At 55.5% G+C, this 53,697-nt stretch overlaps 2 protein-coding genes across 5 annotated transcripts; both read right to left on the reverse strand.

The window, feature by feature from the left end:
* Positions 1 to 4,273: 4,273 nt before the first annotated feature.
* On the reverse strand, positions 4,274 to 21,338 carry ZNF554 (zinc finger protein 554). 2 transcript variants are annotated; one of them, XM_033197311.1, is made up of 5 exons: positions 21,074 to 21,338; positions 16,785 to 16,857; positions 11,714 to 11,840; positions 7,239 to 7,430; positions 4,274 to 6,049 (listed from the first exon to the last, which is right to left on the reverse strand). In XM_033197311.1, the coding sequence occupies exons 1-5, from the start codon at positions 21,124 to 21,126 to the stop codon at positions 4,878 to 4,880; spliced, it is 1,617 nt and encodes a 538-aa protein (XP_033053202.1). In that variant the 5' UTR covers positions 21,127 to 21,338; the 3' UTR covers positions 4,274 to 4,877. The 2 variants fall into 2 exon arrangements, with proteins under 2 accessions (XP_033053202.1, XP_033053203.1); XM_033197312.1 differs by lacking the exon at positions 21,074 to 21,338 and adding an exon at positions 20,768 to 21,026.
* Positions 21,339 to 26,857: 5,519 nt separating this feature from the next.
* Positions 26,858 to 52,294, reverse strand: THOP1 (thimet oligopeptidase 1). Of its 3 annotated transcripts, XM_033195577.1 has the most exons (13): positions 52,084 to 52,294; positions 46,941 to 47,153; positions 42,395 to 42,543; positions 40,998 to 41,105; positions 40,200 to 40,302; positions 35,601 to 35,761; positions 33,881 to 34,016; positions 33,126 to 33,492; positions 32,491 to 32,692; positions 30,465 to 30,651; positions 30,186 to 30,314; positions 29,223 to 29,359; positions 26,858 to 27,349 (listed from the first exon to the last, which is right to left on the reverse strand). In XM_033195577.1, the coding sequence occupies exons 1-13, from the start codon at positions 52,097 to 52,099 to the stop codon at positions 27,194 to 27,196; spliced, it is 2,064 nt and encodes a 687-aa protein (XP_033051468.1). In that variant the 5' UTR covers positions 52,100 to 52,294; the 3' UTR covers positions 26,858 to 27,193. The 3 variants fall into 3 exon arrangements, with proteins under 3 accessions (XP_033051468.1, XP_033051469.1, XP_033051471.1); XM_033195578.1 differs by lacking the exons at positions 26,858 to 27,349; positions 29,223 to 29,359 and adding an exon at positions 29,852 to 30,087; XM_033195580.1 differs by lacking the exons at positions 26,858 to 27,349; positions 29,223 to 29,359 and adding an exon at positions 29,908 to 30,092.
* Positions 52,295 to 53,697: the final 1,403 nt, after the last annotated feature.

Consider the following 53,697-nt stretch of genomic DNA (forward strand, 5'->3'; position numbering starts at 1 on the left):
AAAAACAAAAAAATTTTTTTTTTGAGACGGAGTCTCGCTCTGTCGCCCAGGCTGGAGTGCAATGGCAGGATCCCAGCTCACTGCAAACTCCACCTCCAAGATTCAAGTGGGACTACAGGCCCCCCCCCCCAGCCACACCCGGCTAATTTGTTTTCTTTTTTTTTTAGATGCGGTTTCGCTCTTGTTGCCCAGGCTGGAGTGCAGTGGCGCAATCTCGGCTCACCGCAACCTCTGCCTCCCGGGTTCAAGCGATTCTTCTGCCTCAGCCTCCCGAGTAGCTGGGATTACAGGCATGTGCCATCACGCCCAGCTAATTTTGTATTTTTAGTAGAGGCAGGGTTGCTCCATGTTGGTCAGGCTGGTCTCAAACTCCCAACCTCATGTGATCCGCCAGCCTCGGACTTGCAAAGTGCTTGGATTACAGATGTGAGCTACCGTGCCCAGACTTAAACTTTTTTTAAAAAAAGGAAAAAAAAAATTGTGATAGTTCTGAAAACACTGAATACACTTAATAGACGGAGGCTGAAAATCAAACACAGTTAATGGCTGCTCATTTCAGGAAACTCCATAGCTTAAGTGGTTGTTCAAACTCTGATACTGACATTTCATTTAGAAACAGAATTTTTAAAATTCATTTTTGTCTTTCCTAGAAAGGTTTTACACACTTTTATAAAAATTAATGTTCAGGATTGACACAGGAAAGCAGCTTCCAGTTAAAAATAGTGTGCCCAAGCGCAGTGGCTCTAAGCCCAGCACTTTGGGAGGCCAAGGCAGGTGGATCACCTGAGGTCAGGAGTTCGAGACCCTTCGAGACCATCCTGGCCAACATGGTGAAACCCCGTCTCTAACAAAAATACAAAAAAAAATTAGCTGGGCATGGTGGCGCATGCCTGTAATCCCAGCTACTTGGGAGGCTGAGGCAGGAGAATTGCCTGAACCCAGGAGGTTGCAGTGAGCTGAGATCGCGCCATTGCACTCCAGCCTGGGCAACATAGTGAGACTCCATCTCATGCTGGAGGGAGACAGCAAGACTGAAACAGTGTAGTCAGGAGGCTTCTAAGTCAACTCCAGAATATGCTGAGCCAGGTGTGGTGGCTCACGCCTGTAATCCCAGCACTTTGGGAGGCCGAGGCGGGCGGATCACGAGGTCAGGAGATCAAGACCATCCTGGCTAACACGGTGAAACCCTGTCTCTACTAAAAATATTTTAAAAATTAGCCAGGCGTGGTGGCAGGTGTCTGTAGTCCCAGCTACTCAGGAGGCTGAGGCAGGAGAATGGCGTGAACCCGGGAGGCGGAGCTTGCAATGAGCTGAGACTGCGCCACTGCACTCCAGCCTGGGCGACAGAGCGAGATTCCGTCTCAAAAAAAAAAAAGAATATGCTGAAAGCTACAGATGCTTTCCCCAAAATACACATCAATGCACCAGCACATGCTTTGCATCCAGTTCGAAGTTGTTCAGAGCCCCTAAAGAAACTGACTCATCAACCCAACAGGGTCTAGACTAACCGTGGATCAAGGATCTCTAAGGAAAAGCAACGTGTTCCATTTGGGTGAAAGGAGATCTGACGGGCAACCTCCCTCATTAGCTCAAGGAAAAAGGGAAGATTCACAGGAAAGTTAGATGACTCCAAAGAGGAAATTTGTACATTTGTTTTGAGACAGGGTCTTGCTCTGTCCGTCAGGCTGCAGTGCAGTGGTGCACTCACAGCTCACTGCAGCCTCGGCCTCCTGGGCTCAAGCAGTCCTCCCACCTCAGCCCCCAGAGTAGCTGGGATCACAGGCATGAGCCACCATGCCTGGCTAATGTTTGTATTTTTTACAGAGACAGGGTGTATGTTGCCCGGGCTGGTTTTGAACACCAGGGCTCAAGTGATCCTCCCACCTCAGGCACCCAAAATACTGGGATTACAGCTGTGAGCCACTACACCCAGCTTTCCAAGAGAAAATGTGGAAAACAGTTCCCCTGCTTGGTGGCCTGGCAAATGAGGAGCTGGCTTTGTACAGGGTGCTCAAGGTCAAATCTAGAGGCCACTACTTTTTTTTTTCTCTTTGCGATAAAGTCTCATGTCACCCAAGCTAGAGTGCAATGGCGCCATCTCGGCTCACTGCAACCTCCACCTCCTGGGTTTAAGTGATTCTCATGCCACAGCCTCCTGAATAGCTGGGCCTAGAGGCATGCACCACCACGCCCAGCTAAAATTTTTTTTTTTTTTAAACAGAGTTTTGCTCTTGTTGCCCAGAGCTGCAGTGCAATGGTGCTATATCGGCTCACAGCAACCACCGCCTCCCGGGTTCAAGCGATTCTCCTGCCTCAGCCTCCCAAGTAGCTGGGATTACAGGCATGGGCCACCAGGCCCGGCTAATTTTGTATTTTTAGTAGAGACGGGGTTTCTTCATGTTGGTCAGGCTGGTCTCAAACTCCCGACCTCAGGTGATCCGTCCATCTTGGCCTCCCTAATTTTTGTATCTTTTGGTAGAGATGGGTTTCCACCATGTTGGCCAGGCTGGTCTCCAACTCTTGACCTCAAGTGATCCACCCGTCTCAGCCTCCCAAAGTGCTGGGATTACAGGCGTGAGCCATCCTGCCCAGCCAATTCCACTACTTTCTAATTGTGTGACCTTGAGCAAATTTTGTCTTCTGTAAAATGGAATGTGAATAGTGATTATCTCATGGGGTCATGAGGGCTAAATGAAGAACCACATGGAAGTATTTGGCTGGTGCTTGGTATACAGTAAGCATCTAATACATGTTCATGATGATAATGCACATCAGCACACTTGGTCTTGATTTTGCTAGGGATAAGTCACAAGTGGGACTTTTCCCAGGCCACCAAAAGTCATTCCGCCCTCTATGTCCCAAAGTCTACTATACTGTCCCTACTACGTAGGTATCCACAGTCTACCCTGACTCATCAATGAGGTTCCGTATCCTTAACAATTTTGGGTGCTATTTGGTTTTTATTCATTATCAAAATGATTATAGCAATACAAAATGAAATGGCAAAAGACAAAATCACTAGAAGGGAGTGGTGGCTCACGCCTGTAATCCCAGCACTTTGGGAGGCTGAGGCAGGCAGATCACCTGAGGTCAGAAGTTCCAGACCAGCCTGACCAACGTGGAGAAACCCCATCTCTACTAAAATACAAAAATTAAGCCGGATGTGGTGGTGCATGCCTGTAATCCCAGCTACTTGGGAGGCTGAGGCAGGAGAATTGCTTGAACCCGGGAGGCAGAGGTTATGGTGAGCTGAGATCATGCCATTGTACTCCAGCCTGGGCAACAAGAGTGAAACTCTGTCTCAAAAAAAAAAAAAAAAAAAAGATGCAAAATCACACATAATCAGAACACCCCAATAATCATGTAAATGATTCTTCACATCTCTGTCCAGCCTTTGTCCTTTTGTGTATGGATCAAATTATTAGTACTATTTTGAATCCCTTGTATCTTTTAAACTTCACATCCAAAGCACTTTCTGTCAGCATATACTCTGCATCGGCACAGTAGTGCACAAGACAGATGGATCTAGCTAAGTGACCAATGTAAACACTGAATCAGAATGCTGAAATAAACACAAGCACTGTGGCTCACACCTGTAATCCCAGCGTGGAGGCTCACACCTGTAATCCCAGCACTTTGGGAGGCCAAGGTGGGTGCACTTCTTGAGCTCAGGAGTTCGATATCAGCCTGGGCCACCTGGTGAAAGCCCACTGCTACACAAAATACAAAAAAAAATTTAGCTGGGTGTGGTAGTGGTGCGCATCTGTAGTCTCAGCTACTTGAGAAGCTGAAGTGGGAGGACTGCTTGAGTCCAGGAGATGAAGGCTGGCTGCAGGGTGCTATGATCACACCACAGCACTTCAGCCTCAGCAACAGAGTGAAAACCCGTCTCAAATAAACCGAGAAAAGAATATTGAAATAAAATCAATGGACAATGAAATAAAAAGGAAAGACATAGAAGTACTTAAGAAACAGACTATCTTGGCCAGGCGTGGTGGCTCACGCCTGTAATCCCAGCACTTTGGGAGGCCGAGCTGGGCAGATCACCTGAGGTCAGGAGTTCAAGACCAGCCTGGTGAACATGGAGAAACCCCATCACTACTAAAAGTACAAAATTAGCTGGGCGTGGTGGCATATGCCTGTAATCACAGCTACTTGGGAGGCTGAGGCAGGAGAATTGCTTCAACCCGGCAGGCAGAGGCTGTGGTGAGCCGAGATTGTGCCATTGCACTCCAGTCTGGGCAACAAGAGTGAAACTCCGTCTCAAAAAAAAAAGAAACAGAATACCTTTTGTTTAAGCAACTAAACATGTGATGGGTCTTGGCAAGATCCCATCCACGATAGCACTCCCATCCACCAATCTTTTCCGAAAGTCTGGAGCTCACTAGCATATTGCAATGGCAACTCGTCCTATTAAAAGGCCCCGTCAGGCTGGGTACAGTGGCTCATGCTTCTAATCCCAGCACTTTGGGAGGCCAAGACAGGAGGAGTGCTTGACCCCGGGAATTAAAGACCAGTCTTGGTAATGTAGCAGGACTCCAATTCCATAATAAATTTAAAAATTTGCTGGGCATGGTGTTGCATGTCTGTAGTCCTAGCTACTTGGAAGGCTGGGGTGGGAGGATTACTTGAGCCCAGAAAGTTGAAGCTACAGTGAGGTATGATCACGCCACTGCACTCCAGCCTGGGTGGCAGACCCCATCTCAAAAACGCAACAACAAAGCACAAAAAGGCCCATTCTCAGAGCTTTCTTCCAAGGTGGTGAGAAGGTGACATAAACCCACTGCTTTTCAAATTATCCATCCCACCCGGGCAAAGTACAACCACATGTATGTGTCAGAGTACTAAAAAGGAGTTTACAAAGCAGCATGCAATTGCTAACATCCAAGAAGATGTCTGTTCTGGTAGAACGCTTTCCCACAGTCAATGATTTTGTAGGTTTTCTGGCTGCTGTGAGTTTTCTGATGGGTGACAAGGGACGAACTCTGGCTGAAGGCTTTCCCACATTCCTGACACCTGTAGGGTTTCTCTCCAGTGTGAGTTCTCTCGTGCCTCACAAGGGAAGACCTCTGGCTGAAGGCTCTCCCGCACTGCTTGCATTCATAGGGATTCTCGCCCGTGTGAGTTCGCTCATGCTGGTTGAGAGAGGAGCGGTCACTAAAGGCCTTTCCACATTCACTGCATTCGTACGGCTTCTCTCCGGTGTGTGTCCTCCTGTGCAAGATCAGGTAGGAACTCTGGCAGAAGGATTTCCCACAGTCTTCACATTTATAGGGCTTTTCCCCAGTGTGAATCCTCTGATGCTGAGTCAAAGATGAGATCCTGTTGAAGGCTTTCCCGCACTCGCCGCACGCGTAGGGCTTCTCTCCAGTATGAGTTCTCAGATGGCGCGTGAGGGTGGAGCTGTGCGTGAAGGCTCGCCCACACTCCTGACACTCGTAGGGTTTCTCTCCCGTGTGAATTCTTCGATGTTCGCTCAAAGAATGCCTCCGGTTGAACACCTTCCCGCACTGCTGGCACGCAAAGGGTTTCTCTGCCGTGTTGATTTTGTTGTGGACGGTCAGGGCCATACCGTGGTTCAACGACTGCCCATTTTCCAAATACACAAACATTTTCCCCCCGTGTTGAATCAAGTGACTGTTCTGGCTGATGGCATTTCCGCACTCATTCCTTTCACAGGGTCTCCGCTCGGCATATCCCATCTGATGGGGGTTTAAGATGGAATCGGATGCCAAGCTTGTAATATCGAGCTCACTGCCACACAAGTGATTCCCTCTAGAGCTTCCCTGTGATAAAACAAGGGCTAGGCTCAGATGACCATTTTCTCCAAATCCGTGCCATGCAGTAGCCTTCTCCTGAGGAACGGCCACTACGTGGAGGGATGCCTTTTGGCTCAAAAGTCCCTGGGGGTCTTCATGCCTCTCCTCGAATTGCTTCCATCGCCCATCTTCTCTGATAAGCTTTACCATCTTTAAACCACTGGCTGGCTCCTCCTGCAAAGCCACCTTCTTGTACGTTGAGTCTTGGTTTCTTAGTACAGTCATGCAATCTGGAATCAATTGAGGCAGAAACACTTTTTTTAGAAGAAGAAACAGCTTGAAAACGAGTGGGACAAAAGTCCTTCCAACATCTACAAGGTCTGTGTGGATTGATGTTCAAATATCAGCTTTGAACATGGGGGAAGGATGGGAAAAAGACAGATGGGTGGCAAGGAAGGCCACTAAGGATGAGATGCAGCAGCAGAAGACTGACAGCGACGGGAAAAGGCAGAGAAATATCAATGCAGAAAGAAACTACTCTGGAGGTGCGGTGGCTCACGCCTGTCATCCCAGCGCTTTGGGAGGCCGAAGCGGGTGGATCACCTGAGGTCAGGAGTTTGAGACGAGCCTGCCCAACACGGTGAAACCCCATCTCTACCAAAAATACAAAAATTAGCCAGGCGTGGTGGCGCATGCCTGTACTCAGGAGGCTGAGGCAGAAGAATAGCTTGAACCCGGGAGGCGGAGGTTGCGGTGAGCTGAGATCGCACCACTGCACTCCAGCCTGGGCGACAAGAGTGAAAGAGCGAGACTCTGTGTCCAAAAAAAAATTACTCTGTAAAGCTGGGAGAATATATCTAGCAGAGAGAAAGAATTATCAAGAAAGCAAAGAGGGAAGAGACAACTAGAAACATAGGCAGAATGGCTTCAAGAAGAAAATGGGCGGGGGGGGGGGAATAGAAGAAAATGGGGCCAGGAGTTGTGGCTGATGCCTGTACTCCCAACACTTTGGGAGGCTGAGAAAGCAGGATCGCTTGAGGCCAAGAATTCAAGAGCAGCTTGGGAAACACAGTGAGACTCCATCTCTGAGAAAAACAAAATAGCTGGGAGCGATGGCAGGTGCCTATAGTCCCAGCTGCTCAGAAGGCTGAGGCAGGAGAATCACTCGAGCCCAGGAAGGCGAGGATGCAGTGAGATGTGATCATGCCACTGCACTCCAACCTGGGCCACAGAGTGAGACCCTGTCTTAAGATAAATAAATAAAACAAGAAAATGGGATATTCTTTTCTCTGTACCCAGAGAGAGGTCATACAAAGTAGTAAAGAGAAGGAGAAAGCTGCCAGAAAGTGAACTCAAGGTGTCTGAGAACGGGATCTTGGCATTCTCCTTACAGAATCAGGGCCTTGTGAAGACACTTCTGACCAATATTTCCCATGATGCCACTGCCATCCCAATGGTTTCCATCTCCCTGATCCTCACCTGAACAGGAGGCTTGAGGAGCTCCTTTCTCCTCCATCCACAGGGCTTCTCTTTGCTCCAAGTGGGAAGAAGCCGCTGGTTGAAGAAGTAAATACCCCGTCCATGAGGAAAGACTTGTGACTTGTGGGGTTCGTGCTGGGGAAAGTGAACCCTTCTTAATCCCCGCATCAGTACATTGGTTCTTCAAGGCCTCTGAAAGAGACAAGAGTATACTTGAGAGGTAGCACAAGGTAAAGATTTTATTTTCTAATTAAAAAATTGCAGATCTGGGCCGGGCACGGTGGCTCACTCCTGTCATCCCAGCACTTTGGGAGGCCAAGGCAGGTGGATCACCCGAGGTCAGGAGTTTGAGACCAGCCTGGCTGACATGGCAAAACCCCGTCTCTACTAAAAATACAAAAATTAGCCGGGCATGGTGGTGCAGGCCTGTAACCCCAGTTACTCAAGAGGCTGAGGTGGGACGACTGCTTGAACCCGGGAGGCAGAGGCTGCAGTGAGCTGAGATCGTGGCATTGCACTCCAGCCTGGGCAACAAGACTCAGTCTCAAAAAAATAAAATTAAATAAATAAATAAATAAATAATAAATATTATAGATCTGGTTGGGCGTGGTAGCTCACATCTGTAATCCCAACACTCTGGGAGGCCCAGAGGCAGGTGGATCACTTGAGCTCGGGAGTTTGAGACCAGCCTGGGCAACATGGTGAGACCCTGTACCTACCAAAAAGAAAGAAAGAAAAAATACCCAAAAAACTAGCCAAGTGTGGTGGTCTGAGTCTATAGTACCAGCTACCTGGGAGGCTGAGGTGGGAGGATCACTTGAGCCTGTGGAGGTCAAGGCTGTAGTGAGCTATGATTATACCACTGCACCCCAGGCTGGGCGACAAGAGTGAGACCCTGTCTCAAAAAAAAAAAAAAAAATCTTACATTTCCCTCCAAAATCGATATACAAATGGTCAATAAACACATGAATGGATGCTCAATGTCACTGGTCATTAGGGAAATGCATACCAAAACCGCAATGAGATACCACTTCACACATACTAGGAAGGCCATCATAATAAAAAAAAAAATAAGTACTGCCAAGGATGTGGAGAAATTAGAACAGTTTACACTGCTGGTAGGAATGGAAAATGTACATGCTGATACAAAAAACAGTATGGGGCTGGGCACAGTGGCTCGTCTGTAATCCCAGCACTTTGGGAAGTGGAGGTAGGTGGATCACTTGAGGTCATGAGTTCAACACCAGCCTGGCCAATATGACAAAAATCCATCTCTATTAAAAATACAAAAACAGTATCTGGGTGTGGTGGTGCATGCCTGTAATCTCAGCTACTGGGGAGGCTGAGGCAGGAGAATCGCCTGAACCTGGGAGGCAGAGGTTGTGGTGAGCTGAGATTGCACCACTGCACTCCAGCCTAGGCAACAAGAGCGAAATTCTGTCTCATAAAAAAAAAAAAAAAAAAAAAAAAACAAATACAAAAATAGGTATGATGGTGCACACCTGTAATTCCAGCTATACTTGAGAAGCTGAGGCATGAGAATCACTTGAACTGCAGAGGCTGCAGTGAGCTGAGAAAGTGCCACTGCACTCCAGCCTGGGTGACAAAGCGAGATTCTGTCTCAAAACAAAACTAAACAAAAGCCAGTATGGCAGTTCCTCAAAAAGTTAAATTCTAAACATAGAATTACCGCATGATCCAGCAATTCTGCTCCGAGCATCGACCCGAAGCGCTGAAAACAGTGACTGACACAGATACGTGTTGGCCAATGCTCACAGCAACAGGATTCACAACAGTAGAAAGGTGGAAACCCGAGGTCCATCAACTGGTGAATGGATGGACACAGCATGTTGAATACACACAATGGAATCATCTTCTTCATCTATGAATAAAGCACTGACACAGGCTACAACGTAAATGAACCCTGAAAACATCACACCCAGTGAACTCAGCCAGACAACAAAAGACCACATATTATCTGATTCCGTTTATAGGAAATGTCCAAGGTAGGCAAATCCACAGAGCTGGAGAGCGACTCATGGTTACCAGGGACTGAAGGAGGGGCTGGGGAGGGAGAATTTAATGCGTATAGAGTTTTCGTTGAGGATAAAAAAGTTCTGGAAATGGACAGTTGTATTGGCTGTAGTACATGCTGAATGCATTTAATGCCACTGAACTGCATACTTGAAAAGGGTGAAAAAGGCACACTTTATGTTTATATAGAAATATATAAATAGATATGTCTGTACATATATATATGTATATATAATTTTTTTTTTTTTTTTTTTTTTTGATAGGGAGTTTTCCTCTTGTTGCCCAGGCTGGAGTGCAATGGCATGATCTCAGCTCACCGTAACCTCCACCTCCTGGGTTCAAGCGATTCTCTTGCCTCAGCCTCCTGAGTAGCTGGGATTACAGGCATGCGCCATCACGCCCGGCTAATTATTTTTTTTTTTTTTTGAGCCGGAGTCTCGCTCTGTCGCCCAGGCTGGAGTGCAGTGGCGCGATCTCGGCTCACTGCAAGCTCCACCTCCCGGGTTTACGCCATTCTCCTGCCTCAGCCTCCTGTGTAGCTGGGACTACAGGCGCCCGCCACCTCGCCCGGCTAGTTTTTTGTATTTTTTAGTAGAGACGGGGTTTCACCGTGTAGGCCAGGATGGTCTCGATCTCCTGACCTCGTGATCCACCCGTCTCGGCCTCCCAAAGTGCTGGGATTACAGGCTTGAGCCACCGCGCCCGGCCGAATTTTGTATTTTTAATAGAGACAGGGTTTCTCCATGTTGGTCAAGCTGGTCTCTCAGGTTATCCACCTGCCTTGGCCTCCCAGAGTGCTGGGATTACAGGTGTGAGCCACCGCTGTATATATGTTTTTTGAGACAGAGTCTCGCTCTGTTGCCCAGGCTAGAGTCCAGTGGTACAATCTTGGCTCACTGCAACCTCTGCCTCTTGGGTTCAAGTGATTCTCATGCCTCAGCCTCCCAAGTAGCTGGGATTACAGGCGCCCGCCACCATGCCCGGCTAATTTTTGTGTTTTTAGTAGAGATGAGGTTTTGCCATGTTTGTCAGGCTGGTCTCAAACTCCTGGCCTCAAGTGATCGAACCACCTCAGCCTCCCAAAGTGCTGGGATTACAGACGTGAACCACTACGCCCAGTCTGTATTTTTTATTATAGTAAAAACATTTTTTTAAAAATTAAGAGTACAAATGCTCTGTGATATGGCTGGGCTGTCTCCCAACCCAAATCTCATCTCAAATTGTAATCCCCACATGTCAAGGGAGGTACCTGACGGGAGGTGATGAGATCATGGGGTCGATTCCGCCATGCTGTTCTCGTGATAGTGAATTCTCATGAGATCGGATGGTTTTATAAGGTTTCCCCTGCTCTCTTCTCTCTCTTGCTGCTTTTTCAAGAAGGTGCCTGCTTCCCCTTCTGCCACGACTGTAAGTTTCCTGAGGCCTCCCAAGCCATGGGGAACTGTGACTCCATTAAACCTCTTTTCCTTTTCTTTTTTTTTTTTTTTTTGAGACGGAGTCTCGCTCTGTCACCCAGGCTGGAATGCGGTTGTGCCATCTCGGCTCACTGCAACCTCTGCCTCCCATGTTCAAGCAAGTCTCCTGCCTCAGCTTCCTGAGTCGCCAGGGTTACTGGTGCCCAACACCATGCCCGGCTGATTTTTTTTCTATTTTTAATAGAGACAGGGTTTCACCACGTTGGCCAGGCTGGTCTTGAACTCCTGACCTCAAGTGATCCACCCTTGTGATCTCTAAGTGCTGGGATGACAGGCGTGAGCCACCACGCCCAGCCGAGGGTGTGGTATTCTTTACAGCAGTGTGAAACGGACTAAGACACTCTGACTTTGTTCCCAAGGGGAATCAGAGAAGTTATCTCGGCCTGAGCTGAGACATGCAATTCCACTGCAGCTCCAGCTATCATGTACTGAACAAGGAAGGTCATCTGTTCTCAGAGAAACCAGACCACGAAAGCCACAAAACCAGGACCCACGTCTGTCTTATTTACCCATGAATCCCCCATTCCCAGCATGGTGCCCGACACACAGTAGACACTAGATGAGATGGTTTGGCTGTGTCGCCATCCAAATCTTACCTTGAATTGTAAGAATCCCCACGTCAGGGGCGGAGCCAGGGGGAGATAACTGAATCATGGCAGGGGTGGCTTTCCCCATACTGTTCTCGTGGTAGTGAATACGTCTCACAAGATCTAACGGTTTTACAAATGGGAGTTTCCCTGCACAAGCTCTCTTGCCTACTGCCATGTCAGACGTGACTTTGCTCCTCATTCGCCTTCCACCATGATTGTGAGCCCTCCCCGGCCATGTGGAACTGAGTCCATTAAACCCCCTTTCCTTTACAAATTACCCAGTCTTGGGTATGTCTTTATTAGCAGTGTGAGAACAGACTAATACACCAGATACATGTGAATCAATGAACACAGGAATTAATGATGCTTGCCTTACCCAGGGAGACCACGTTGCTATAGTTCTCCAGCATCACCTCTCTGTACAGGTTCTTCTGAGCAGGCTCCAGCAACTCCCATTCCTCCTGGGAGAAGTCCACGGACACATCCTCAAAGGTTACTAATTCCTGGAATATCACAGCGGTTCTGCTCAAGATGGGTCCACCGCCACCCACGTTCATGGGAGGAGGGGTGAGGTTGGTGGCACCGGGGAAGTTGAGAAAGGTCAAGGTGCAAAGTCCAGAGTCAGTATCTACTAGCTGCCTTGTGGGTGCTTGTCCTTGGCTTCGAGTCAGAGGGATATACAGACCTTAGGCCCACCATCAACACAGCAGTGATGACCAGGACACAGGTCTGGATGAAACACTTTGCCCATTTCTTACTGAACTGGTGATTCTAACCTCTGGATCTCTGAGTCTGACATTCCCACGTGAGAATCTCCCCCTACTGGTTCTGAAAACGCATGGATGTCAGGGTCACGCCACCTGTGGGTTACGGGACTGCAGGTATGTATCTGACCTATCCGGGACACAGCCTCCTCATCCGTTCAATGGAAAGAAGCATTTTATCCAAAGCGTGTTGTCGTGAGGACTAACTAGTTAATAGCAGTCACGGCATTTGCTATTGCTATAGTCAGAAGACCTAGACACAATACCCAACGATACGCAGGATGGAATGGGACCTTCCTCAAAACTCACAATTATTAGAGATTAGTTTTCTTTGCTTCCGTGACTCATAGTTACACGTTACAAGGCACGGACAATGTAAGAAGAGGACTCTGCTACAACAACCCTGACCCACTGAAATCTGGCGAAAGCTTTGTTGTTTCAGCACATGAAGGGTCTGAGTGTCTAGGGCCTGAATGGCTATCCAGGTAATCCATGGTATAAAACGGCACCCAAGCTGGTATCTGCTGTAAGATGTAAAAGTTGGCTGGGCACTGTGACTCATGCCTGTAATCCTAGCACTTTGGGAGGCTGAGGCAGGCAGATCATGAGATCAGGAGTTCGAGACTAGCCTGACCAACATGGTGAAACCCTGTCTCTACTAAAAATACAAAAATTAGCTGGGTGTGGTGGCGGGCACCTGTAATCCCAGCTACTCAGAGGCTGAGGCAGGAGAAGCTCTTGAACCGGTAGGCAGAGGTTGCAGTCAGCCGAGATTGTGTCACTGCACTCCAGCCTGGGTAACAGAACGAGACTCCATCTCAAAAGAAAAAAAAAAGTTACCAGTCGGATACCATGGCTTGCACCTGTAATCCCAGCACTTTGGGAGGTTGAGGCAGGTGGATCACCTGAGGTCAGGAGTTCGAGAACAGCCTGACCAATACAGAGAAACCCCATCTCTACTAAAAATACAAAATCAGGTCGGGCACGGTGGCTCACGCCTATAATCCCAGCACTTTGGGAGGCCGAGGTGGGCAGATCACGGGGTCAGGAGATCGAGACCATCCTGGCTAACACGGTGAAACCCTGTCTCTACTAAAAATACAAAAAATTAGCCGGGCGTGGTGGTGCGCGCCTGTAGTCCCAGCTACTCGGAGGCTGAGGCAGGAGAATGGCATGAACCCGGGAGGCAGAGCTTGCAGTGAGCCGAGATCATGCCACTGCACTCCAGCCTGGGTGACAGAGCGAGACTCCATCTCAAAAAAAAAAAAAAAAAAAATACAAAATCAGTCAAGAGTGGTGGTGGGTGCCTGTAATCCCAGCTACTCAGGAGGCTGAGGCAGGAGAATCCTTGAACCCAGGAGGCGGAGGTTGCAGTGAGCTGAGATTGCACCACTGCACTCCAGCCTGGGCAACAAGAGTGAAACTCCATCAAAAAAAAAAAAAAAGGAAAAGAAAAGAAAGGATGTAAAACCACTTCTAGCATGTGAACCATATGCATAGAGGAGGCACCCCGATCGTTTGACCCCAGCCTTAAGGGCCCTGTACGGACTCGCTTCAGTCCACACCCATCTTATGCCTTCACCTCTCCCTCTTCAGTTGCATCCTGGGAAAAAAAAAAACCCTTCCGACTTTGCTCACACTGGTAATCCCAGCACTTTGGGAGGCCAAGCTGGGAAGACTGCTTGAGCCCAGGAGTTTGACACCAGACTGGGCAACATAGTGACTCCCAGTTTCTACAAAAAAAATTTAAAAAATTTTTAAAAATCCCACTCCAGGATGTGCCTGTAATCCCAGCACTTTGGCCTTTGAGGCCAGGAGTTCAAGACCAGCTTGGGCTGGGTGCAGTGGCTCATGCCTGTAATCCCAACACTTAGGGAGGCCGAGGCGGGTGGATCACAAGGCCAGGAGATCGAGACCATCCTGGCTAACATGGTGAAACCCCGTCTTTACTAAAAATACAAAAAATTAGCTGGGCACGGTGGCAGCAGGCGCCTATAATCCTAGCTACTCGGGAGGCGGAGGCAGGAGAATGGCGTAAACCCGGGAGGCAGAGGTTACAGTGAGCTGAGATCGCACCACTGCACTCCAGCCTGGGCAACAGAGCAAGACTCTGTCTCAAAAACAAAAAAAAAGACCAGCCTGGCCAACATGGTGAAACCCTGTCTCTACTAAAAATACAAAAATTAGCCGGGCATGGTGGTGAGTACCGTAATCTCAGCTACTTGAGAGGCTGAGGCAGGAGAATCACTTGAACCCAGGAGGCAGGATCTCACTTCAGCTTGGGCAACAGAGCGAAACTCCATCTCAAAAATGAATAAATAAATAAAACTGCAGAGGGGGGTAGTGGTGGCTCACATCTGTAATCCCAGCACTTTGGGAGGCCAAGGTGGGTGGATCACCTGAATCCAGGAGTTCACGGCCAGCCTGGGCCAACATGGTGAAACTCCATCTCTACTAATAATACAAAAATTGGCTGGGTATGGTGGCACATGCCTGTAATCCCAGCTACTTGGGAGGCTGAGGCACAAGAACAGCTTGAGCTTGGGAGGTGGAGGTTGCAGTGAGCCAAGATCGCACCACTGCACTCTAACCTGGGCAACAGAGCAAGACCCTGTTCAAAAAAATAAAACCGCAGGCCGGGCATGGTGGCTCACATCTGTAGTCCCAGCACTTTGGGAGACCGAGGCGGGCAGATCACGAGGTCAGGAGATCGAGACCATCCTGGCTAACATGGTGAAACTCCGTCTCTACTAAAAATACAAAAGACTAGCCGGGCGAGGTGGCGGGCGCCTGTAGTCCCAGCTACTTGGGAGGCTGAGGCAGGAGAATGGTGTGAACCCGGGAGGCGGAGCTTGCAGTGAGCAGAGATGGCGCCACTGCACTCCAGCCTGGGCGACAGAGAGAGACTCCGTCTCAAAAAATAAATAAATAAAATAATAAAATAAAATAAAACAAAACAAAACGGCAATCACGTTATGCTCAGTGAGAGAAGCCAGACACAGAAGGACAAAGCCTGTGTGGTTCCACTCCTAGGAGGTCCCTAGAGTCATCAGATTCACAGAGACAGAAAGTAGGATGGCAGGTGCCAGAGGCTGGGAAGGGGGACGGGGAGTGAGTGTCTCATGGGGACAGAGTTTTAGTTTGGGAAGAGGAGAGAGTTCTAGAGAGGATGGTGGTGATGGTTGTAAAACCGCGTGAATGTGTTTAATGCTACTGAGCTGTGCACTTCAAAATGGTTAAGATGGTGAAGTTCACAGTTATTTCATATGTTTTATCGCAATTACAAAAATATTCTTTCAAATAAAGAGGAGGATGCCTTCCTGGGCAGCACTGTCCGCTCTCCAGGGGAAGGTGCTGGATCCCACCTGTTCATGGCAGTGGATGATGCCATCTTGTTAGCAGCAGCAGCAGGGAGGTGCCCCTGGGGTTGCACACTCCATGGAGCTGGTGGGAGCCCCGCCCTCCTGTGCCTTCCTGTGCTCTTGGGGGACCTGAGAAGAGGTGGGATCTGACCACCTGGGTGCAGCTGCAGCTGCCAGACCCGCAGCTGCAGACCTGGGCCTCCCACTCCAGGAAGCAGGCAGGAGCTGGAGACAAGTGAGACCCCTGCCTCTTCCAAGTTGGTGAAGCAGGACTTCCCGGTGCAGCCGTGGCTGCCCTCCCAGGCGCCGGACCCAGGCATCTGTGCAGCCTGCACCCTCAGGTGTCTCAGGAAGGACCTCCCAGTCCTTGCAGGTTCAGGGGCTATCTGCTCCCACTGCCTGGCCTCTCTTAGAGTGGGGGTTGGGGCCAAGCCCGGGGCCATGAATGGCAGCGGGAGGCAGATTAATTCCTGGGCGGAAGGGGACGGGTCGCCAGTAAGGCCCCGTCTTCAGGCCAGGGAGGGCCTGAAGACTCGGGGCCAGGCTGCCAGTTCTACAGACCAGAGTGGGGACTTATGGTGCCTCTTTCCACCCACCCATGGCCGCCCATGGACCAGTCAGCACACACTTCCTCCCTCTGAGGTCCATAAAAACCCTGGGCTCAGCCTCAGCAGGGCAGAGGACGGCCAGAGGACAAAGAAGGCAGAGAGATGAGAGGATGGGATGGGACGACCAGCTGCAGAGAGGAGTACCCTCTCCACTGAAAGCTGCAGAGATGATCTGTCGGCAGAGAGGAGCTACTGTCTCTGCTGAGAGCCTCGGAGACCTGCAGAGACGTCCATGACTTGCCTGCAGAGAGAAGCCACCCTCTCCAGGGCCTCCTCCCAGCTGAGAGCTGAGCACTCGGCCAGACAACCTGCCTACAGGCAGCAGCTGCCCACTCCTCTGAGCTGCTCTCACCGTAAAGACAACTCTCCCTCACCCTTCACTTGTCTGCATACCTCATTCTTCCTGGATGCAGGACAAGAACTTGGGCAAAGGCACGAAGGCCACAGACGTTTCTAGCCAGAAAAACGGACACCCCAGAGATCCTGTAAGACTGTCTCCTAGGGAGGGGCTGTGCTCAGTCCCAATACTGAGGGTCATTCTTCACACTTGGAAGCGGCATGAGTAAGTACCTCATCCCACACACCACTCCTGGGGAACTCTCCTGAACGTTCACATAGCAAGGGGTCTCCTTCTCTATTGAGGACTGGGTTTCTGGCAGGATTGTTCCCTCCGGAAATACTGGGCACCTTCTGGGAGAATGAGGACATCTCACCTGGGACCGGCCGGGCAGGTACCCAGCAGCCATTCTCTCCTCTTGGGAAAAGCAGGTTCCTGGGCAGTCAGAGCTGTGGGGAGGAGAAAGGTGCTGTGAATACCAGACCCAGGCCAGTCCCCAGATCCCAGAGCCCTTGGCCTGGAGACCCTCTATTTGCTTGAAGGGGCCTCTATACACAGAGGGAGGTAAACTGAAGCCGGGACCCAGGACTGAGGCCAGGGTTTTTTTGTTTTGTTTTTTTTTTTTGAGACGGAGTCTTGCTCTGTCACCCAGGCTGGAGTGCAGTGGCCGGATCTCGGCTCACTGCAAGCTCCGCCTCCCGGGTTTACGCCATTCTCCTGCCTCAGCCTCCCGAGTAGCTGGGACTACAGGCGCCCGCCACCTCGCCCAGCTAGTTTTTTGTATTTTTTAGTAGAGACGGGGTTTCACCGTGTTCGCCAGGATGGTCTCGATCTCCTGACCTCGTGATCCGCCCGTCTCGGCCTCCCAAAGTGCTGGGATTACAGGCTTGAGCCACCGCGCCCGGCCATCAGGGTTTTGTTTTTTAAGAGATAGAGTCTCCTTCCGTTGCCCAGGCTGAAGTGCAGTGGTGCGATCATAGCTCATCTCAGGGCAGCCTCACCCTCCTGGGCTCAAGCGATCCTCCTACCTCAGCCCGTGGCTGGAACTACCGGCACCACCATGCCCGGCTACTTTTCTGTATTTTCTGTAGAGACGGGGCCTTGCTATGTTGTCCCAGGTCTACAGCTCCTGGGCTCAAGGGATCCACCTTCCTCGGCCTCCCTAAATTCTGGGATTAAAGGTGTGAGATGCCACACCCATCATGGCCAGGAGTCTTAAAGGCCCCATTGTATGGATGAAGGTCCTGAGGCCCTTGGAAGCAAACAAGTTTACGAAACACTCAGTCTCCATGAGGAGGTGAAGCACTCACTCCATATGTGTTTCCTGAGACTGTTTTCACAAGGCGCCAGTAACCCGGGGGGCTTGAAATAACAGGAATATATCCTTTACCAGTTCTGGAAGCCGCAAGTCTGAGATCAAGGTGTGGGCAGGGCTGTGCTCCCTCTGAACGTGCTAGGGAAAAGCTCAGTTGTGGTGGCTCATACCTGTAATCCCAGCACTTTGGGAGGCTGAGGCAGGAGGATCACTTGAGCCCAGGAGTTCAAGACTAGCCTGGCCAACATGGTGAAACCTCATCTACTAAAAATACAGAAAAAAATAGCCAGGTGTGGTGGTGCATCCCTGTAATCCCAGCTACTCAGAAGGCTGAGGCATGAGAATTATTTGAACCTGGGAGACAGAGGTTCAGTGAGCCAAGACTGTGCCACTGCACTCCAGCCTGGGCAATAGAGCAAGACTCTGTCTCAAAAAGAAAAGATAAGGAAAAAAAAGAAACAAAAGCTCTCAAGAAAAATCCTTCCTGCCTCTTCCAGCTACTGGGGGCATGACTAGTGTCCTTATAAGAGAAAGAGATGCCTGGACGTGGTGGCTCTCACCTGTAATCCCAGCATTTTGAAACACCGAGGCGGGCAGATCACGAGGTCAGGAGTTCGAGACCAGCCTGGCCAACGTGGTGAACCCCGTCTCTACTAAAAATACAAACATTAGCTGAGTGAGGTGGCAGGCGTCTGTAATCCCAGCTACTTGGGAGCTTAGGCAGAACTGCTTGAACCTGGTGGGGTGGAGGTTACGGTGAGCTGAGATCACACCACTGCACTCCAGCCTCGTTACAGACTGAGATTCTGTCTCAGAAAAAAAAAAAAAAGAGACAGGGAAGAAGGCCATGTGATGATGCAGGCAGAACCTGGAGTGATATGGCCTCAAGCCAAGGGACACCAACTACAGCAGGACATCCCCAGAAGCTGGAAGAGACAGAGATCCTCCCGCCAGAGCCTTCAGAAGCACCACGGCCCCTCTGCATCTTCATGTCGGGCTCCTGGCCTCCAGACTTGTGAGAGAATAAATTTCAAGCCTCCCCCTGCTCCCCAGTTTGTGGTGCATTGTCACAGCAGCTCCAGGAAGCTCATATAAGAACCAAAGGCACTGGGCGTGGTGGCTCATACCTATAATCCCAGCACTTTGGGAGGCTAAGGTGGGCGGATCACAAGGTCAGGAGATCGAGACCATCCTGGCTAACACAGTGAAACCCCGTCTCTACTAAAAATACAAAAAATTAGCCGGGCGAGGTGGCGGGCGCCTGTAGTCCCAGCTACTCGGGAGGCTGAGGCAGGAGAATGGCGTAAACCCGGGAGGCGGAGCTTGCAGTGAGCCGAGATCACACCACTGCACACCAGCCTGGGCGACAGAGCGAGACTCCATCTCAAAAAACAAACAAAAAAACCAAAGGCAAACACAGACACAGTCTCCTTGCTTTGAGGGGCTTCACGCAGGGGATTCTTTGCAGGTGTCGTCGAGGATTTACACCCTGCCAGGCTTCCCTCTGCCCCCAACATGGCGCACGGCTCCCTTGGCTCTTGGGACTTTTTTATTTTTATTTTTTTGACACAGAGTTTCGCTCTTGTCACCCAGGCTGGAGTGCAATGGCGCGATATTGGCTCACTGCAACTTTCACCTCCCGGGTGCCAACGATTCTCGTGCCTCAGCCTCCCGAGTAGCTGGGATTACAGGCACCCGCCACCACGCCTGGCTAATTTCTGTATTTTTAGTAGAGACGGGGTTTCACCATGTTGGCCAGGCTGGTCTCTAACTCCTGGGCTGTAATCTGCCCGCCTTGATCTCCAAATTGTTGGGATTACAGGTGTGAGCCGCCGCACCCAGCCCACTCTTGAAACTTTACATTACAGCTCATGGCAATGAGGACAGGACCTCCCACGCCTCAGCTCCTGCGTCTTCCCTCTTCCACCCTCAAGTGGCTCACAGGACCCTCCTCTCTCATGGTTGATGTTAATGACCCTGTCAACGCCCTCACTGACCTACACCTATGTGCCTAGGTCAGGAACATCCCTTCCAATGTCCAACTCCCAAAACTCATCCTTGCTCCAAAAGAAAGGCCTCATGAGGCTGCCTTGCAAACAAAAATGAAATCCACACAGCCCGGCACAGTGGCTCACGCCTGTAATCCCAGCACTTTGGGAGGCCGAGGTGGGTGGATCACCTGAGGTCAGGAGTTCGACACCAGCCTGGCCAACATGGAGAAACTCTGTCTCTACTAAAAACATAAAAATTAGCTGGGCATGGTGGAGTGTGCCTGTAATTCCAGCTACTTGGGAGGCTGAGGCTGAACCGCAGAGGGTGCAGTGAGCCGAGATCATACAACTGTACTCCAGCCTGGGCGATAGGGTGAGACTCTGTCTCAAGAAAAAGATAAAGAAGAAAAAGAAACCAACGTGTTTGGGTAGGGGAGAGTTCAGGGAGGTTGGGGTTGCTAGACCAGCAGAAAGGTCAGCTGCCTCCTCGTTCCTCAACAGGGGTGGTGGGTATAAACAGAATGGACCCTTGAAGGCGGGCACTGTGGCTCACGCCTGTAATCCCAGAACTTTGGGAGGCAGAGGCGGGATCACCTGACGTCGGGAGTTCGAAACCAGCCTGGCCAACATGGTGAAACCCCGTCTGTACTAAAATGAAAGACTGAGCTGGGCATGGTGGCGTGCCTGTAATCCCAGCTACTCGGGTGGCTGAAGCAGGAGAATCGCTTAAACCGGGAGGCGGAGGCGGAGGTTGCAGTGGACCGAGATCGTGCCATTGCACGCCAGCCTCTGTCTCAAAAAAAAAAAAAAAAGGACCCTTGCTATCTTATCACCACGACCGCGATGCTAACGTATAAGTGAGGTCCCTCCCACAGGGCACTGTGGACACTGGGGCCTGGGTCATTCGCTGGGCTGGGGCAGGGTGCTGAGCTGCATCCCTGGCCTCCACCTACTCCATGCCAGTTGTGACGACCACAGACGTCCCCAGACATCGCCCGGTGTCCCCTGGAGGGCAGGACCGCCCCTCGCTGAGACTCTCAGATGTGGCCTCACTGAAGTGCGAGGGTGGCAGCCGCTCTCTGCCTTTAGGGTACAGTCAATGCGTCTTCTCCCTCTCCTTGCAGGCTGGGCCCCAGGAGCTTAAGCGTCTCTCATCCAGGGGCGTCTTCACAGGGCAAGGACAGACCGTGCCATCCTGGGCGCTGGGGCCCTGGGCGAGCTGCCGGCCCCCGACCCTCCCGTGGGGACCCTAACGGGACAGGGTCATGCCCCGGCCACCCGGCCCCGCCAGACCCAGCCCCACGAGAGCCCCGGCAGGCCCGGCACGGAGGTCGCGGCGCGGGAGGCGGCGGCACTTACAGCTGAGCTGCCGGGAGCCGCGCGCGCCGGCCCAGGTGGGCGCAGGTGACCATTGGGGCGCGCGCTCAGGCGCCACGCAGAGCCCCCGAGGCGGGAGCGCCCCGTGCAGGCTGGACGGCCTCCCCTGCGTGTCCCGGGGACGCCTCCTCCGCTGGGCACCTCGGCGCTCGGAGCGGACGCCCCCAACAGGCACCCCTCTGGAACTCGCCTCAGCCGCCGCCGCCAACTCCCGACGAGCTCAAAGGCAAACTCGGCACTGCGCCTGCGCACCCCGAGCCTGCGAACTACAAGTCCCAGCAAGCTTCGCAGCGCGGCTCTGGGCTCCCGGCGCTCCAACCTGGGTCACAGCGCCGCCTCCGGGCGGGCGGCGTCTCCTCAGGACCGCGATGCCCCTGAGGCTGTCGGATCCACCTCGTGTGGCTCGGTGGAGTCCCCGGGCGTTCTGGGGTTCGCGGACCCAATCCTCAAATCCAAGCTCCATCGTTTCCCGGCGGCTTGCCATTGGATATTAATAACTATTATTATTTATTAAGCAAGTTATATAAACGTATAATGCATTACATATTAAAATGATTGCTTAAGTAATTGTTGTTTGTTTTTGAGACTGAGTTTCACTCTTGTCGTCCAGGCTGGAGTGCAATGGCGTGATCTCAGGTCACTGCAACCTCTGCCTCCCGGGTTCAATCGATTCTCCTGCCTCAGCCTCCCAAGTAGCTGGGATTACAGGCGTGTGCAACCACACCCTGATTTTTTATATTTTTGGTAGCGACGCGGTTTCACCATGTTGGCCAGGCTGGTCTCGAACTCCTGCCTTCCAGTTATCTACCCGCCTCGGCCTCCCAAAGTTCTGGGATTACAGGCGTGAGCCACCGTGCCCAGCCAAATTAAATTATTGTTTATTTAATATTCTACTAATTGTTATCAGAAATTAAAATAGTAAAACTACTATAATTAATATAGTGTTGTAGGGTATAACAAATTCCTCTTCAAAGGTTTTAGCCTGTAAATTGTTAAGTACAATCAGTTCTGAGCTCCTCTCCAAAGAACCAATGTTTCCGTAGGTTCAGCTCCCCTGTTCTTCGTTCTGCATTTTAAACTTTAACTTCCTTGTTCTTTTCGTCTCCTTGCCCCTAGTTTCAGTAAACAACTCCCTCCTAGCCCGTATCACCTGCTCTGACCTTAGTTATCGTTGGTCACCTGCTTTGTTCTTAATCATCCTGAATCACCTGTTCTCTAGCTGTCCTTCCTGCCAAACTACTCCCCCCTCCACTCCGGCTCATACCCTGCTCTCTTTAAAATAGCCAGTCGGAATTAGCTTAGACTGTGCGGTCCAACCCTAGCCAATAGGAGAACGACACAGCAGTAGGGGTACCTGCGTCAGGGATAAGAACCCCTTCCCCTCCCTTGTTCAGATGTGCTCTCAGCACGCTCCATCTGCGAGACGCACCCTTCTATAGAAGTAAAATTGCCGGCCGGGCGCGGTGGCTCACGCCTGTAATCCCAGCACTTTGGGAGGCCGAGACGGGCGGATCACAAGGTCAGGAGATCGAGACCATGGTGAAACCCCGTCTCTACTAAAAATACAAAAAATTAGCCGGGTGCGGTGGTGGGCGCCTGTAGTCCCAGCTACTCAGGAGGCTGAGGCAGGAGAATGGCGTGAACCCGGGAGGCGGAGCTTGCAGTGAGCCGAGATGGCGCCACTGCACTCCAGCCTGGGCGACAGAGCGAGACTCCATCTCAAAAAAAAAAAAAAAAGTAAAATTGCTGTGCTGAGAAAATTAATGTTCGAGGGCTGTTTCTTTTGTGGCACCGAAAATTTATTTCTAACACTATGAAGGTTTATAATACAGTCTCAGTAACTGCGTTAGTCAGTTCTCACACTGACTAAGGCATGGGCCGCCACGTCTGACTACATTTTTGTACTTTTGGTAGAGACGGGGTTTTGTCATGTTGGCCAGGCTGGTCTTGAACTCCTGGCCTCAAGTGATCTGCCTGCCTCGGCGTCCCAAAGTGCTGGGATTACAGGTGTGAGCCACTGTGCCCAGCCAATAAAAAAATAAAGACTAACTAGGAATTTATTGGCTCACCTAACTGCCAAGTTCAGGGGCAGGACCGGACCCCGACGTAAACTGGGATGGAGGTGCTTGGATGACGTAGTGGGATAGCCTTCGTCACAGCCCTAGCGCCCTCGGGTTGGCAGGCCCCACTCCAAGCACCTCCATGTGCCGACAGCATTCCCTCCTCCCAATTTCAGGGAAAAATAAAGTTCTCTAATAGTTCAAACCAAGTGAGACTGGAGGGCTGCACTGATGTAGGTGCTCCAAAATAGGTCACTAGCCCATCCATAAACCATCGATGAGAGGTCGCCAGGAGCACAGGATGGCCTCGGGGACAGAGCTCCGTCTTCCTGGCCTCCTGGGCTGAGGATGGGGCAAGAGAGAATACCCAAGGGTAGTTTGGGGTCTGAAAAGCAGAGCATCGCACTGGCCTGGTGCAGCCTGGAAAAGCCCAAAAGCTCAGTGCATGGCCAAGGGGACCTCAGCTCCCCAGGGAGCCACGTGGGCAGCTCCCTGGCCCCCAGCCCACGCTGGAACTCACCCCCGGGCCCCGTCTACCTTGAGACTTGAACCCAGACCTCCTGCCTTCTGCAAGCTGGCCATCAGTCTCAGAATCGAACTGAATTTCACAAACCATTTTGTCCCTTGAAGTAGGGACAGCCCTGGAGAGTGAGGCCCCACGTGGGTTGTCCCTTTCAAGGCTGTGGCCTTCAGCCGGTGTTGCTGATTGGGGAGAGGAGGGAGGACGCTGGCTCTGCTCCTGAGACACCCCGTTTGGGACATGGGGACAGTAACACAAGTCCCGTGGGGAGGAGGATGGGGACGATAGAGCCTGCCTACCACGCAGCACGGAGCCTGCTTACAGCGGCTACACTGGTATCATCCTCGAGAGGAGTGGGGCCGCTCGGGGCCACCAACCACAGAGATCCCAGCAGCTTCTTTTTTTTTTTTTTTTTTTTTTTTGAGACAAGTCTCGCTCTGTCGCCCGGGCTGGAGTGCAGTGGCCGGATCTCAGCTCTCTGCAAGCTCCGCCCCCGGGTTCCCGCCATTCTCCTGCCTCAGCCTCCCGAGTAGCTGGACTACAGGCGCCCGCCACCTCGCCGGCTAGTTTTTTGTATTTTTTAGTAGAGACGGGGTTTCACCATGTTAGCCAGATGGTCTTGATCTCCTGACCTCGTGATTCGCCCGTCTCGGCCTCCCAAAGTGCTGGGATTACAGGCTTGAGCCACCGCGCCCGGCCCCCAGCAGCTTCTTGGTTGGAGAAATACTTCGTGAAGGACCAGAAGGGAGCCATGGGCACAAAGCCTGGGGCGTGTGTGTCGGAGGCAGCACGGGCAGGGACAGGACTGTGGGGACGAGGAGCCAGGGACATCTGGGGACGGCCCACGGGGGCTGGATAGGTGACCAGGGAGGAGACCCCTTTTGCGTTCAGGTTTTGTCAAAAACCCAAAGAACGGGTTTACAGAGAAACGTTGCAAAGATCACAAAACACACAGGTTCCTATATATATATATTTTGTTTGTTTGTTTGTTTGTTTTAACAATTCTTTATTTTCCCCTTTTTTATCCATTGGGAAGCAGCGAGGGGCCAAGGAGAGTGACAGCCTGGACGGGCAGGGGATGCCAATGCCACACTGTCCTCTGAGCCCGCTGCTGGAGCCCCGAGTGGGGAGCATGGCGCAGAGGAGCCGAGAGACACAGCAGCTCTGTGGCCCCTCCCTGCTCCTGGCGTGGGGCTGGGCCCCTGTGATCAAAGCTCCTGCTCTGTCCTGGACTGTTTGGGGCAATCGGGTGCCCTCGGTGTGGGCATTTTGGGAAGGCTCTGAGGACACCCAGCTCCCTGGGCAACGGGGCCCGGACTGAGACTCGGTGCTGCTGCCTCCACGTCCCCGGGTGTCCACAGAGCAGGGGACATGCTAGGGGAGGCGGCCCAGCTTGCGAAGCACCGCGGGGGTCTGCCTGGGGCATCCAGCAACTGACATCTAAGCACGGTGGGTCGGTGACTTCCAGGGGAGCGGGCTGTGGATGGTCCGGGCCATTTGCCCATGGCCCAGCAGCCCAAGCCTCTGCTGTGACAGGCCAGGCTGTGACGGCCCAGGGCCCAGCTGGGGTGCTCCTGCACAACTGGGTCTTGGCTGGGGACCAGGTGGAGGCCACCTGAGAGCTCGATGCTGGGGAAGATTAGGGAGCCCCCAAACTCGCCATCTCCACCTCTGCCCAGCGTGGTCGGCTTTGCCTTGCAGCTTCTCTTTTCTGAATCCCAGGTATTTTATTACTACCGTTACTTTTAGAGACGGTCTTGCTCTGAGGCCCAGGCTGCAGTGCAGTGGTGGGATCATGGCTCACTGCAGCCTCGTCCTCCTAGGCTCCAGCAATCTTCCTGCCTCAGCCTGCCAAAAAACTGAGACCACAGGCACTGGCCCCACACCCAACGAACTTATTTTTTATAGAGCTGGGGTTTTGCTACATTGCCCAGGCTGGCCTCGACCTCCCGGGCTCAAGCAATCCTTCCGCCTTAGCCTCCTGAGTAGCTGGGGCTTCAGATGCAAGCTATGGGACCCGCTCTGAGCTGTATCTGAAACATGACCATTGTGGTGTTCCCACTTATCAATTCCTGCCTTGCTGGCATAACCCTGCTGGCCACAGGCTGTGCCGTCCAGCTCTGCGAAGACAAGACTCACCCCTTAGCCCCCAGAGTTGGAAAGACACAGAAGTAGGTGCACAGAGTGGAGCCAGGTGTGTGTAAGGTGCAAAGCAGGCCCCACGGCCGCGGCCACAGCCACATTGGTCCGGGGTTGGGTGGGAATGGGACAGGAGGGGCTGGAGCAGACGGCACAGCCCTCGGAGTCCTGTCCAAACGGAGGTGAGGACGAGACAGACGTCTGGCCACCCGCAGGCCTCGGGAAACAGGGTCACAGGTTCTGCTGACCAGCCTCCTCTGTGGAGGACTAAGACTGGGGAGGAATGCTCCAGGGCACGAGGGGAGCTCCCGAGAAATGCAGTCACGGGAGAAAACATCAGAGTGCTGGGACTGAAGAGGCGGGAGCACCCGCCTGTCCTGCTCGGGAGGTGGGGACACAGCCCACAGCTATCCCTGAGGCATCTCTGAGCACTGTGGGAGGGTCCAGGAAGCGCCCCCTCGACCCTGCACCCCCGATCAAGACTTTGCCCACAGCAGGGGACTGGGGCCGCAGGGAGGGCAGGCACGGGCAGTCCCCACGGGCACGAGAGACGAGGGCTGTGGCTGAGCTTCCAGCAGCTGCCCTGGTTCACCTGGTTCGCTCGTGTCCAACGGGAACCCCCAGAGACTCTGCCTGCGAAGCCGGAGTGAGCCGGGCCTTCCCCTGTGGGTGAGAGGGTGGGCAGCGGCTGACCCCAGCCCCGCCCCGGCTGCCTGTGCACACAGGGGCTGCCCTGGCTTTCCAGACTGTCTGACCAGCGGAGCCTGGTCCTTGATGGCCAGAGCTGAGCAGGGAGGGGAGGGAATGTTCCAGAACGACAAGGCAGAAGTCTCCCAGGAAGCAGGAGTCTCTGAGACCCCCCAGGCTGGCCTGGCTGGCAGAACGGGTTCCCAGCCACCGGGCCTTCATTCCCCGCCCCCAACAAGGACCTGAGTCCCAATCCAGGGCCTGGTGTGGCAACAGCCCGAGGGCCGGACCCTGACCCGGCATCCAGTCGTCCCTGGACAAAAAAGCGCAGGAGCCAGCGACCAGGCCAGGCAGCCTCTCTCCTTTTCTGTTTCCTTTTAATGATCTCATTTCAAAGAAGAGCCATCTCCTGACCAGGGACGTTTCCCAGGGAGGGGGCGTGTTAGTGCAACAAAGACAAGGCCCTGGCGGCCACGAGAGCCCTCCAGATGTCCTGAGGACGCCGTCTCTAGCCGGGTAGGCCACCAGGCAGGGACAGACAATGACAAGAGGCAAGAGGCAAGAGACAAGAGACAGCCGCTCAGCCACTCTGCCAGTCCCAGGTGCTATGCCAGAGCCTGCCCCATCCTGGGCCAGGGGCTAAGGCACCAGGGCGGCGGGAGCGCGGGCCAGTCTGGGCAGTCGCAGTGCCGGGCCTCAGCAGACCTGCGGCTCGCAGTCCCCGACCGGCAGCCCCTTGCTCAGGAGGAAGGCGTCCTGCTTGGGGTCACGGCCCAGGAAACGCTTCAGCATGGCGCTAGCATCCTCGGAGCCGCCGGGTCTCAGGATGCAGCTTCTGTAATCCATGCCAACCTGCCAAGGAGACGGCACTGTGGCCAGGTGGAAACCCAGGAGGAAGGCCAAGGACCCCGGGAGTCTGTACACCTTTGCCCAGGGGCCTCGGAGCAACCCCGTCCAGGCTCCCGGGGAGGCCTGCAGGCCGCCTGCATCAGCACGGCTCGGGGAGCGCAGGCGCCTTTCATCAGAATCTCAGAGCGGGGCTGCGTACGGAGGGGCCAGCAGAGCCCCGAACTCCCCAAACTCCCGAGGTGGCTCCCCCCATCAGCCCCCACTGAAATCCCAGGCTGAGCCCATGAACAGAAGTGGCTGAGCCTCTGGCTAGACAAGGTGGGAGCTGCTCGCGCTCTGGGCCACCCTAAAGGCCTGGGTTCGAGCCTATCCCTGTGACGGCGGGACTATGGGCAGGTGAGGCAAGGAGGGGACCGCGAGGCGGCCGGAGCCGGCCACCAAGGAGACCCCAATGCCCCAGAGCCCTGCAGGAGCCTGCGCGGGCTGCAGGCTGCAGAGCCAGGCAGCCACAGTCCTAGCTCCCAGCCCGGGGGACTCCACCTCTCCAGCCCCTGGCCGGTCCTCAGAGGCGGGACCCCCCACCTCAGCAGCAGGGGGAGCTCCTGGAAGCTGCCTCAGGACGGGGACAGGTCCCTGCTGGGCTGTGAAGACAGGGACTTGTCGGACCATTGCTCCCCCGGGTCCTGGCCTCTGCACCTCTGTAAAGGGAGCAGCTGAGCGCCTGGGTTTGCTGGCCCCGAGGTACCTGCAGGCTGCCCAGTGCAACGTTGCACCTAGACTGGGCAGGGCCGGCCCTCAAAGCCGGTAGCCACCTGGTTCCTTGTGAGGGACTCTGGCGGCTGCCCTGAGCCTGGGTCGCACCAAGTCAGCGGGAGGCACAGGCTCACACGGTGTAAAGGCCTCACTTCACAGTGAGGAAACTGGAGGTTGGAGAAGCAAACACATGGCAAGCGCCAAGCCAGCCTTCCCCAGAGACGGGTCTGTCTCAGTCCACGGCTCGGAAGCCGACCACGCAGATCCTGGAAGGACTCGTGTGGGAAGACACGGAGCTCCCAGCACTCACAGCCCCAGGCCTGAGGGGACAGTGTAGGGCCTCCTGCAGGGCCCAGTGGGGAGCTGTGGGCAGCACCGCACCAAGATCAGAGGGTGCCCCCACTGGGATGGCTCATCCGGCACCCCGGGTCCAGGCCCACCCTGCCGCTCAGGACGCCCTCCCCATCCCAGCCTCCCCTCACCCTGCCACTCAGGACGCCCTCCCCGTTTCCCGGTGCCCCTCACCCTGCCGCTCAGGACGCCCTCCCCGTTTCCCGGTGCCCCTCTCCCTGCCACTCAGGACGCCCTCCCCGTTTCCCGGTGCCCCTCACCCTGCCGCTCAGGACGCCCTCCCCGTTTCCCCTCCCCCTCACCCTGCCGCTCAGGACGCCCTCCCCGTTTCCCCGTCCCCCTCACCCTGCCGCTCAGGACGCCCTCCCCGTTTCCCCGTCCCCCTCACCCTGCGCTCACGACGCCCTCCCCGCTTCCCGGTCCCCCTCACCCTGCCGCTCAGGACGCCCTCCCCGTTTCCCCGTCCCCCTCACCCTGCCGCTCAGGACGCCCTCCCCGCTTCCCGGTCCCCCTCACCTGCCGCTCAGGACGCCCTCCCCGTTTCCCCGTCCCCCTCACCCTGCCGCTCAGGACGCCCTCCCCGCTTCCGGTCCCCCTCACCCTGCCGCTCAGGACGCCCTCCCCATCCCAGCCTCCCCTCACCCTGCCGCTCAGGACGCCCTCCCAGTCCCTGTCTCCTTCTCACCCTGCCGTTCAGGGTGCCCTTCCCGCTCCCCAGTCCCCACGTACTCTGCTGTTCAGGACGCCCTCCCTGTCCCTGGTCCCCACGTACCTTGCTGTTGAGGACGCCCTCCTGCTTGAAGCGCGTGTGGAACATGTCCATGGAATACACCTCGCTCCACAGGTACCCGTAGTACTGGGCATCGTAGCCACCCGCCAAGTGGCCGAAGGTTGCAGGCATGTTGGTTCCTAGGACAGACACATGGCGGGTTCACGCTGCAGCCCCCACCCCACGCTCCTCCTCCAGGAGAAGATGTCCAGCCAGACTCCTGAGACCCTCGCCCGGAATGGGGAGAAGCTGGAGGATCACAGCGAGGGCAGGAACCAGCCGGATACTTCTAGAACCAGAGCCAGCCACAAAGCGAGGGCCACAAGTCTCTGCCCCTCTCCTGGAAGGACAGGAGCTCATTTAATGGGGCTGTCAGCTGCCACAAAGCAAACGTCCCCATTATGAGATTGCGTCAATAAAGCAAGGCACGCCCATGCAACAGCACAGGCCACGCTGCTGAAAACACTTTTGAAGAGATTTTTTAAAGTCTATGGAGCATTAAGCCAGCAAAATACCACCCATGTTAAAATCATGCTGTATTTCCAAGTTCTGGATCCTTGCAAGCGTGTGGGAACACACATGCACACAGGACAACAGGTGTGATGGAAACAGGGCCCACTTATCAGCAGCAGCAGCATTGTAAACTCCTAGGCCTTCCTGTACTTCTCCAGGCTTCTTACAAAGCATGTGTCATACATTTGAATCAAGAAAACGCCAGCTTCATTCGAAGCAAAGGCTCCAGGGAACACACCCCCCCGCGGGCTGGGGCCGCACACCCACCCCCCACCCTGGGCCTGCAGCTGCATCTCAGCTGGGTCTGTCCCCCGAGGAGCCTGGGACGTGCTCCGCAGCTCCCCAGCAGGGACTCCTGCACTTAAGTGAAGCATGGGGACCAACTCCCTCCACCTTCCCAGGGAACCAGCTGAGGTCCCAAATTCCAGGGTGTGCCCCGCTCAAGGTGGCTACCTGGCGTGGCCGGGACCCCGAGGATCTCCTGGCAGAGTCGCGCGTACTCCTCGGCGGGGTCTGCGTCCGTCTGCGTGTGCAGGGCCTGGTCCACCTTGGCGAGGACGATCTGCCGCAGGTTGAAGAGGCCTGGGCGGGAGGGGAGGAAGGAGCTGGCCTCTGCACCTGCCGCAGCCCACTCTGCCCAGAGCTCTGACCGCCTCCCCGGGCACATGCCAGGCCCCAGCTGTGTGCCGCCACCCCTGAAGTTAGCGCACTTCCCCAGACGGGCGGGTGCACCTGTGTTGGCCTGCCGGGACTCAATGAGCTTCTCCAGGAGCTCCTGGGGCACCGCGCTGCCGGTGCGGTAGTGCCGAGACATCCGCAGCAGCGGCTCCTTCTCCCACACCCAGTTCTCCAGCATCTGCGAAGGCGCCTCCACGAAGTCCCGCTCCACGTGGGTCCCGCTGAACATGGCGAACTCCGCCTGCAGGGGTGGGGCAGAGCCTCAGAATGCCCAGGCCCTGCCTGGCCCTTTCCTGCCAGCGTGGCCCGTGTCAGCTGCCACAGTGCAAACAGGGCAGGTGCACAGGTGACGTGCTGGGCCTGGCCCTCCCACCCCAAACCTGGAAAACGACCGGGACCCCGAGGCCCCTGGGCTGCTGCTGGCTGCCTGTGCCAGCAGGACACACCTGAACATGTCGGCCACATGACCTTGTTCCTGGAGGCCACCCACACTTCCCCCCATCCACAGAGCCGCTGCTCCCTGAAAGCTCTGCACCCCAGAGGGGTTGGGACTTGGGGATGGCCAGGTCTAGGTCAGGACGTTGTGAGGCGTGCTGCATCTCCCTGCTTGTGTGTGTGTGGAACCCTCCCTAAAGGCACAGCCCTTGACCAAGTCCTGCTGGAACCATGGCTGGCAGCCGAGGGCCAGGGAACCCCTGGGTGATCCTCAAGGTCCTCTCTGCAACACCGAGGCTTTTCCGTTCCAAGGACCACACAGCCACGCTCCTCGTCCCAACGGACTGCACCAAGGAACTCGCCATGCCAGGCGCCAGGCACACGCAGGAAGTAGCATGCAAAGCGGGCTTGCAGGCATGTGCGTGGGCACCTGTGCAGGCACCTGTGTGGATACGCACACGCGTGTGCTGGCTACGAGTGCTGTGCAAACACTGTGGCGGGGAGTCAGGAAAGGCGGACACACGGTCGATCCTCATTCCTGGACTCTGTGTTTTTGAACTCGCCTACCAAGACCCACGGAAACACCAGAGGCCAGCACTGTGGCATTCCTCAGAAGCCCCTCAGACAGTACTCAGACAGGGCCGCGCTCTGTCTTCTCGCTTCAGCTTATTTTGTGAGCAAGCGTCCTTTTCTCAGTCTAGTGGGGGCATGGTGTTTGCATTTTGGGTTTAAAAAGTCCCAAAAGTCGTGCAGAGCACTGTCTCGTGTCCCTCAGCACCAGGATGCCATGATGCGCCTCAGGGGGACACCCTGTGTGTGCAAGCTGCGGCCAGGCGTGGGTGACAGAGCTGCCGGCCATGTGTTCAACGTGAACCCGTCAGCGCTGCACAGCAGTAAGGCGTCTTGAACCCAAAACACACACGGTAAGGTTCTGGAATGATCAGTTGGCGAACACGTGACCAGAGGCTCCTGGGAATCCAGCCCTGGCCGGAGGGACGGCTCTGCATGCACTTCTCAGCATTCTCAGCGACTTCACAGGACAGAGCCTTTCTGAGGAGTGACAGCTGACTGTGTGCCAGGAAAGATGCTTGCAACAAGTTGGCACCATGTTGGCCAGGCTGGTCTTGAGCTCCTGACCTCAGGTGATCTGCCCACCTCGGCCTCCCTAAGTGCCAGGATTACAGGCGTGGGCCACCACACCCTGCCAGAATGTGACGACTTAGAGACAGGATGTCTAAGGAGGACACTGAGGTTGCTGGGTGGGCCCCGATCCAGTGTGACTGGGGTCCCTGTAAGGAGATGAGGACCCACACAGGACGCCCGCATGAGGATGCAGAGAGGCGGTGGTGTCTGCAGGCCAGGGAGGGACCTGGAGGGAGCCAACCCTGCTGGCACCGTGACCTCCGACTCCAGTCTCCAGGACCATGAGGAAATACACGCCCTTTGTGTAAGCCCTGGTCTGTGGTGTTGTGCTGGGGCAGCCCCAGGACACGGGCAAGAGGAGGAGTCACACCATCTTTGGGTGGCACTGGATGAAGGAGCCACTGGGCGGGCGCAGAGAGAGCCGGAGGCCGAAGCCTCGGGCTTGGACCCCGCTGACCACAGACAGCCCCTGCCTCTGCCCCTGCCCAGGCCCTGCACCCACCTGGGAGCAGAGCTGGTGCATCACATGGCCAAACTCATGGAAGTAGGTCTCCACCTCGTCATGCTGCAGCAGCGAGGGCGTGTCGGCTGTGGGCTTGGTGAAGTTGGCCACCATGGCTGCGATGGCGATCTGGCGGCTCCCGTCCTGCCGCAGGCAGCCGGGCTGCAGGCCGAAGCAGGCCGCGTGCCCATACTTTCCTTCCCTGTAGAGGGAGGCGGTGTCAGGCCCCGTGGGGACTAGAGACACCACAAGCTCCCTGACTCCACATCCCTCAGCCCACCTGACTGATAACCGAGAATACCGGGTACCTCTGAGGTTCTAAACTTCCCTCTCAGCAGAGGCGACTTGGCACAGGGCAGCATGAAAACCACGGCCAGGCCCCGGCTGCCATTCCTCCCCTAAAAGACTCTGGCCTGGGCAGAGCCGCGCCCTGTCTGGGTGGCTGAGTGCGAGTGGAAACGGGGACAGCCGCGTGTTCGGCCCCTGTGGTGTGCCCACGGGTGCTACGTCTCGGGGTTCATCCCCGAGGCCCCGAGGAGCAGGCAGTGACTTCCTTCCCATCTCAGACAGGAACGCCGGGCTCTGAGGAGACCCAGGGCCTGGGTGCACCCCCCACCCCCACTGCCCTCACCCACCGCGGGTACAGGTCCAGGTAGAACTTGCCGACCACCTCCCCCGAGGCTGCGTCCCTGGCGGTGTAGAGCCGCACGTCCTCGTGCCAGGCGCTGGCGCCCTCCTCGTGGTGGAAGGCCAGCCCCAGGAGCTCCTGGTAGATGCCCAGCAGCCCCTGCGTGACCACCTGCACGGGGAAGTACTCCTTGAGCAGGTTCTGGTCCACGCGGTAGCGCGTCTCCTCCACCTGGTTCATGTAGTAGCGCATGTCCCAGGCATGGATGTGGCCGTCGAAGGTCAGGCCCCGGCGCTCACACTCCGCACGCTTCAGCTCCAGAATCACCGCCCGCTCCTGCTCCCCCAGGGGCTGCAGCTTCTGCGCCAGCTCATCTGTGGGGAGGGCAGAAAGGTGGGCCTCTCACCCTGCGGGCTCCTTCGTGGCCCTGGGCTTGCCCGCCTGTGGCCGCAACTTCGTCAGCCTCCCCGTTCAGAAGGGAGGGCCCGCAGCTCCTAGCAACCCCTCAAGGAGCCCAGTATCCTCGCGCTCAGGGTGAGGGGCGGCGGAGCCGGGTGCAGGCATGGAACTGACTCCAGGGCCCGGGCACTTCTCTGTTCTGTGAGGGTCCCCTCCAGGGGAGTGAGGGAGCCAGGGCAGGCGTCAGAAGTCCCTCTTCATGGAGGGAAAGGATAGGGATCTAGGGGTAGCCCCGACTGCCCCCTGGGGTGACCCTGAGAACCTTCCCCCGGGGAGCCCGGTGGAGGAGGAAGGAAGGGCTACCTAGGAAGGTGGCCACGGTCTGGCTGGTCTTGGCCATGTTCATCTCCAGGACATAGTCGGCGTGCGTGCAGAACCCCAGCAGGCGGGACTTCTGGGCCCGCAGCGTCACCAGCTCCTTGAGGATGGCGCAGTTCTCCTGTAACCGACACCACCACACTGTCGCCCGGGGGCGCTACTCCCTCCGCCTCCAGGGCCAGCACGCCCTGTCCCGGGGCCAGGGGCTCGTATCCAGCTCCGCCTGATCTCCAGCCCCTGCCCCTCTCTGCCTGTGTTACTACACAACTCTTCTGGTCACGCCACTGGCAGAACCCCTGGCAGAACCAGAAGGGGTGCAAATGACTCTCAGGCCTCACATGGAACATGGTGTGGGGATGAGGGGCTGTCCGAGGAGCCTCTAGGGCATCACTGCTGCATGTGGGGACCCCATCATGTCTAGGCCCTGGTTCCCAGTCTCAGGGGCTCTGCCCATCGCCATCGGCACACGACATGCACACGGCCTCACTTCTGAGGACTGGCACTGCCAACCAAGCCGGTGGGGGCGGAAGGACAATGCATAAAACCCATGTGACGCGTTTACAAGGAGAAACAGAGGCCTGTTTGGGACAGATGTGCCCACCAGCACATGTGCTGGGTCCACAGGAAACCCACCTGTAACCAGGCAGGTGCGTGCAGAGCAGCCAGTCAAATGGGGGCCAGGCCAACCGCCAGCAGCAAGGTCTCTGAGGCAGCACATCCCCTGGGACCGGGAACGCAGCCCGCCCGTGTGCTCCCTCTTGGCCTGGCCCTCACTCTGCCACTAGGACCCAAGCCTGGGGACCAGGATGGGATTGCCCAGTTGACCTTCCGAGGTGCACTGGGAAAGTCAAGGTGTTCCCAGCCCACAGGTCTGCCTACTCAGGCTTACAGCAACGTGAATTCACAGCCAGCCTGCAGAGGGCAGCCACATCCCATCTGAGCCCACTGAGCTCCCAGTCCCCAAACAATGGAGAGTCCCCCTCTGCAGCGATCGGTGCCCACCCATCCCCCCATTGGTGCCTGCCCGTCCCCCATAGTGATGGGCACCTGCCCGTCCCCCACCCCCTGCAGTGATCGGTGCCTGCCCATCCCTTTGCAGAGATCGGTGCATATCCCCCTTTTGCCAGACACATGGGCACCAACACGGTGTCGTCAGGGGACCACGGAGGCCCATTAGAGCTCCTGCCTGTTCCAGACGGCGCACGGGAGATGTGCAGAGGCCACCTGACTGACCACGCCATGGCGTCAGGGACAGTTACACACGTCCCTGTGGGAAGGGCCGTCTGACACCGGTAACAGCGAGGAGGCCTGGTCACAACCCACCTGTGGACCCAGGCTCAGGTCCGGGCACCATCATTTAAGACAAAAGGAATGATCTGGGCTGACACACCTGAGGGGCGGCTCCAGACCAGGGAAGGACGAGACGTGCCGTGGCCAGATGCTCAGAGCAGCAGCAGGAGGCTCAGCTTGGGAAGGATGAACTGGGCCCTGAGCTGTGGCCCCAGGGTCTGGGCGGAGCCCAGCACAGACACCTCCAGGGGGTGGCGGAGCCCCACAGGGAGGTCTCTGCCCGCCACTGGGCCTGGCCGGGGAGATCCAGAGGCCATCCAAGTGTGAAGCCTGGAGGCACCTCACAGGCGTGCAGGAGACGGGCCCCACCAGCTCCAGACCCGCTGTCCTGGGGCCCCCGGCTGTGCCTCCTCACCTCCTTGCAGCGGCAGTTGAAGGCCTCCTCCACTTTCCTCCGGGTCTCGGGCACGTGGCATTTCTTCAGGAGGGGGAAGTAATGGGGGTACTTGAGGGTGACCTTCAATTTGCCGTCCTCCGTCTTCTCCAGGGAGTTCACAAAGTCCTCGGGGAGCCCTCCTATGGGGACAGAACCAGGCTGGCTTTGACAGGGCTGAGGCACCCACAGCCCACACAGTGTGTGCGCGGGAAGGGTGGGCTTCCCCTCTGCCTGGAAAGCTACAAGGGGGCCCTCAGCGAGCAGCCACAGCCTGGCCACCCTCTGCTGCAATTCTCACGTCCCCCATCGAACCCCATCAAGAAACCCCCTGGCTCCCCCACAGCTTGGCCACCACCTGTCACGATTCTCACTTCCTCCCTCTAACCCCGCCAGGAAACCCCCCCGCACCCTCCTGCCCCAGAGAAGTTAAAGCTAAATCCAGCTCAACCCCGGATAGCGTGGGCTTCCAGGGCGCCGCCACCACCCCATGCGCGAAGGGAGGAGGGCGGCGGGAAGGGCGGCCCGGCCATTGCACAAGGACACCAGCGTTAGAGGCAGTGCCTCCCATCAGAAACGAAGACAGCAGGAGCGCCAAGCACGCTGGGCCCTGGGCGGAGAGGGGGTCCCGGGTGGAGAGGGGGTCCCGCTTTGCTTTTCCTGAAGGATGACCCCCAGGCAGAGCCTCCCGCTCAGAGCTGAGATCTCAGCACGCAGCCCCACGGCTTGGCCACTTTCAAGTGTGCCCCTCCAGAGAGACCCAACTCCAGAGAGACCCAACTCCCGCTCTCAGATCTTCTCACTGGAGCCCCGCTCTCCTTTCTCCACCCACAAAACCCCTGGCAGGACAGAGCTCACCCCGCTGCTCGGCAGCCACACCCTCCCACCTGGCCCCCTGCCCGACAGCCCCAAGAGAGGTGGGGGCGGCAGCATCCCAGACTGAAAGGCTCCGGGGTTCCCACCTCACAGCTCGGGAGATGCCAGGGCCACCAGGCCACCGTGGCTCAGGCTTGCAGCTTCGATGCAAAGACTGGCTCACCCCAACCCCAGGGCGGTCAGAGTGGAAAGAATGACCGGGATGGGGGCCAGAGGCAGATGGGGGACGTTTCGGGAGGCCAGCCCGTGGGTGTGGGTGGTGACGAGGGAGCTGAGAGTCCCGTGGTCTGCAGAGCCCCCTCCTTCCCATTTGTGCCCCAGCACTCGTGTGGGTCTGGCAATTGTTTGCCGAGTGACTGCAGCATGAGGGGGAGGCCTCCCAGGACCTCATGACGTCCTTTCCAAGGACCACGGGCCTTCAGATAGCAGCTCTCCATCTCGACAGTGTTGTCACCCAACACTGGTGGTCGGAGACGGGAGTTAAAGGACAGCAAGGGAGACGGCTAGGGGGCCCAGCAGCGCTGGACTGGAAAAGAAGCTGGAAAGTGGACTCATGAAAGTTTATTTTTTTAGAAACAGGGTCTTTCTCTGTTGCCCAGGCTGCAATGGATAGTTCACGAATGCACAGTTCACGTTCACTGTGGCTCTGAACTCCCAGACTCAAGCAATCACCCTGCCTCAGCTTCCCGGGTTGAGAGGCTGGGACCTCAGAGGTGCGCTGGCATGCCCCACTGCACTTGTGGGTTTCACACACAGACACAGAAGGGAAGAGTGTGCGTGTCCAGGGACGCCGTTCCCTGGCAGCGGTGAACAGACCTGGTGCCTAAATCACCATCCACTCAAAGGCACCAGGACTCCACCAAGGAATGGCGCATCTGAGGGCTGGGCAGGGAGAGCACGGGACGAGCCTGCGACACCAAGTGTCCACCAGTGAGAGCGGGCTCAGAGGCCAGTAGGTGCATTACAGGGACATGGGGACTGTCTGACGGGACTCCTGAAGGTCCATGGGGGACGATTTGAGCACTGGGATAAATGACAATGAATGATAACCCGGGAATAAGCCAGAAGCCTCATGCACATGGACAGAAACAAATCAGTAAGAAGACAGGTGAGGAGGGAAGGTTCGGAGTCACGGCAGGACAGCTGATTCCCAGAGAGTGACGGCGGCAGAAGTCGTCCATGGACGTGGCAACTAGTGCATGACAACGTGGGAGTGACGGACACTGACAGGTCTCTGCTCTGGTTGGGTGTGACTGCTCCAAAATGCACGAGGAACTTAATGCCAGAGATGGTGGTAACAGGAGATGGGGGTATTGGGAGGTGGGGTGTCGGGAGATGGGGGTATTGGGAGGTGGGGGTGTTGGGAGGTGGGGTGTCAGGAGGTGGGGTGTCTGGAGGTGGGGTGTCAGGAGGTGGGGTGTCGGGAGATGGGGGTATTGGGAGATGGGGTGTCGGGAGGTGGGGTGTCAGGAGGTGGGGTGTCGGGAGATGTGGCTCTCGGGAGATGGCGGTGTTGGAGATGCTGGTGTTGGGAGATGGCAGGATTGGGTACTGGGGCCTTCAACAGGCAGCCAGGTCATGTGGGGTCCACCGTCAGGAATGAAGGTATTGACGGGTTAATGTGGCAGTGGGACTGGGGCTTTGTGAGGAGGAGGGACCTGGGTGGAGCCAGTTCGCTCAGCCCCCTCCCCTTGCCAGGTGACACCCTGGCCACCTCAGGGCTCCAGAGTCCCTACCCGGAAGAAGGCCCTCGTCAGATACAGCCCCTCGACCTGGGAGTTCTCAGTCTCCAGAGCCGTGACAAGTTCATTCCTTTTCTTATAAACTACATGGCTTTAGGTCTTCTGTTGTAAGCAGAAGAAAAGGGACTAAGGCAGAGTGTCTCCTGACACATGACGGACCACAACACCCCGGGAAACAGGTCCCGGGACAGCGGAGAGCCCTGGAGAACCGTCATCCAACGCACTAGCCACCCGCATGATGGTGTCACCCGGCCACATGGGACTCAAGCCACCTGCATGGGAGGCCCTGCAGGCCGGACAAATGAAACAGCACTCCCAAGAGTTATACACCAAAATCGACAAACACTCTTAAGTTTGCAGGATGGCAAACATGAAAACAAACAGGCAGAGAAAACACGGACAAGAACAAAACTGGCTGAAACTGGCTGGAACCCACATGAGCCAGCAGAGTCTGTGTGGAACCAGCTCGCGGACGCCAACTGAACTTCCACCACGCTTCACACCGATGTCCCCAGGATTCGCACCAGGACCCGTGCACTGGCATGGACAGATAACTGTGCCCGAGGATCTTCCAGACCTTCCCTGTTCCTTCCACCAATCACCTGCTAACCCCAGAACCCACCTCTACAACTTCTCGAATGAAAGTACTGCCTGAACGCCGGCACAGGAGGCAGATTTGAGCTGGACGCCCGGTCTCCTTGGGAGTCACTTGCAACTGAAAAGCTTCTGTTTCCTCAAAACCTTGGTGCCATGGCACTGGCTTCCAGCGCATCGGGCACCGAGCCCTTCTGCTTGCTAACATGGGCAGGTGGGGAGGCAGCCCCACGGGGACAGCGCGGGTGGCGGGGACAGTGTGGGTGGCCGCGGGGACGGCGCGGGTGGCTGCAGGGACGGTGTGGGTGGCCACGGGAATGATGTGGGTCATCAGTGCGCCCACGGAGTGGCAGGCTGGGTTCCCGGGGCTGGGAAACGTGCTTTACGGCAGATCGTAGCCCGCTGTCTCTCCTGAGTTGCCAGGAGCTGAGGGGTAGGATGCGCTGCCCGAGACACAGAAGGGCCAGGCGAGGGGCTGGCAGCCAAGCTTGGCGATGCCTGACGTGCGAGTGCTCCCTCAGGGACATGCGCCCAGCTGACCACACATCAAGCCACCCGTGGAGGCCTTGGGCCATGAGGGCCTTGTCCCCACCTGTCACCTCAGTGGCAACCACATTCAGAGTCTAGAAGTGGAGGTTATATTCTGTAGCACCCATCAGAATATTCTGGCCCAGCTAGGTGCGATGGCTCATGCCTGTAATCCCAAAACTTTGGGAGGCTGAGGTGGGCAGATAGCCTGAGCCTAGGAGTCTGAGACCAGCCTGACCAACACAGCGAAACCATCGCTACTAAAAATAAAAAAATTGGCCAGGTGTGATGGCATACATCTGTAGTCCCAGCTACTCAGGAGGCTGAGACAGGAGACTCACTTGAACCCAGGGGGCGGAGGCTGCAGTGAGTGGAGATCGCACCACTGCACTCCAGCCTGGACAGTAGAGCAAGACTCCATCTCAAAATAAATAAATAAATTAATTAATTAAATAAAATAAAAATAAAGGCAGGCAGGAAGTGGGGTCTCAAGGGAAAACTGTGGTTACCTCAGGGCCACGGCTGAGACTGGCACCCTTGGCCGCCCAGTCCAGCCTGGGCTCCCGCCACTGCCAGGGACATTTTCTATCAGGGCGGCATCCTGGTGGGACAGAGCACGGCCCTCCCCAAGGAGGGGTCAGAGCTTTTGGCTGTAAACGGCCCTGGAGTGCTCCTAGTGAGGAAAGCCCTCGGCCCAGGCAGTCAGGTCCATGGACCTCGGCCTCCCGCCGCCCGTCAGCATAGAAGCCCACAGGAGGACGCGGCGGCCCCCGAGGGCCTGGCAGGCCTGCAGTGAGTCCCAGGACCGATGGCAACCCATTCCCCACTGCCCAGCCCCTACCTAGCTCCTCGAGCGTGAAGGGCAAGAAGGTCGTGTCCTCGTTCAGGTTCTTGTTGAAGTCGATGCACAGGAGGCTCAGTTTCTTCTTGATGCTTTTGATTTTCTGGAGACAAAGACAAGACGTGAGAGGAAGGAGAGACCGGGGCGGGCACCGCAGGAAGATGCAGAGTCCTGGGAGCACTCCCACCAAGGGCTGAGGGAGCACTCCCCACACCCAGCACTCCCTGGGACGGAGCACTCCCCATGCCCAGTACTCCTCAGGATGGAGTACTCCCCACGCCCAGCACTCCCCACACCCAGCACTCCCCACACCCAGCACTCCCTGGGACGGAGCACTCCCCATGCCCAGTACTCCTCAGGATGGAGTACTCCCCACGCCCAGCACTCCCCACGCCCAGCACTCCCCACACCCAGCACTCCCTGGGACGGAGCACTCCCCATGCCCAGTACTCCCCAGGATGGAGTACTCCCCACACCCAGCACTCCCCCTGCCTGAGCACTCCCTGAGCTCAGTACTCCCCGTGCCCAGTACTCCCCGGGACCGAGCACTCCTCACACCCAGCACTTCCAGCACCTAGCACTCCCTGTGCCCAAGCACTCCTTGAACCCAGCACTCCCCAGGACCCAGCATGCCCTGGGATCCAGCACTCCCTGAACCCAGCACTCCCCGCACCCAGCACTCCCCCTGCCATGTACTTCCTGTACCCAGCACTCCCTGGGACTGAGTACTCCCGGTGCCCAGCACTCCCCGGGATTGAACACTGCCCACACCCAGCACTCCCCACACCCAGCACTCACTTCCTGAGTTTCTCTGGGGAGGTGAAGCCCATTTCTCCGGCCCAGCTTGATCAGCCGCTCCAGGTACCGTGCAGCCTCGGGCCTCAGTGAGTCCTTCTCAACTTTCTCCTGGAGTAAAAACATCAAAGCATGTAGGACGTGGGCCAGTGCAGCTGCTCCAAAGAACAGTTTGGCAGTTCCTTAAAAATCTGATCATCTGGCCCCCATGTGACTTGGCAACTGCACTGCTGGGCATTTACCTCAGAGAAATGACGACCTGCGTCTACACAAAACCCGAGCAAACGTTCGCTTTGCTTCGAAGAGCCCAGCACTAACATGAGCCCAGGGCTCCTTCACCAGGGCGGTGGCTGAATGGGAACAAGATTGCTGATTGTCCATTGTTTCAGCAGAAACTCTGGGAGGTGGAGGTGGGAGGATTGCTTGGGCCCAGGAGTTTGAGACAAGCGTACGCAACATTGTGAGACCCTGTCTGTATTTAAAAAAAAAAAAAGGCCGGGTGCGGTGGCTCACTAAGAATACAAAATAAGAATACAAAAGTCCCAGCTAGAATACAAGAATACAAAAAAAAAAAAAAAAAATTAGCTGGGCGAGGTGGTGGGCGCCTGTAGTGCCAGTTACTCGGGAGGCTGAGGCAGGACAATGGCATGAACCCGGGAGGCGCAGCTTGCAGTGAGCCAAGATCGTGCCACTGTACTCCAGCCTGGGCGACAGAGTGAGACTCTGTCTCAAAAATAAATAAATAAATAAATAAATAAATAAAATAATAATAATCCACTGCTATCACGGGCCACCCTGATCTGTATTTACCAAAGCACCAGGGCTGCACGTTCCTGCTACTGGGGGACACATCAGCACCTTCCCGGGGGTCCTCGCCTAAGAGGATGAGCAGCAGCAGGAGGGTCTCTGGGTCTCTCCTGATCACGTGACACCAACAGCAAAGCCCCACTGCATGCTGGGAGGAGCATCGGGGGAGCAGAAGCCCACGCAGCCACGCCGCCAGGCCCTGTCAGCTCACGCCACGTGGGGATGGGGTGTCTGGGTCACACCTAGGATGGCCAGGAAAGGAAAAGCAAGTGCACATGCTGTGATCCCAGCACTGTGGGAGGCGGAGGCGGGCGGGTCACCTGAGGTCAGGAGTTGGAGACCAGCCTGACCAACATGATGAAACCCCGTCTCTACTAAAAATAAAAAAAATGGGCAAGGCACAGTGGCTCACACCTGTCATCCCAGCACTGTGGGAGGCCAAGGTGGGCGGATCACTTGAGGTCAGGAGTTCGAGACCAGCCTGACCCACACGGTGAAACCCCGTCTCTACTGAAAATACAAAAATTAGCCGGGCGTGATGGCATGCGCTTGTAATCCCAGCTACTTGGGAGGCTGTTCACGCTCCCCCTCACCTGGAGCCACACAATCCTCTGGTACACGTCCTCCCTCATGCTCATCTCCACGTCGAACTCGGAGAGCTTCTTGTCGGCCTCCGTGCTGGCCGTCCGGATGTCCTTGGAGGGAGAAACATGCTGGGGGAAGTCAAGGATATTCCTCTGAACTAAAACAGGGAGACCAGGGAGACAGGTGTGAGAACGGGCCCTGGTGCAACTGGCAGGTGCTGCTCAGACCCCTCTCCCAGGCCCGTCTGCTGAATCCCCCCACGAGCTCTCTCCTGCCTCAGCCTCCCAAGTAGCTGGGACTACAGGCACACGCCACCATCCCCTTCAGGCTGGGCCCTGGGATGGAGAAAGGAGGTGCTGTTGCCTGTGTCCTCGGGGATCTTACAGACCAAAGAAAAACATGGATTCAACTCAAAGCCCTCCAAGGCAAGAAGAACCCCCACAGAGCTGGGTGTGATGAAACAGAGAGGCTGGCGGAGTTCCATTCCAGAGAGAGCTGCAGCTGGCGACAGGCACATTTAAATGCATGAACGACTCACACTCTCCTGAGCACATCTGCACTTTAGGTTGAGCAGAGGAAATGTCAGTGGCTAGAAAAGCACAGGCTTTAGGCCGGGTGCGGTGGTCAAGCCTGGAATGCCAGCCCTTTGGGAGGCCGAGGCAGGCAGATCACCTGAGGTCAGGCGTTCGAGACCAGCCTGGCCAACAAGGTGAAACCCCGTCTCTACTAAAAATACAAAAATTAGCCAGGCGTGGTGGCGCACGCCTGTAATCCCAGCTACTTGGGAGGCTGAGGCAGAAGAATCGCTTGAACCTGGGAGGTGGAGGTTGCAGTGAGTTGAAATGGCACTACTGTACTCCAGCCTGGGTGACAAGAGTGAGGCTCCATCTCAAAAAAGAAAAAAAAAAAAAGCTTTAAAATGGAGTCATCCCACAACCCCCAAGACTCCACTGCAGGCATCCAGCCGGGAGACACAAACACACATCCACACCGGAATCTGCACGCATGCACTCACGGCAGCACGATTCGCAATTGCCAAAAGGCCCATCCACGAGTGAACGGACTGACAAGATGTGGCCTCTGCCAAATGGAACATGACTCAGCCATGAAAAGGAACGAGGCTCTGGAACAGGCTGCGGTGTGGATGCAACCCAAGGACGTCACATGCAGAGAAAGAAGCCAGACACAAAAGGCCACATGGTGTGTGATGTCATTTTTTTTTTTTTGAGATGAAGTATCACTCTGTTGCCCAAGCTGGAGTAGAGTGGCATGATCTCGGCTCATGGCAACCTTCAGCTCCTGGGTTCAAGTGATTCTCCTGCCTCAGTCTCCCGAATACCTGGGATTACAGGCACATGCCTGGCTAATTTTTTTATTTTTAGTAGAGACGGGGTTTCACTATGTTGGCCAGGCTGGTCTTGAACTCCTGACCTCACAATGCACCCGCCGCTGCCTCCCAAAATGAGGAGATTATACGCGTGAGCCACCGCACCCGCCTGTGTGATGCCAGTTCTATGAAATATCCATCCACAGAGGATGGCTATCCACAGCTCCATCCACAGAGACAGGAGGGGACGCGTGGGTGCTGGGGCTGGGGGCAGAGGAGATGGAGCGTGACCACTGAAAGGTATAAAGTTTCTCTCGGGGGTTATGAAAATGCTCTAAAAGGAAAGAATGGTGACAGCTGGGCAACACTGCAAATTTATTAAAAACCACTGAAGGGTGTGGGTTTTTGTTGTTTTGTTTTGTTCTTTTGAGACAGAGTTGCACTGCTCTTGCCCAGGCTGCAATGCAATGGCATGATCCCAGCTCACTGCAACCTCCGCCTCCCGGGTTCAAGTGATTCTCCTCCCTTAGCCTCCCAAGTAGTTGAAATTATAGGCATGAGCCACCACGCCTGGCTAATTTTGTATTTTTAGTAGAGACGGGGTTTCTCCATGTTGGTCAGGCTGGTCTCGAACTCCTGACTTCAAGAGATCCGCCCACCTCGGCCTCCCAGAGTGTTGGGATGACAGGTGTGAGCCGCTGCCGGCCTGAAGTTTGTGGTTTAAATGGGTGAACTGTATGTGATGCAAACCGTATCTCAATGGAGCAGTTTAAAAAAACAAATCAGCCAGGCACGGTGGCACGCACCTGTGCTCCCAGCTACTCAGAAGGCTGAGGTAGGAGGACCGCTTGAGCCTGGGAGGTTAAGGCTGCAGTGAGCCATGACAGCGCCATGCACTCCAACCTGGGTGACAGAGCGAGACTCATTCTAAACAATAAAACAAAACTAATAATAATAAAATTTTTTTTTTTTTTTTTGAGACGGAGTCTCGCTCTGTCACCCAGGCTGGAGTGCAGTGGCCGGATCTCAGCTCACTGCAAGCTCCGCCTCCCGGGTTCACCCCATTCTCCTGCCTCAGCCTCCCGAGTAGCTGGGACTACAGGCGCCGCCACCTTGCCCGGCTAGTTTTTTATATTTTTAATAGAGACGGGGTTTCACCGTGTTCGCCAGGATGGTCTCGATCTCCTGACCTTGTGATCCGCCCGTCTCGGCCTCCCAAAGTGCTGGGATTACAGGCTTGAGCCACCGCGCCCGGTCTAAAAATTTTTTTAAAAAAGCATATACTTTGCAGAAGAAAGACCTAAATTCAAATTGCAGTCCGGTCACTACCTCGATTCTGGGCCAACAGAAACGTCCCCAGGCCTCGGTATGCTTGGAGGAGGCTCTGTGTGTTTGGAGGGGGGGATGGGCTAGGCACAGCGGCTCATGCCTGTAATCCCCGCACTTTTGGAGGCCAAGGCAGGCAGGAAGCTTGAGCTCAGGAGTTCTAGACCCGCCTGGGCAACACAGCAAGACCTCATCTCAACTAAAAATTAAAAAAAAAAAATCAGCCAGGCGTGGTGGAGCGCACCTATCATCCAAGCTACTTGGGAGGCTGAGGTGGGAAGATGGCTTGAGCCTGGGAGATGGGGTCTGCCGTGAACCATGATCACACCACTGCACTACAGCAGCCCGGGCGACAGAGCAAGACCCTGTCTCAAAAAATCAACAAAAAAGCTCGTAGTGGGGGCTCTGGGCCAGGCCTGATGCTGGGGCTGAAGAGAGAAAAAAAACAGGCTCTGTCCTCTCGGGATTTATGGGCGACTGATTAGACAAGCAACTGCCTGGACGACAGTGTCAGTGCCGTGCAGGGACTAATCCAGGCGGCTGCCATGAGGACAGGAGGCACAGGAAGGGCTCCTGGGCTAAATGGACTTAATCTGTGATCAGAGAGAAGCTGGGCATTCAGCAGAGCACAGGGCAAGGGGCGCGAGGGGCGGGAGGGGCTGGCTGGGGAGGCCCTGGCTGGGGGAGGGTGCCAGGCACGAGGAGACTGCGTGTCCAGGCACAGACAGTGCAGGGCGCTGAAGTCCACACCGAGGATGCTGGGCATCACCCTGAGGCCAGTGGAAAGGTGCCGAGGGGAGCAGCAGGGCTGATTTCAGTTTCCTTTAACACTGCTTCTCGCCACCATGTGAAGGAGGAGAAGAAAGGCTGCAGGAGGGAAAGCGGGGCACGGGCGGGGAAAATGATGCCTGGCACCGCTGGGCGCCCTAAGAGGGAACTGGTATCACCTGAGCCTCAGGAGACTCCTGAGGGAGAGACCAGGGGCCACCGCGTGGCCGAGGAGGGGAAACCAAGGTCCTGCTGGGCTCTAAGCCACTTGTCGGAAGCCAGAGGGAGTGGGAAGAGGGTCAGGATCCCAAGCGGAGGCTGCAGGCTCTGCAGGCTCAGGGTGCTTGTGGAGCCTCAGCCCTCTCCAGTCCCCCGCCCAGACAGCAAACCCTCTGGAGGCCGCAGGGCACGGGCCACGGAGGCCAACCCTTTCAGGGGAAGCCTTGGGAACACAAGAGAAGCCCTGGGCTGAACTCAAGGATTCTTGATGGTTCCCAGCAAAAAGGCCTTCCGCTAGATGGAAGGGCGGGGAGTTGCGTCACTCAGAGCTCCCTGTGGAGACTCTCTGGGCCTCTCGGTCAGGCAGATACACTGTCAGCCTTAGGCAGAGCTCGGGAAGCAGTGTCCCTAACCCATGTCACCAGGCACCTCACTCCTCACCGTGAGCACAGGGACCCCAAGGAGAGGAGGAGGCTCGGGCTGAGGGCGAGGAGGACGCCCAAGGTCATGAGGTCACCCCCGTCGCAGGGCGAGGAGGCAGAAGCCAAAGGGCCAAGTTCAGTCATTCAGAGAGAAAACAAATACTCGCCTTCCCAGGCCAGGGAAAGAGGTCAGACGGGGTCAGGTTTCAAGGCTGCTGGCTCTGGGAGAGGCTGGAGAGGCGTGCTGTTTAGACACGTTTTCTCATCTCCGGCTCTCAGATCACACAACCAAGGGGTCCTCTGAACGGACGAGGCTGTGAAGCGCAGCAGAGCACGGGCGGAACCGCCTCTCTCCCACACCTCCAGTGACCAGCACCTGCCAGACGCCTCCACCCAGGTTCTGAACCTGCTCCATGGGCTGGGCTGCTCCTGCCTGTGGTGCCACCTCCCTCAGCACCTGTGGCCCACGCTCAGACTCTGCCTGTGACTTACCTGTGTAGGTGACCTCCACGTCAGCCAGCGCCTTGAGCGTGCTCTCATAGGACACGTCCTCGAACTCCTGGGCGCCCACCTGGTCGTACACGCGCTTGGTCTGCTCGATGAGCTCCCTGGTGCGCTCCTCTATCTGCTGGGCGCTCAAGTCCCATCGCAGGTCGTTCGCCACAGAGCACGGAGACGCCGCGTCCACCACGTCTCCTGCACAGGCTGCGCAGAAACAAAACCCAGTGCCGGGCAGGCCTGCTTTTGGTTCAGTTAGGGTCCAAGTGAGGAGGGCAGAGGGAAAGGAGGGATCACCCGCTTCTCATCCAGAAGAGTGAGGTCCAGGGCTCTTGTAGGGATGAACAGACTGACCAGTCTCTAGAGCAGGGGGCAACTCTGCCATCAGTCCCCTCCAGGGGACCCTGGGTGATATCTAGGACACCTGTGGCTGTCACAGCTGCAGATGCTCCTGGTGTGGAGTGGTTGGAGGCCAGGGATCCTGCTTAGTACCCGGCAGTGACCAGGACGGCCCCAGCAGAGAACAATCCAGCCCGGAATAGAGATAATGCCGCTGTTAAAAATTCCCTGGCCGGGTGCGGTGGCTCATGCATGTAATCCCAGCACTTCGGGAGGCCGAGGCAGGTGGATCACGAGGTCAGGAGACTGACATCATCCTGGCTAACATGGTGAAACCCCGTCTCTACTAAAAACACAAAAAACTAGCCAGGTGTGGTGGCGGGAGCCTGTAGTCCTGGCTACTCGGAAGGCTGAGGCAGGAGAATGGCGTGCAGCTGGGAGGCGGAGTGTGCAGTGAGCCGAGATCGCGCCACTGCACTCCAGCCTGGGTGACAGAGAGAGATTCCGTCTCAAAAAAAAAAAAAAAAAAAAAGGCTGGGCGCAGTGGCTCAAGCCTGTAATCCCAGCACTTTGAGGGGCCAAGATGGGCAGATCACAAGGTCAGGAGGTTGATACTAGCCTGATCAGTATGGTGAAACCCCATCTCTACCAAAAATACAAAAATTAGCCGGGCATGGTGGCGCACGCCTGCAATTCCAGCTACTCAGGAGGCTGAGGCAGAATTGTTTGAACCCGGGAGGTGGAGGTTGCAGTGAGCCTAGATAGTACCCTTGCACTGCAACCTGGGTGACAGAGTGAGACTCTCATCTCAAAAAAATAAAAAAAACAACAAAACTCCCGCCCTACAGTGGAGACACCACGCACAGATCAGCCTGTACAAACCCCTGGGTGTTCACAAAAGGGGAGGCCCAGGACCACCCACGCACTGCTCAATTCCTGCCATGCCAGAGGGGAAAGGTGAGGTATGGGGGGGGTTACGGGAAGAGTCCCTTCTTCCACCTGCTTCTTCCACACCCCACACCCAGTGAGGGGAACACGCAGGCCTCCATTCATGAACTCATCAAGAAAGTCAGGCTGGCGTGTAGCCGTGCCAGACCCACAGGTGCTACGGGCAAGTCATATGTGGCCTGGCCACTCACTGCAGGGCCTCTCTGAGAAACGGGTAAACGGAGCCCGAAAACAAGAATGGCAGGCGGGGGCTCGGGCAGCCGCAGGAAGGGTGGCTACGTGAAGAAAGTCAGTGCGGCTCAGCACAGAGAAGGCGGCAAGACCACCTGGAAACACCTAACGGTACAGAACCCAGGGGCCAGCAAACAGTTCTGCAGAGAACCCAGGGGCCAGCAAACAGTTCTGCAGAGGACCCACGGGCCAGCAAACAGTTCTGCAGAGGACCCAGGGGCCAGCAAACAGTTCTGCAGAGGACCCAGGGGCCAGCAAACAGTTCTGCAGAGGACCGAGGGGGCAGCAAACAGTTCTGCAGAGGGCCCAGGGGGCAGCAAACAGTTCTGCAGAGGTCCCAGGGGCCAGCAAACAGTTCTGCAGAGGACCGAGGGGGCCAGCAAACAGTTCTGCAGAGGGCCCAGGGGACCAGCAAACAGTTCTGCAGAGGGCCAAGGATTTTCATCTTTGTGGGCCACATATATTTTCTGTCTCGTCCAAAAATCATCTTCAGTTCCAGAGGTGTACAAAAATAGGCAGGCCTGGCCAGGTGTGGTGGCTCACGCCTGTAATCCCAGTACTTTGGGAGGCTGAGGCCGGCAGATCACTTGAGGTCAGGAGTTCGAGACCAGCCTGGACAACATGGCGAAACCCTGTCTCTACTAAAAATACAAAAATTAGCCGGGTGTGGTGGTGCAGGCTTGTAATCCCAGCTACTCTGGAGGCTGAGATAGGAGAATCGCTTGAACCCAGGAGCCAGAGGTTGCAGTGAACTGAGATTGCACCACTGCACTCTAGTCCAGGTGACAGAGCAAGAGTCCATCTTGGTCGGGCACGGTGGGTCGTGCCTGTAATCCCAACACTTTGGAAGGCCAAGGTGGGTGGATCACCTGAGGTTAGGCGTTCAAGACCAGCGTGACCAGCATGGAGAAACCCCATCTCTACTAAAAACATAAAAATTAGCCGGGCGTGGTGGCAGCACCTGTAATCCCAGCTGCTCGGGAGACTGAGGCAGGAGAATCGCTTGAACCTGGGAGGCGGAGGCTGCGGTGAGCTGAGATCGTGCCACTGCACTCCAGCCTGGGCAACAAGAGTGAAACTCCATCTCAAAAAAACTAGGCAGGCCAGAGTTTGCCAACTTCTGGTGTAGATGACAATGAAGGCTTTGAACTTCGATCCTGAGTGCAAGGTGGAGCCCTGGAAAGGGACAGGAAGGGGACGGGACGGTGGCACTAACAATCGGATGTGCATTTTTACAAAGGCTGGGGCAGGTACAACAAGCTAGCTCAGAATGCAGAAGCTGAAGTCAGAGGGTCCGGGTGCGGACCCCACCTCTGTTACTTGCTAACTTTGGGATTCTGGCAAGAAACGTTAACTCCCAGGCTTCCCACCTGCAAAATGGGAACAATTCAGGGTGCAGAGAACAAGAACCATCTAAGAATTCAGTGAGGAATGAAGGCAAAACATCTTGTATCCTGAATACCACCAGAAAGTTTTCAAGAGGTAGCTGTCATTACAGACCATGTTCTGCTGTCCATGTTCTCTTGGGGCCGGGGACGTTTTACCATTCAGAATTCCCCCCTTGGAGAAAAGTAACAGAGTCCAAGTGCCATGTATTCCAAATCACTAGGGCGGCTGGGGCAGCACTCTGAAATCAAATTACTCTTCCTGCAGCGAGAAGCAGGAATACCACCAGGGTCTCTCGCTGTCTGCACTGTGGCCATCGGGGCCGGATCGTTCTCTGGGGTGGAGCTGGCCTGGGCGCTGCAGGGTGCTGAGCATCCGTGGCCTCCATCCACTCCATACCAAGAGCGCCCCCCAACTGTGACAACCACAAATGTCCCCAGACATGGCCCAGTGTCCCCTGAGGAAGCACAATCACCCCAGCTGAGAATCAGTGATATTCGCTAAGTGGGAAAAAGAAAGGCTCTCAGTCGGTCGGTCAGTCGCGGTCACTTTCTGGCCAAATGACTTTGCTGTAAACTTACGGCAAACCTTTCAGTTTACAGAGTATTTAGGATTTTAGAACTGCAAAAAAGGGACCGTGGATCTACATTAAACCGTGGGGGTAAAGAAGAGCTTCAGGGGCTCTGAAAGGACGGAGATCAATGGGAACTGGAATTGTCAGAAAATTCTCCTGGAGAAGTTAGGATTTGAAAAACTTGTGGACGTCAGTTCATCCTGTAAATATTTATTGATTGTGCCAAGGATCCAGTAGCAAACAAGGCAGACAACATTCCTGCCTTCCCAAGGCCTGAATATCCCTGATTATCATTATTACAATTATCACCCTCATCGCAATGGGCTGGACAAAGAGCTGGGGGAATGTGGCTGGGCAAGAGAAAAGGCAAGGATACGGGCAAGGATTTGCCTCAACAACAACCAGAGTGACTTTCTAAAATCGGGTACAGTGGCTCACACCTGCAATCTCAGCACTTTCGGAGGCCGAAGCAGATGGATCACTTGAGGTCAGAAGTTCAAGACCAGTCTGGTCAAGATGGTGAAACCCCCGTCTCTACCAATAATACAAAAATTAGCCGGGTGTGGTGGTGCGCGCCTGAAATCCCAACTACTTGGGAGGCTGAAGCAGGAGAATCGCTTGAACCCGGGAGGCGGAGGTTGCAGTGAGCCTCTGTGGGCGGAGATCGTACCACTACACTCCGGCCTGGGAGACAGACAGAGACTGTCTCAAAAAATAAACAAACAAACAAATAAAAAACACTTCACATCACCCCCTTTGCCTTTAAATTAAAAGGGTCTTGGCAGGCTACAGTGGCTCATGTCTGTAATCCCAGTACTCTGGGAGGCCGAGGCAAGTAGATTGCTTGAACCCAGGACTTCAAGACCAGCCTGGGCAACACGGCGAAACCTCGTCTCTACAAAAATTAACCAAGCGTGGTGGTGCAGGTCTGTAGTCCCAGCTACTCAGGAGGCTGAGGCGGGAGGATTGCTTGAGCCCAGGAGCTCCAGGCTGCAGGGAGTCGTGATCGCACCACTGCACTCCAGCCTGGGCGACAAAGTAAATAAATAACAAAATAAACAGGTCCCCTCTTTACGTTTCAGCCAAACTGACTCTCTGCTCTCCAAACACGTTCCCTCCTCCCGGGACGCCTCCTTCCCCGGTCCTGGCAGGACACCTGCTTCTCCCAATCAAGCAAGTCAAGGCTCACCTCTTCAGAAAAGCCCCCCAGGACCACTCTCTCCTTGGGAATGCCCCGTTCGTGTTTATTTGCTCCCTGGGACTGCCCCATTCGTGTTTATTTGCTCCAGAGCACCGATCCCTCCCTATCTTCGATCCTCTCTTGCTTATTTACTTGTTGAATGTCTGTCTCTGGCTCTAGATTTCCGGGAAAACGGGGACCGGAGTCCTCAAATCACGGCCTCCCGAGGGTTCGCCAGGGGACCCGACCCATCCGGAAGGGAAGCGCCATCAACTTTGCAGAATGAATGAAGCGCTGGAAAAGCTGGTTCGTTCATTCGGCAAACCAGAGAGCAGGGTCGCCCACCTCCCCCGCTGCCCCTCCAGCCCGGCCGAGGGTGGCTCGGGGACCACTCCGCTCCAGCCTTAGGCCCAAGTCGCGACCCCGGGAGGAGCGAGGGTGCAGGGGAGCCCGGGTCCGGCGAGCGGGGTAGTCGGTACCTGCGGGGGGCTTCATGGCGGGTGGGTCTGCGCCTGCGGCTCCCTCCCTCCTTCCACCTGCTACGCGTCCAGCCACCTCGGCCACTGAGGCCGCCTCTCTCGCCCCAACGGCCGCCACCGCCGCCACGGCCGCCTGAAGACCAAGGGACCCGCCGCCTGCGCACCCTGGGCATGCTGGGGCGGCGCGTGCACAGGGAGGGCAGGACGCACGCGCGCCCAAGCCCCGCCCACACTTAGAGGAGGCGGGCCGAGAGGCTGGAGCCCTCTGCGCATGCGCTACAACCTCCAGTCCGTCATTGGTCTCGGGGTTTCGTCGGCGGAGCCTCTTGCTGTACCCCTCCAGAGCCGCTGGGGTGGCTAGGAAGGACGGTTTCCTTGGAATCCGCACGCCGCTGACGCCTCTCAGCCTCTGTCTGCGCGGCTCATTCCGCTGAAACTTCGCCTGGGCTTCAGGCTACCGTGTTATTGTGTGCTTGCCTCCTTTCTTATAGCTGTGTGTTGGGCCAGTGTTATTATCGATCGCTTACTGCATCCCAGGCCCACTTTCCAGCATCTGAATCAGATGAATCAATTAAATTAACCAGAAGTTTTGGTGTTTGGTTGTTTTTGAGACGGAGTCTCCCTCTGTCGCCCAGGCTGGAGTGCAGTGGCAGCAATCTCGGCTCACTGCAACCTCCGCCTCCCGGGTTCAAGCAGTTCTCCTGCTTCAGCAACTCGAGTAGCTGGGACTACAGGCGCGAGCCGCCACACCCGGCTAATTTTCGTATTTTTCGTAGAGACGGGGTTTCACCATGTTGGCCAGGATGGTCTTAATCTCTTGACCTTGTGATCCGCCCGCCTCGGCTGCCCAAAGTGCTGGAATTGATTACAGGTGTGAGCCACCGCGCCCGGCCAAGTTTTTTTTTTTTTGTCAGAAACATAAGCAAGTAAACTGATTCATGTCAAATAACAGGTGTTTTGGAACAGTGCAGTAACCTGACCTACATCCAGTGTTGTGGGTTAAAACAAAAAACATCTTGAACCGTTTGTCTTGAACTGTTACGGCACCCAGAAAAAACAATGTACTACAATTAAACTGGCAAAAAAGAAACAACCGACCTCCTTTCTTTCCTTTTTTGTTTTTGTTTCGTTTTGTTTTGGAGGAACTGGACGGAGTCTCACTCTGTCGCCCAGGCTGGAGTGCCATGGCGCGATCTCGGCTCACTGCAACCTTTGCCTCTTGGGTTCAAGCGATTCTCCTGCCTCAACCGTCCGAGTAGCTGGGACTACAGATGCCCGCACCACGCCCGGCTAGTTTTTGTATTTTTAGTAGAGACAGCGTTTCAGCATGTTGGCCAGGCTGGTCTCGAACTTCTGACCTCAAGTGATCTGCCCCCTGGCCTCCCAAAGTGCTGGGATTACAGGCGTGAGCCACCGCGCCTGGTCTCACCTCCTTTATCTCTGCAAAAGAAATTAAAATAATCCACGCCATTAATCGTGCATGTATTTCGAGTAGGACAAAAATGAATTGGGAGAACATTTCTGGCAACTATAACTGAGATGGTGATCAGTTTTCTGTCGTCCTTGGAAATTTCTCATCTCTCATCTCTATTTTTTTCTTTCCATATGTCTTGA

The sequence above is a fragment of the Trachypithecus francoisi genome, unplaced genomic scaffold (assembly GCF_009764315.1).
Source record: "Trachypithecus francoisi isolate TF-2019V2 unplaced genomic scaffold, Tfra_2.0 Lachesis_group5, whole genome shotgun sequence".
NCBI classification, from domain to species: domain Eukaryota; kingdom Metazoa; phylum Chordata; class Mammalia; order Primates; family Cercopithecidae; genus Trachypithecus; species Trachypithecus francoisi.

What these genes read in the sequence shown, in the direction of transcription:
- THOP1 (XM_033195577.1), bottom strand. An exon ending in CGTGGAGGTCACCTACACAG is followed by an intron (nt 42,544 to 46,940) that starts GTAAGTCACAGG and finishes TCCCTGTTTTAG; the next exon opens with TTCAGAGGAATATCCTTGAC. An exon ending in GACCGTGGCCACCTTCCTAG is followed by an intron (nt 33,493 to 33,880) that starts GTAGCCCTTCCT and finishes CCCTCCCCACAG; the next exon opens with ATGAGCTGGCGCAGAAGCTG.
- ZNF554 (XM_033197311.1), bottom strand. Translation starts at nt 21,126, where the DNA reads ATGGTCACCTGCGCCCACCTGGGCCGGCGCGCGCGGCTCCCGGCAGCT. An exon ending in CGGCTCCCGGCAGCTCAGCT is followed by an intron (nt 16,858 to 21,073) that starts GTAAGTGCCGCC and finishes TCCTCCCCACAG; the next exon opens with CTCTGACTGCCCAGGAACCT. An exon ending in ACCTGCCCGGCCGGTCCCAG is followed by an intron (nt 11,841 to 16,784) that starts GTGAGATGTCCT and finishes GTGATATTCCAG; the next exon opens with GAATTAGTAACCTTTGAGGA.